Raw genomic sequence first — 65151 nt, 5'->3', positions numbered from 1 at the left:
TCTTGACAATGTCAATGCAGCAGGGGCAACTCATCATCATAGTATCTAGAATTAATTCTATCAAGTTTCAGAGGATGCTTGAGAAAAATGCGAGAGACCATCTATAATAAAAGTGATGGCTAAAGCAGAACTGGACCCTAAAACAAGATAATAACTCAAAGCATAGCTGTGGACCGGCTCAGAATTAAGAAGTGGAAAGTCTTGGGCTGATCTCACTGAAAGTTTGTGGGTTGACCTAAAACAGGTTGTACATGTAGGAAACCTTTCATCTCTGCACTGAAAGTGAGAAGTGGGGCAAGCTTTCCTCAGAGTGATGTCAGAGCCTGGTAGATGGCAACAGGAAGCATCTCACTGAGGGATTTTCATCTTTTGTATAATCAGGATTATTTTTTGTGTTTCTTACCTCCAAAATGATCAGTTTTCTTTCAATTTATAAATAAAAACAGATTAGAACTTTCTTGGCGAACATTTCTTACAAAAAAAAAAAACTGAACTACTACTCAGTATCTTAATTTCTTCTCCTGACTGTTTACAGTACAGTTTATATATAATTCATACACCTGGTAGATTTAGGTTTAAACATTTTTTCTTAATATTACCAACATGTTTCTTCTGACTAGGCATAAAACATTTTGAAGTGGCCCATCCAGAGGTCTGACCTGAAAAGATTAGGGTCATGGCAAGGTCATCCACAAGATAAATAGAAAAAACCCAATGGAAACACACGATTGATGAACAATTATAAGAAGGGTTTGATTGCTGTAATGCAGATAAAGATCTTCCCATTGACTATTGAGAAAGGTGTGAATTATTTTTGACTTGGTTGGTTTAAATGCATAAATTTCAAACCAAAATAAAGTAGCCCAGATATCGCAGAGCAATAATCAGAAACTGACCTCAAGACTTAATGTTTTACATGATGCAATGTAACACAGTGTAATCAGATAACCCTTTTTACTTTTAAGATGTTCTAAATATTAATAGAAATCCAACAGAGAGAACAAGTACTTACCTCAGCCTTCAGACGACAGAATGGCTTTATCCTATAAAGTTAACAGGAGGAACCAGCAAGAACTGATGACTGAGTGAGCTCATTGGGACATTTCAAGCAAAACAAAGATGTTGTTGTGCTTCAGGCAGCAGAGGCATGTGTTTTATGCAAATAATCTTTATAGAGCTAATACAGCTCCATGAATGTTTAACAGTTTAGTGTGGCGCTCTGTAAGTTATGACATCAACATGAACATGATCCCACTCAGTAATACCATGACAAAAATACCAGTATGGAATATTAACGTTTTGTCTGTCATTGTTTATATTCACTGCAGGTGCGTCTTAGTTTTTGGTACAGAAACACAAATTCACCTGGGGTCTGTGAATTTCAGACTAGCCGAGACGGGCCTTCTTGTAATACTTTCACAGGAACATTGAGTGAGAACAACAGGACCTTGAAGCTAATCGAAAGGGTCATCTCTATCTGTGCCATGCACTCCCACTTTACTGTTGTATTGTTCTTGAGTGATTTGTTCATCGACATCTGATATACCTACTTAAACGGTTAGTTCATATTTTTTAAAGTGAAGTTCTGTGAAGTTATTGCTAGTTTTAGAAAGATGTCATATCACAATAGGTTTGTTGAAAAGTGAGCAAAGGTCACCAACTTTCTGCATGGTCAGTAGACCTCAAAACTTCATGTAGTCTTCACATTAAGAACAGTGTTTAGAGAGCTTTTTGAAATTGGTTTTCATGTCTGAGCATCGTAATCTATATTATCTCAGAAGATGGAAATGGTATTTGACTTATTCCAGCTTTTTAGAATATCTCCAATAATCTCCTTTGTTTCGTTGCCATTAAGGATGCTATCACTGTTCCCTTACCAAGCCCCACTTGTCTGTGCACAGTTTGTTCATTATCTCTGATACACCTGACAACTGCATAATCATCTGCAACCTACTCTAATATTGTAACTGTCTTAACCCCTTCAACACCCTCTGAAACAGTTCAGCACAAACAGTTTTTAATGAAGGTGTAACACATATGTTTAAGGTAGAAAAAAGATACAATACAATACAACTTTATTCATAAAGCACTTTAAATACAACACCGTTGACCAAAGTGTTGTACACAATGATAAAACGTATATAATAAATGAATGCTTAGCAGATCTAGCATAAATACAACAATTCTAGAATCACCTAATAAAACATAAAAACAATATAAAACAAACTAATAAAAATATGTAAATTAATAAAATAAGAAGAATAAAAAAATAAGAATAAGAGCCAAAATGTCAAACTTAGTTAAAAGCCAAGGAGAAAAAAATGTGTTTTAAGAGAGGACTTAAAAACAGCTAGTGAGTCTGCCAGTCTAATTAGCAATGGCAGCCTATTCCAAAATTTGGGGACAGCAACTGAAAAGGCTCGGTCACCTGTTAACTTCTTTTTTGACTTAGGGATAACCAACAGTAACTGATCAACCGACCTGAGAGAGCGTGAGAGAACATACATTTGAATCAGGTCGGACAGATACTGAGGGGAAGACCATATAAACACTTAAAAACACATAAAATAACTTTAAAATCAATACGCAAACGAACCGGAAGCCAGTGGAGAGATGCCAAAACAAGACTGATATGTTCATGTTTCTTTTTACCAGTTAAGAGGCGAGCAGCAGCATTTGAACCAGCTGAAGTTGTTTAATTAAAGACTGGCTCAGCCCAACATAAAGACCATTGCAATAATCTGTCATGGAGTGACATTTTGGACTTCGTGGGTTCTTGTGATGGTTTATTTTGTAATTTAGATTCTCCTTATGGCTCTTTGTTTATTTCTTATGTTATTGTTTCTATGTTCCACTCTAGTTTCTCTGTTTACTTTAGTTCATAGTTATTCTAGTTCTTTATTTCCTCCTCTGATTTATTCTCTTGCTTAGTTTGTGTTTTCTGTCCTTTCACTCTTCCTCAGCCTTTGTATTTGTTTCACCTGTTCCTGCTCCTTCCCTGCCTCCTTGTCGCACCTGTTCTCAGTTCCCTTGATTACCTGCCTTTGTCTTTCCCCAGTATATTAGTTGGTTTGGTGTCTCTGTTCGTTGCTGGTTCCTTCTGTTATTCTGTTACTACCCCGTTCCCTACCACGTCTATGCTTTGTTTATGATTCGCTTATGCTACGTTTTTGCGATAGTACCTGCAGTGTTTTTGTTACGTTTTTGACCCCTTTGAGAATAAACTATAATGCGGCTACCGAGCTCTTGTCTGCACTTTGGTCCGACGCAAGATCCTTCTTCGACATAATCTAACCGAGTCGTAATAAAAGTATGAATTAATATCTCAAAATTATGCCGTGAAACACATAGTTTGACTTGGGCCAGTTGCCTCAGATGATAAAAAAGATGTCAAAATTAGAGTGTGTAAAAAACTAACAAGCCATTGAGTTCTGCTCTGATTCTGTCATTGTCTGTGGAGCAGTTGGACATGCTTCACGTCAAAGCTTTTAGCTCATAATATTTTGAGTGTCCAAAGTACATCCTGGGGGCCATTTGTGGCTCCTGGACTGATTTTGACTGGCCATCCGATTCAAGAATAATAAAAGAATTGCCTGTTTGCACAGGTGGTTGATGCAGACGGAGATATTTTATTTTTAATTAATATGTAATATTATTGCCAACCCAATTAAAACCTTTATGCAAGGGAACATGTTAGGTACAACACAAAATAGTCTTTTAATAACCCCACTTTTTGCATTTTAATTTCATAGTAAAAAGGACCACATTTATCCAGTGACTTTTACTCAAAAGAAGACCTATGCTTTAAATAAAGGAACTGTGTTTACTGTACTTTTTATCCTTTTTGGCTTCGAACAAGCTAACTGCATTCAGTGGAGTGAAAAAGGTCAACGTATCCAAATAATCTGTAAATTAACTTTTTCTGATCTAATAAAGTTGAATTATTACATTTTCTTCTCCTGTGATTCTTTTGCTCACTACCAGTCTTGCTTCCAGAATACAGTGCCTTGTGAAAGTATTCGGCCCCCTTGAACTTTTCAACCTCTTGCCACATTTCAGGCTTCAAACATAAAGATATAAAATTAAATTTTTTTGTGAAGAATCAACAACAAGTGGGACACAATTGTGAAGTGGAATGAAATTTATAGGATGTTTCAAACGTTTTTAACAAATACAAAACTGAACAGTGGGACGTGCAATATTATTCGGCCCCTTTACTTTCAGTACAGCAAACTCACTCCAGAAGTTCAGTGAGGATCTCTGAATGATCCAATGTTGTCTCAAATGACTGATGATGATAAATAGAATCCACCTGTGTGTAATCAAGTCTCCGTATAAATGCACCTGCTCTGTGATAGTCTCAGGGTTCTGTTCAAAGCGCAGAGAGCATCATGAAGATCAAGGAACACACCAGGCAGGTCTGAGATACTGTTGTGGAGAAGTTTAAAGCCGGATTTGGATACAAAAAGATTTCCTAAGCTTTAAACATCCCAAGGAGCACTGTGCAAGCAATCATATTGAAATGGAAGGAGTATCAGACCACTGCAAATCTACCAAGACCCTCCGTCCCTCTAAACTTTCATCTTGAACAAGGAGAAGACTGATCAGAGATGCAGCCAAGAGGCCCATGATCACTCTGGATGAACTGCAGAGATCTACAGCTGAAGTGGGAGAGTCTGTGCATAGGACAACAATCAGTCCTACACTGCACAAATCTGGCCTTTATGGAAGAGTGGCAATAAAAAAACTATTTCTCAAGGATATCCATAAAAAGTCTCGTTTAACATTTGCCACAAGCTCATCACCCTGAACACACCCTGAACACACCATCCCCACTGTCAAACATGGTGGTGGCAGCATCATGGTTTGGGCCTGCTTTTCGTCAGCAGGGACAGGGAAGATGGTCAAAATTGATGGGAAGATGGATGGGGCCAAATACAGGACCATTCTGGAAGAAAACCTGTTGGAGTCTGCAAGAGACCTGAGACTGGGACGAAGATTTATCTTCCAACAAGACAATGATCCAAAACATAAAACCAAATCTACAATGGAATGGTTCACAAATAAACGTATCCAGGTGTTGGAATGGCCAAGTCAAAGTCCAGACCCGAATCTAATCGAGAATCTGTGGAAAGAGCTGAAGACTGCTGTTCACGAACGCTCTCCATCCAACCTCACTGAGCTCGAGCTGTTTTGCAAGGAAGAATGGGCAAGAATTTCAGTCTCTCGATGTGCAAAACTGATAGAGACATACCTCAAGCGACTTGCAGCTGTAATTGCAGCAAAGGGTGGCGCTACAAAGTATTAACGCCAGGAGGCCGAATAATATTGCACGCCCCACTTTTCAGTTTTTTGTTTTTTTTTAAAGTTTGACACATCCAATAAATTTCATTCCACTTCATGATTGTGTCCCACTTGTTGTTGATTCTTCACAAAAAATTAGAATTTTATATCTTTATGTTTGAAGCCTGAAATGTGGCAAGAGGTTGACCAGTTTAAAGGGGCCGAATACTTGCGCAAGGCACTGTAAAAGATCTATCAGGAGAGGCAAGGGGTTTTCTCCAACCATACCTTTCTTTAAATAAGGCAAACATGTAAAACCCATTTTTTGCTTTGGATCCCCGAACCCGGTGGTGGAAACCGGCAGTAAGGGATGCTGTCAAGCTGAAGAAGGAGTCCTATTGGCTGTGATTGGCTTGTGGGACTCCTTAGGCGGCTGACGGATAGTGTGAGGCCAAGCGTCCTGCAGCCTGGGCTGTGACAGAGGCAAAAACTCTGGCCTGGAGGGAGTTCGGTGAGGGCATGGAGAAGGACTACCGGTTGGCCTCGAAGCGATTCTGGCAAACCATCCGGCGCCTCAGGAGGGGGATGCAGTGCTTCTCCAACACTGTTTACAGTGGGGGTGGGGAGCTGCTTACCTCAACTGGGGACATTATCTGACGGTGGAAGGAGTACTTCGACTATGTCCCTCGTGGTGCCTTGTGGGGGGTGCTCCAGGAGTATGGAGTCAGGGGCCCCTTTATTAGGGGCCATTCGGTCTCTATACAAGCGGAGCAGGAGTTTGGTTCGCAGTGCCGGCACTATGTCGGATCTGTTCCCGGTGCATGTTGGACTCTGGCAGGGCTGCCCTTGGTCACCGTTGTTCCCACCGTGTTCATAACTTTTATGAACAGGATTTCTAGGCGTAGCCAAGGGCCGGAGGGGGTCTGGTTTGGGGACCAGTGGATTTCGTCTCTTCTTTTTGCAGATGACGTGGTCCTGCTGGCCCCCTCTAGCCAAGACCAACAGCATGCACTGGGGCGGTGCGCAGCCGAGTGTGAAGCAGCTGGGATGATGATCAGCTCCTCCGAGGCCATGGTTCTCGACCGGAAAAGGGTGGCTTGTCCTCTTCAAGTTTGAGGGGAGTTCCTGCCTCAAGTGGAGGAGTTCAAGTATCTTGAGGTCTTGTTCACGAGTGAGGGGAGAATGGAGCGGGATATCGACAGAGAGATCGGTGCAGCTGCCGCAGTAATGGGGACGCTGTGCCGGTCCATTGTGGTGAAGAGAGAGCTGAGCCGAAAAGCGAAGCTCTCGATTTACCGGTCCTCCTCTACAGCGAGTGGAGCCAGTTGAGGTGGCAGAGGCATCTACACCGGATGCCTCCTAGACGCCTTCCTTGGGAGGTGGTCCAGGCATGTCCCACCGGGAGGAGGCCCAGGACACCCCCCAGGACACGCTGGAGGGACTATGTCTCTTGGCTGGCCTGGGAACGCTTTGGGCTCCCCCTGAAGGAGCTGGAGGAGGTGTCTGGGTGTCTTCTGCCCCCGCAACCCAGTCCCGGATAAAGCGGAAGACAACAAGTACGAGTACGGGTAGTTTTGGATCTGCAATGATTTACAAATTTCTTTACTACAAAAAAATCTGACTATTTTGTTTTTTCAAGCACTAGTGGCTTTTATTGTTCAGTTTTTTTTTTTAAAGTTAGTTGACTGGAAAGTAAGTGGAGAGAGGGGGGCAGACATGCACTAAATTCAATTAAATTTCTTGTGATACTAGTTGTTTTTTTGTTTTTTTTGACTGCGAGTAATTTTTAATTGACGACTTTGGCCAGATTGTCAAAAACTTTGGACACCCCTGTTGTCTAAGGCATTTATTTCTTTATTAGAGTTTTAAGAAATTAAATTAAAGCTGAACTTTTCAGTTTTATTCAGTAGCAACATGCCAGGTTGTTTAAGGTATTCAGAGGAGCCCCTAAGCAGACCCAGAAATAATAAAATAATAATCAATAAATACAAAAACACTAATAATTTCTAATAATTGTTTTTTTTTTTTTTATAAATGAGAATAATCAGTGGAATGATTATTCTTCTTGCTTTTCAAGAAGAAAAGGAATCACCACAGATGGAAAAAATATCGATTAGAAGAAGTCACAAAGAAGCATTGAGGAGTTCAGTTTTCAGAGGTGTGACTTTGTGAGTCAGTGCCTTGCGTGGTAGCTGAGCCTTTGGTCTTTTTCAGAGTCAACGCAAAATAAACGAAGATAAAAAAACCTGCAAAATACAGAAGAGAGAGGAAATAAGCTCAGGTTTTACACAGTGTGCAGGAGGTAAGGCTCATACACAACATGCAGATTTCACTGTTAAACCACCAACCAGCTCTACACCGAACCAACTGTGTCAGGTTATGGAAAAAAGAGGCAGAAATGAATCATTGTGCAGTGGAACTACAGTACAAGTAATGAGTGTCTGTTGGATTTTTTTCGTGGTGTTATATGATGCCCACTGTGAACTGTGACGCAAAACAGAAAAAGGTTACCATGACTTATGTGTACACCCCTAATAAATACTTTAGATCTCTTTGCTGGAACATCCCAATAGAACAGAGGAGATCACATCTTAACAAGCTGACCTTGCAGAGAGTTCACAATGCAGAAGATGTAGAGGACAGGAGTGTTCAGGTGGCCCAGTGAGAAGAAGATCAGGCCCCAGGTGAGGCCAAGCAGAACCATGAGCAACAGCAGGATGAAGATATTCTTCTTGGCTGCGTTACGCTCACTCTGTCTATGCTGGTTCACCAAACATAAAGAGAAAATCACCAACAGGAGGTTAAAGTCATTGCAAAAAATTAGAGAGACCCTATCATACACAGCAACTTCTTAATTAGTATTGAGGAGATCTTCACTCTGGGATTTGGATAATCTGCTTCAACACAAGAACCATTTACACTCCACCAATCCAAATCCAGCTAAATTATTTGTCATTTTTTTCATATCTGACAAACCTTTTAAATTACAAAGGGAACATGAAAAACTAGTTATTTTTTGTTTATCTTTAATTTCCCATAAAATTATATGTCACTTGTAAAACAGATTGTATATGCCTAAATAGTTTAGTAAATTCCCAAAAAGGCCACACCAAACAAAAATAACTTCTTTTTACTCTAAAACATAGAAAGCGATGTTTAATAGACCATACTTGATATCTCTTTAAGATGTTTTCATTTAGTTTACCCTTTCTGATTGCAAAACACAAAACATAGAAACAGAGGAACTGAAGTTTATGGAAAAATAATAAGAAATAAATTTGTCAACATGTGATGATTTGGCTGGCCACAAGCAAAGGTGAAACTCTGGGCCTCGCCAGCAACCCCATGGGGCTTGGCCGGCTCAGCCTGAAGAAGCTACAGGAAGCTCCTTCTATGTGAACCCACCACTTTTAGAGAGGAATGTCGGGATCAAGTGATATGCAAGTTGGGTTGCAGGTGAGCCTTGCATACTAATCCCTGGCGGCATAATCTGCCTTATCATGACTGAAAGAAGGAGATCCTGAATTCAAGCGGGTGAAATGAGCTTCCTCTGGAGCGTGGTTGGCCAGAGCCTTAGAGATGGGGTGAGGAGCTAAGTCATCTGGGGGAGCTCACAGTTGAGTCACTGCTTTTCCACTTGGAAGGGAGTCAGTTGAGGCGGTTCAGGCTTCTGATCATGATGCCCCCTGGCGCCTCCCTTTGGAGGTTTTTTTGGGCATGTCCCACTAGGAAAATATCTGGGGCAGACCCAGAACTTGCTGGAGGGACTATACATCCTGGTCTGGGAAGGCCTTGGGATCCCCCAAAATGAGCTGGAGGGTGACGCCAAGGAGAGAGATGTCTGGAGTTCTTTTTCATTACAAATACAATATTGCAGTGTTTTTCAACCCTGGTCCTCAAGGCACACTGCCCTGTATGTTTTAAATGTTTCCTTGCTTCAGCACACCTGATTTCAATTGATGGCTGATTAACAGGCTTTTGGAGAACTGCTACCATCTGAATGGTGTGTTAAGGCAGGGAAACATCTAAAACATGCAGGGCATGAGATTGGCTTCACCTGTCCTTGGTGTGCATAGGCATTAGAAATCAATAACTTGCATATGCAATGTAGTTATTTTACAATTACCTCTTTGCCATAGAAGGTCCCCATGAACCATTTAATTATCACTCCAAACATGATTAGATTAAAGAGGAACACCAAGCTGAACAGTCCCACTGTGGTCACCATCTTCACTTTGTCATTGGTTATATAGCATCTATACAAACAGGAAGCAAAGAAAACATTTTTTAATTATTTTAGAAAACAAAAAGAAAAGTGAAGACTATAATTACACCTAGACAGTAAAATAAAGCAAAAAACAACTCAAGTACTGAGTTTTAGCAAAGCAGAGTTGAGTTAGGGTAGTTTCATGCCCATTTTACCTCTTTTTATTTAATGGTTGAGTTGAAATATGCAAATATACACAGAATTAAAGGCAGGTGCAAAACAGTTGAGTTAATGTTTAGTTCGGAATATACTTCCTAAGTTCTGACATTTATTTTTTATTCCTCTTACACTTTAGTCACATTAGATGAGTCCAGTGGGGTACGACCATAGAATCCTTTGTCAATGATCACCACCACTGTCACAATGACCGCTGGAAGACCTGAAACAAAACAACTGCTTCCTTAACTTCAGAACGCAGACACTTAGCCTCCAGACTCAGATGTTGCCACTCACCCCATCCCACCACACTGAGTTTGAGCAGGTATCTCCTCACATAGATGTTAAAGACTTTGACAAGTAGAAGATAGAGATGGAAGCCCTCCAAGGCCATCCAGGTAAAAGAGGCCAACAGGGAGTAGTGAAGAAGAAGAGCTACATAAAGACAAAGCTCAGAGGACATGGCTGCCACTGCCTGGCTGGGGAGGAAGTGTATATTGAGAAGGATCAGTGCGACTGCAAGGCTGATGTGGATCTTCTTGGAATCATCTCCTCGGACTTCTCTGTCAGACACAGAAGTTGTTGTCTGTTGTAAGTGAGAACAGCTGAACAGATTTCATCATCAAATTGGGTCACAAGAAAATTAGGTTACATAAAGTAGAGGATGAAAGAAAGAATGAATTGTTATGCTGGGTGGGGGTGAGGAGAGCGGTGGTTGCTGAGTTCTCGCAAGAATGGTATGTGAGTACATATAACATGGTGGCGCACTAACAAACATATGACTCTCCAGCTTACGTAAAAACCAAGACAAGAATTGAGTACAATTTAAAATATTAACCACTGTCTTCTTTACTTATAAGCGACAACATGGACGAGAAAACTGTTTGGCTATTAATTCCTGATAATCAGATGGTGCCAAGCTTGGCAATTTTGATTATATGCCCAAGTGCCTTGGGCACTAATTAATAGTTATTTATAGCCAAACAAAATTATTGTTGCACAACAGTAGGAATTGCTTTCATTTATCATGAAAGAACACAGTACCTGTTTGTGATGAAGAGCAACACGGCAATGACTAGGGCAAAAAGAGAGATGCCACAGCCAATGTAGGTAATGTAGAACAGGATCTCAGCGTCTTTGGGTGAGAGGTCTGCAGACACCTGTAGAGAAAATATACTCTGACATCCTGTTGTTAATCTTTACTTCAGTCATTTTATGTGACATGTAGTCAAATTTAAAATGTTTAAACTGAAATAGACTTTACAAAGTGGGTACAGAAATCACTGGCATCGATGTATAGGATCTTGTTTAATACTTTTTGGGGTTTTTAGAGTTTTATGTTTTGTGTAGTGACAAATATAATATTTATTAGCTTTGCTACCTTTATCTGTTATAGGTTTTTAAACTTTTAAAGAGGTATAATTTTAAAGTATGAGGCATTCATGACAACATTACATTACTGATTATGTCTTATTTAGCTGAACACAAATAATAAAAAAGAAACAAAAATACTCCATGAATTTGTAAATATAAATACTACATAAAAAAACATTTAAACTGTTCTGTTATTAGTTCTGTCTTTGTTTCATCCCATCTTTACATTTTGGTTTTTATTAGAAACGGAAATGTGCATTAGAAACTCATCTGCATTTATCCAAATAAAATCTTCTATGTTTACTTAATTAAATTTAGATGTAATTATAAAAACAACCACATGAGACAAATGCCTATGCAAGGATTCCTAGATACTAGATGTTAATCATTTTCCTGATGTGTTTTTTTTTTTTTTTTTACCAGTGGTGTGGCCTAAAAACTCAGCCATCAGATGGCTCCCCCTTTTGGCATGTTAGTGTATGTGCAACTCTTTTTAAAAAAGCAAATTAACTCTACTGAATAGTGCTCTTTTTCAGATATAATGGTTAGATGAAACTGAATTAATAAACATATTTATTTACCATGCTAAACTAATTAATGAGCTACTTGTCTGCTTAACTTTAAGCTATTGTTCAACTGGGAGCCCGTAGTCTTTTACAGGATTCTAAAATACTCCTTTAAAAAAGCTTCATAAACATTGATTTCAGGAATAGTTCAGAATAATTTGTTTTCTGCATTTTAAATTTTTTAACATTTGCTTTAAAATGCTCTAAATTTTATGGGCTAAAATTGTTTTTTTAGTTCCAATCTGTGCCGGCCCAAGATCCAGTCACGGCATTGTGCGATTTGCGCAAATGTTGCCACAAATTCAGTACAACTTATAAGAATCTATTAAGAATACTTCACGAATGTTGGGAATCAGGTATGCCGAATGCATCTAAGAATTAGTGACGATTACATCTTAAGTCCTAAATCAGTGAGTGACTTAAGGGCCACATTCTCCATACTTAAAATGTGATTTCTGGTAGGGTGGTTTGTCAATAAGAATTTGGGATAGTTTATTGGAAATAAAATGTGATAAAGAAACAACATAAAACAAATAATTTTACTATGTTTTATATTTATTATTTATTGACATTTTTTTATTTTGGTGTTTTGTTTTTTTTTATTTTAAATTTGTTTCCCTTAATTCTTATTTTGTAATAGATTCATAACATGGTAGAGTGAATGATTTTAATCCTTTATTTTTTGTAATTTTAATAACAATGGCTTACAGATAATAAAAAACTTGAATTAAATATATCAGATAATGTGAATATTACTTGAGATCAATAAAAAAAGGATATTTTAAACAGATGCATTTCGGTTTGCTGCAATATCTTAGATTGCTTAGGTTTACTTGTGTTTTTCTTGCCTTTAAATTACGTCCACTGTTATTTACTGCATGAGAACTTGTTTATCTGAAGATATTTGTCTTTAATAGACACATGCAAAAAGTTTGGGGGAAGGCTGTGTTTATTGTGTTAATTAGTTTGCATGACGGCGCAGTGGTTTATTTTTTTGTCTTGTAGCAAAGCTCCCCACTTCTGTGTGGAGTTTGCATGTTCTCCCCGTGCATGCGTGGGTTCTCACTGGATACTCTAGCTTCCTCCCACAGTCCAAAAACGGGGGTGTTTAGTTAATGGGTCTCTCTGAGTTACCCTTAGATTTCTGAATGCATGGTTATTTGTCCTGCTTGTCTCTGCGTCCGGTGATAGACGGGCGACCTGGGATGTAACCCCAGAGATACGCACCAGGCCCACCTCAACAATACACAGATAAGCAGGTATAGACAGTGGATGGACAAATGGAGTTTTGACTATCATATTGTTTTTGTGATGACAACATTGTCATCTGCATAAAATAAAAAAGGTGTTTCCTACCATGAGCACACCGAAGTATGTGAGATGGTCACAAGAACAGGTGACGTGCGTCTTATTGTATTCCACTTCTTCACAGCCCTCTGTACTGGTAAGGAACTCTGGTAAATAAGAGAGAGAGAGAGACATGTTAAACTAATAATATTGTCACATTTGGTCTAGATTAGCTCATTGAATGGCTGCAGGAAACTATTGACTCAACAAGTAAATATCTCTATGTTGCTACTTATGACAGGTGTCATATTACTCACCCTCTGCTGTAGTATTTAAAAACACACACTTAGGTTTCAGATTTTTCTGTAACACAATAGTATTCCTGTTTTAGACTGTGTTATTATCAGATATTATTTCTTCCATCATTTATTGACAACATAAAGCTAAATAACTTTTAGGTTTGTAATTAGGGCAAGGGAATAAAATCATAGTTACATTTATGCTTGATGCTATATTTATGGTGATGTTGATTCGTTCCTGAAGTCCTGCAACACTCCTGCCAACACTGAGTCCGATGAGCCAGTAATCGGACAAGTCTTTCAGGGAAGTCTACAAAATAAAATAAACTTATGGTTTAAATCATATCCAAGTCTGTTATTTGCAAACAGTCTGAAGTGTCAAGGCTTTTAAGTGGAAAGAAGTATCCCAAGTTGTTGCTGCTAAATGCAATTCAAGAACTAATAAATCATGGGATAAGAGACAGGTTTTTACAGCCCTCTAGTTAGAAATGTAGTAGCATAATCTTACTTAAACAAAATGTCACACTAAGAAACTATTTTTTTCTGCTTTCTTTATTTTGTTTATTTTTGCACAAAATCACCTGGTGCCACACATATTTGCATTGCTATTTTTGCAACCTTCTTGCTCTGTGCAATGTTCTTGCTCTATTAGAACAGCACTGACTTTTTTAATAACATTTTATAAAGATGGAGCATACAGACTGAGCTTCCTTTGATCATCCAGAGTCCTGGGTTTTCTTAGAGGCCTTTTCTCATCAGCTCATCCCACAGGTTTTTATTATAAAGAATTCAGGTCTAGGGACTCCAATGGCTATGAAGCAAGTTCATGTTGTATGTGGTCCAGTGTTGATTTGGCCATATGTTTTGGTTAATTTGATTATTTTAATGTTAATTTATAACCTTTATCAAACAACAGTATTAAATCTTTCAGTTTTAAAAACTTTGATATCAAACACAAAATCACATAATGTTTTTATTTATAAGTAAAATAAAAAGCACAACTGCTTAGCTATAAAATATTAAGTGACTATAATACAAACATGATAATGTAAGTCCTGAAGTGTTAATATCCATTAAAGCAATGTTTAGCAGTTATTTTTTTAAATTGAACTTTATCACTAAAGGCATCTTTAAATATATCCTTGTTAACGGCAAACAATCATTAAAGCTAAAGTAGATATTGTTGCAATATTTCCTGTTACTTTAAACTGTAATATAACAGTTTAAGCCTTCAGAACTGCAGCAAAACTACACAAGAACAGCAATGTTTTTTTTTTTTTAATCGTGTCCTGTTGTCTGAGTGACAAGAAAAAGCCCAACACAGGGCCGTCCCCAACCAGGAGACAGATATCGAACACACCCCGAACCGGTAATCTTTCATATTAAAATTATTACATTTCAACATGTACAATCCTAGTGGCAGTAAAGCAACGTTAGGTCTAGACTATGGTTCAATAGAGAACTTTGCCATTATCATATCCAAAACACCCCCCACAACCCCACCACCCAACCAGCCCAACCATCCGCCTGCGCCAGCTGCCCCAGCCTGTCAGACCATGAGAGGGAAACGTGCACCAGCTGGGTAACTGGGCCAGGCAGGCCAACCGCTCCAGGCCAAGCAGAACCCGCCAGCTGCCCCAGTGCAGGCACAAGACATGCTCCACCACCCAACACGAACGGCATTTTTTAAAGAAAAAAACCAATCATGAGCAGTCATGGACAGTTTAATCTCTTACCTCGTTTGTTAGCTGAATCATACAGAACACAAATGTATTATTCACTAGAGCAAGCAGCGCTGCTGGGACCTGAACTCTCACCACTCTGTTTGACACATCCGCGTCTGTCATCGCCTACATCGGTGGCAGAAATACAGCAAGAGAAAGATTAAATAATGTGTGCCTATGTCGGTCAAGGATATTAACATATATATATATATATATATATATATATATATATATATATATATATATATATGTTAATGATGGACAGACTGACAGATTTACCTGTGTGTCGTTGGCATATATTTCAATCCTCCTGAAGACTTTAGGGGGCTTCTTTAGGAGAGCTACCAAATTTGGAACAGAAATGAGGGTTGTCTCATTCACCTCTGTTGTCTCCAGAATGCTTTCAAGCTTTTTAATTCCCCTGGTTGAAAAGGAAGTGAAAACAATAAAGACACAGTGTTGAGATACACTATTTTATCTACTAACACAGAATGTTTCTTTCATGCTAAAAAAGTTTAATGTTTACTTGGAAGTTTTCCAGTTCTTTATGTCTTGGCTGTAAAGTGTCATGCAGCATTCAGCTTTTGAAACTGTAAAGTTGATGGTTACATTCTATTTATTTAGATACATACATTACAATCCACAAACACAATGCTAGTATGTAGAAGGTGGGTACAAAGGAAACCAGTAATAAAACATGAACCAGTCAAACCCGTAAGTTGGACCACTTTAATGTTGCAAATGAAGCAACTTACCTGATTTATCATTAGCAGTATTGCATCGTTGCTTACAGTCATGTTTATTGCACACACTATTTATTGTACAAAATCCTACCAGCAGTATCAGCCGGGGTAGGAGCCCGAATGTCCTCCTGTCAAAACAGCGATTGTTTTTTAATTGAAAGCTATATGTGCTTCACAGGCAGTCGCTGAGCAGGTTCTCTCATAAAAACACAGGAAAAGCAGATTAATACGGAAGAATCCCGATCGATAAAGATTTACACCCAAGCATGACAAATCAGACGAGGATTACGGTTTAACAAAGTTGAATCCAAAAGTCCCAGCTACCAATGCCGATTTAAATTTTTGGACTTAACATACATATTAGTTTAATTTCTGCAAAATAATTAAATAAATAAATTTACTAGATTTTATTTTTTTGTTTTTGAGAAATTACTTTCTTAAAATTACTTTACTGTCAGAATTTCTATAGGTTTCCTATTTCTTGCTTTCAATGCAGGCTCAATTTTGTTTCCAGTATTTTAAAGACATTCTTGACATTTTAGTACAGAGCACTCTCCTAGGTCAGTTTTATTACTTATGTTTCACAAGTCATGATGAAATTGGCTTCAGGTCTATCAGGGTGGTAAAGGGCTGTTACAGTGCTTTTGTTGGCATTTGAATGAATTATATTTAGGTTCTGTATTTAACATTTATACTTATTTATACTTTATAAGCTGTCTTTATAAGCTGTCTTATGGCAGCATCATGCTCTGGGAGTGCTTTCCTTCAGCAGGGACAGGGAAGGTGGTCAGAGTTGATGGGAAGATGGATGGAGCCAAATACAAGGCAGACCTGGAAGAAAACCTGTTGGAGTCTGCAAAACACTTGAGACTGGGCCTTCCAGCAGGACAACGACTCTAAGCATAAAGTCATGGCTACAATGGAATGGTTTAAAACAAAACATATTCATGTGTTAGAATGGCCCAGTCAAAGTCCAGACCTAAACCCAATCGAGAATCTGTGGCAAGATCTGAAAACTGCTGTTTACGAACGCTCTCCATCTAATCTGACTGTGCTTGAGTTGTTTTGCAAAGAAGAATGGGCAAAAATTTCAGTCACTAGATGTGCAAAGCTGATAGAGATATACCCTAAAAGACTTGCAGATGTAATTGCAGCAAAAGGTGGTTCTACAAAGTATTGACTCAGGGGGGCTGAATACTTTTGCACACCACATCTTTTAGTTTGTTATTTGTAAAAAAAAATTTAAATCATGTATAATTTTCGTTTCACTTCACAATTGTATACCTCTTTCGTTGGACTTTCACATAAAATTCCAATAAAATATATTTATGTTTGTGGTTGCAATGTTACAATATGTCTAAATAGTGTCTAAACATCATCCAGTGTCCTGTTTGATTTATCTATCTTCAATGAATAAGCGTTATTAGTCTAGATAATATAACCAGTTAGATAAAACATAAAAAAGGATCATAACCTACCTCTGCATATTGCTGAGCTCTTGCTGCTGTTTATGTGAAAAGACAACAGAACACAACCAATGTGATGGTAGGAAGAAAGACTAGAATAGATTCCAGGTGATATTTTACAGTTCTGTGGGAAGTTGTTAGATCAAACATGTAAATATCACGAGTGAACAGTTGGAAACTGAAAAATAATGCTCTTTATCTTATCTGGTCTGTTATCTTTGACTCTACACTTCCCCATTAACTTCAGGATATTTAAAACTCCAAAGATTGTTCATACTTTGTGTTCAGATCCAGGAACTGTTGAAATTGCTGTTGATACTAGTTTGCATTTTGTAATAGCAGTTTTTTTGTCAGAATGAACTGACAAAGAGGACTCAGCTGTCCTATCAGAACAGTGAAACAGTAACAAGACGACATGACATTTGACTTAAACAAGTCTGATATTTAGTTGATATCAAAAGTGGCCAGTTTGAAATGAGGGAAAGTGTTTATTGTTTGGAGCTGCAATTATAGGCGTTGTGTTGTGGAACCCTCCTGTAGCATGTGAAAGAGTGAATGCATGAATGAATCGTAGTAGAAGAGTGATTCATACATCAATCATGAAAGTTTACTGACTCATCATGCAGGTGAACCTTCTTTCTAGTACACTCTATATAAGACAGGGATTGCAATAACCTTCAGGGTCTGTCATCTTCTCAGACCTGAATACCTCCCTAATCAGAACAACCAAAACGCCATACTTGACTTGGTCTCTTGACCATCAGTTCTCACCATCTTGTTTTCACAGCTGTGCCATTGGGGGAATCTCTGCAGAACATGAACTGGCCTGAGAATTGCTCTGTAGAAAGGGAGCAGCTGCATTATATGGCTCAGGTTGTTGGAAGATTTCCTACTTTGGATCACTGTAAAGCAGAATTAAACATGGAAAAACGTCTCTAACAGAAAGTTAGTAATGCTGAGCATATTGAAGTATGGAAGAAAAAGTATTAGAAAGTATGCTAAACAATACCAATTATTTATAAGCAAGTTGATCAGGCTTGAAACAATGGTACAGCCAGAACCTCATTGATGGTGCTGTGTGTTTCTAAGTCTGAGAGCTTTGTTCAGAGATGTTGCACATGGTGACACCATGATCACTCCACCAGAAGGTATCAAAGGGTGTGGCCAACAGACAGCCATTAAGAAAAATAGTCAAACCCCATTGTTTAAGTTTAAGAGAAGAGACAACACCAAATAAAATGTGAATAAATTTGCATGTGACAAATGTGCATACGCAGTATATAATATTTAAAGGTATAACCAGATATGAATTAATCACGGAGTATTTCAAAGGCTTGCTAAGTTTTTAAACTAGCAGAATAAGATGATCCACTTTGAAATACATATATATATATATAATAATATATATATATATATATATATATATATATAAAGCTTTACAACAGCAAACAGATGGCATATATGTGTCTTTTGTTGGCTGTAAAGTTTTGTAAAGCCCCTAGACATGGCGGGTCCTTCAACAAACAGTTGTGAAAAAAATGTTTCACTCTCAGGAGCCTAATGGATGTCAGAGAGGTACTGTGATTTGATGCCACTTGTGCTGTGCATTCATTTATTACCCTGACCTGATGAATGGCCTCGTTCAATGGCCTCCAACTGAATGCTGATAAGACCAAAGACACTATTATTGTTTGTGGAAGGAAGCACTTAAAGGCACAAAGCCTCTTATATAAACATTGTGCCTTTGAGAGTGTGCATTACTAGGAAATACCTTGGGACTATTAAAGAACTTTAAAGCTACCTGTGAGGCCATGTGCAAAAAGGCTCATCAGGGCCCATCTGTCTAAGGAAACTGACATTTTTATACCCTCTTTCATTGTGCATTTATTGAATCTGTTTTATTGCTTTTAATTATGTTTGTTTTATTGGAGAGTAACTGTTTTACACTTTAATAAGGCTAATTGATTTTGATTTGTGTGTGTGTGGGGTGGGGGGGATGGGGGGGGGGGTGGTAGCAGGAGAAGCACAGAGGACAGACGTCACTGTCTGGAAAAGTGATGCTTTTAAGTCTGGGCTTTATAAGTTTTTGTCTCAGCAATAGCAATAATGAGTATAAGGACTTTAAAGTGCAAAACCGCAGACCTTTGACTGGGCTGAAGGTGACCCTCTCTCATTTGACCCGATGCATACAGTCTGATTACAGGCAGCTGCTCTCTGCCTGCTCCCTACTCCTCCAGACACTGGTTCGCTTAAGGACCGTCAATAAATTTCCGAACCCACAGTGTTTCATGGTGGTATTTCTTTTTATGTTTTAGGAGATGTATGTGCAGCTGAACAGCTTATTTAGAATGTTATTAAATACAGCGCCCTGTCTGAGTGTAATTCAGAAAGCTGATGTGTCCTTTTTCTTTTCTTTCAGCCTTCATGCATGATTTATGATTTGTAAATAGTAAAAATATATTTTGGTTTGACCCGCTTCAGCCTTTGTGGTCCTTAATGTTATAGTAGTCGCTCTTAAGTTTTATTAACTTTTCTCTACACTACCTCGTCTCATGGCCAATCAGTAAACAGCAGTCTGTCCACGTCACATGTAGTCCGACTGAAACTCCTACTGAGTAGGTCCCAAAACCACCAACCCAGAGTCTAAGATGCTGACATCTTCAGCTCGCCTCACCATCGGAAACTGTGCTGGGCGCCTCACAGTTCCTCTGCCAGGGTCAGCAGGTTTCCAAGCCAGTCACGGCTCCATTCTCTACCTGTTTCTGCACCTCCTGTTTTTTCTTCCTCCCCCCAAAGACGACATCATCATAAAGACGCCTCTCGTCCCGTTCCAGTGCGGTCAGGCTGACGCTTCCATTTCTCTTCTGTATGGTCAGGCCGATGCCTCCTCTCCATCTAAGAATTCCAGGTTCTCAGCCAGCTTTTTGTCACAGGCCATTCTTCAGCATCCCTGAGCCCATACCTGTCCAGCACCTTCTGCTACTCGTTTAGCACCCTCCTGCATTCTGCAAAAGAAGATAATGCCCACAACTCCTGTGCAGTTTTCTGCAGCTGAGTCCGCTTCTAGTCTCATGACTGCAGCTCCGTGCCTTCAAAGAGCACTTAAGTTCACTTCTGGTCTAAACCTGCTGCCTGACAGTTGTCTGTGGCAGCAGTAACCGCAGCTGTTGCCATGTCCTTGTCTGCAGCAACAACAGTTTCCTCGTTCTTGTTAGCTGCAGCAGCAGCTCTTTCATCTTCAACAGCAGCAGTCCTCACATCAATAACTGTAGCTGTAGCTGTTGCTCTCTGGTCTGGTGTATTTTCTTCAGAGACTCTTGTTGTGCAGCCGTCATCATCATCATCAATATCTCTGGCTATGTCATCTTTGTCATCACCAACTACACCCCTTGCTCCTTTATCCTCAGCTTCACTGCCATGTGCACCTCCTGTTCAACCTTCCTCAACTCAACTCCATCCTCAATTTCCTGGTTTCGAGTTCTCCAAGGGGTCCGAGGATGAGCTGTTCCACGTTCCTGTGCCCAAGTTCTCCGAGGATGTTGTCCAAGTGGACACGCCTCATGTTGGACATGCCCTGTGTTCCAGTTCCCAAGTTCTGGGATGAGGATGTCCAGGTGGACCCGCCTCATGTTCTAGTTCCAGAGTCCTCTGACGAGGGAGTCCAGGTGGGCCCGGGGTCCTGAGCATTTTGAGTACTGCTAAATTTCATGGTTCTGGTTATGTTAAAGCGTTTTTTACTTTTTAAGTGTGTTTAGGTGTATTTTGAACCCAGCAAAACAAATCTATCTATGGGTACAAATACATTCCCCTTGAACCTTAATGCACAGGGGGATTGTGATCAGATCAGATTATATCTGCAGCATATCAAGACAATTTGGACAACCTTATGCTCCTAACTTTGTGGAAATAGTTTGGGGGCAACTCCTTCCTGATCCAACATGACCATTGTATGCCAGTACACAAGCAATAAAGAGATGGATTAGCAAGTTGGGTGTGGATGATCTTGGTAGACGTGTACAGAGTGTTGACCGCAACCTGATAGAGGACCTTTGAGTTGAATTAGAGCAGAGACTGTTAGTCAGCCCATTCTCTGATCTCAAAATGCACACCTTTTTCATTCTCATTACATAAGAAGAAAAAAGAAAAAAAACGTATTCAGGAACTAGAGGAAACCATTAAAGTGTTAGAAGCAGGAACAGGAAATGCTGTCCAGCCCCACTTACCCCTGTTTTAAATACACTGTACAACAACACACATCAACAACACATTTGGGCGGTAGGCTTGGGGTTTTTCCATACCTCAGTTTCCTGTTTGCCATCTGGGGTTAGAGGGCAGGAGGAGGAACAGGTGTTCTGGTTGGGGTCTGGGCGGGGGTTGGGAGTCGGGTCTCGGGGGTCAGGGCTGGTGTTTAGTTTCTCTCAGGATAGTTCGGATTTCTGTTCCTGGTTTCGGACCCCAGTCTGCCCACTGTGGGCGGTGCTGGGTTCTGGTGTGGTGAGGTCAACTGAGCAGTGTGCAGTGACGATATGGTTTAGGTCGGCAGGGCGAGTTGCCTCAAAACTCTATTTGTGTGAGAGCAGGTAAAGATTCAACATGAACATTTTCTAAATCGTTTTAATTTTTTTTTGTGTCGAATTTGAATCTAGTCAGGTAGTTTGAACTGATTACTGACCCAAATACATGTTGCCAACAGCCAAAGGAAAATAGAGGATGTGATAAAAAAAAAGAATGTAAAGAATGAGAGAAGAAACTCAGATATATATACAGTGCCTTGCGAAAGTATTCAGCCCCCTTGAACTTTTCAACCTCTTGCCACATTTCAGGCTTCCAACATAAAGATATAAAATTTTTATTTTTTGTGAAGAATCAACAACAAGTGGGACACAATCGTGAAGTGGAATGAAATTTATTGGATATGTCAAACTTAAAAAAAAAACAAAAAACTGAAAAGTGGGGCGTGCAATATTATTCGGCCTCCTGGCGTTAATACTTAGTAGCGCCACCCTTTGCTGCAATTACAGCTGCAAGTCGCTTGGGGTTTGTCTCTATCAGTTTTGCACATCGAGAGACTGAAATTCTTGCCCATTCTTCCTTGCAAAACAGCTGGAGCTCAGTGAGGTTGGATGGAGAGCGTTCGTGAACAGCAGTCTTCAGCTCTTTCCAGAGATTCTCGATTGGATTCAGGTCTGGACTTTGACTTGGCCATTCCAACACCTGGATACGTTTATTTGTGAACCATTCCATTGTAGATTTGGCTTTATGTTTCGGATCATTGTCTTGTTGGAAGATAAATCTCCGTCCCAGTCTCAGGTCTCTTGCAGACTCCAACAGGTTTTCTTCCAGAATGGTCCTGTATTTGGCCCCATCCATCTTCCCATCAATTTTGACCATCTTCCCTGTCCCTGCTGACGAAAAGCAGGCCCAAACCATGATGCTGCCACCACCATGTTTGACAGTGGGGATGGTGTGTTCAGGGTGATGAGCTGTGTTGCTTTTATGCCAAACATATTGTTTTACATTGTGGCCAAACAATTCGATTTTGGTTTCATCTGACCAGAGCACCTTCTTCCACATGTTTGGTGTGTCTCCCAGGTGGCTTGTGGCAAACTTTAAACGAGACTTTTTATGGATATCTTTGAGAAATGGCTTTCTTCTTGCCACTCTTCCATAAAGGCCAGATTTGTGCAGTGTAGGACTGATTGTTGTCCTATGGACAGACTCTCCCACCTCAGCTGTAGATCTCTGCAGTTCATCCAGAGTGATCATGGGCCTCTTGGCTGCATCTCTGATCAGTCTTCTCCTTGTTCAAGATGAAAGTTTAGATGGACGGCCGGGTCTTGGTAGATTTGCAGTGGTCTGATACTCCTTCCATTTCAATATGATTGCTTGCACAGTGCTCCTTGGGATGTTTAAAGCTTGAGAAATCTTTTTGTATCCAAATCCGGCTTTAAACTTCTTCACAACAGTATCTCAGACCTGCCTGGTGTGTTCCTTGGTCTTCATGATGCTCTCTGCACTTTGAACAGAACCCTGAAACTATCACAGAGCAGGTGCATTTATACGGAGACTTGATTACACACAGGTGGATTCTATTTATCATCATCAGTCATTTGGGACAACATTGGATCATTCAGAGATCCTCACTGAACTTCTGGAGTGAGTTTGCTGCAATGAAAGTAAAGGGGCCGAATAATATTGCACGCCTCACTTTTCAGTTTTTTATTTGTTAAAAAAGTTTGACACATCCAATACATTTCATTCCACTTCCCGATTGTGTCCCAGTTGTTGATTCTTCACAAAAAATTATAATTTTACATCTTTATGTTTGAAGCCTGAAATGTGGCAAGAGGTTGAAAAGTTCAAAGGGGCCGAGTACTTTCGCAAGGCACTGTAATCTAAAATGAAGGGTCATATTAAAATATAACAAGCATTTCAAACTTTTAACATACATGTAAAATGCTTTGAAATTATATTTTCAAAATTAAAACAAAATATTAAAAGGTTATTTTGTCAGTGGTTCAGTTAGGGTTTAGGGAAAAAGAAATCTAAATTCATGGATAAATACTTTCAAGATTTATATCATAAGGTTTATTTCATAAATTCCAAATTAGTGTTGTTAAGGTAGAAGTAATATTTTTTTAGTTAGTCAACATTAACAGTTATTCTGAATACCACAGAAAGCTTCAGATTAAAAAACAAAAACTGAAGTAAAAAACATAGTTATCAATATCCAATTCAAATTCTGATTAAAGTGATTCATTTGTGGGATAAACTTAAAGTGTTTTAAACTGCATGTCTTTCATTTTAGTTTAGAGTGGAAACTAAATATTGCTTGACTGATTCTGAGAATGTCATGTATTGCTGCCACCAACTGGTGTGTTTGTTTGCCATTCAGAGAGTCATTCTGATTGACCAATGTGTAGTCTGTGATCCCTCTGCAGTTCCAGTTGTCCATTGTAGGAATCTCACCAGTCTGTCAGTGTGAACTCAAAATGTTCAAGACTCTGACAGTTACGTAGTGTGTTTTCAGCTTAATATTCTAATCTTTAATCAAGTCCAATGATGAACTTTAAATGTCCTGGGAAGAATAAGGAGGAAGATGTGTGCAATTAACGTTCACTCTGAGCACACAATCATTTGAGGGAGAGCAGGGTACAGGATACTGTTTATTAATTAAAATGTATGCTGTTGTAGTTTAGAAGAATCATTCCCCATTTGGGCATTTCCATGCCTAGTATTTGGAAGCTTCTTGCACATGTTTTGAAAATCTATTTATTATTTAATCTCTTTTCTTATTTTTCAGATTTTATAAATTTTAGATTTATTTGCGTATCTATACTTTTTAGCTATATGTGCCCATGGTTTCTATCTTTTGTCTGTACAACCCTTTGATTAAAAGTGTTTTCTATACAACTTCCATAGTGCGTCGCGGGACAAATAAATGTATTATTATCAATATGAAAATTCTGATGTCTTTTCTTTAGAGATAAAAAATCCAATTATACTAAATATAGGTCAACTAAAAGTACTTTCTTGAGTGGCTGAAAGCAAGTCAAGTCGTGGAAAGAGTTATTCAATGATTTATTAATAATTGTTCAGACATACATCACAGCAGAGAGCTGAAAATGTTATACACAAATTTGAATTTAAAATCTACACAATATCTGGCACAATAATCATTGAAATTACATGGTTATGCCCAATGCCCCCATATCCACTTTTATAGCCTAAAACCTGACTGTATAAAAAGTTTAAAGGATGTAAATCTTGTAAAAAATCAACCCCCAAGGATTGATAATTGCAGTGGTGAGAAAAAGTGTTTACCCCCTCCATGATTTCTTGTTTTTTTTTTTTTTTTGTCTTTGTCACATGTAAATGTTTCAAGTCATCAAACAAATCAAAATATGTCTATATTTTTGAATATAACACAAGTAAAATGAAAATATAGTGTTTAAATGAAGGTGGTTCTTTGAAGGGGAAAAATCCAAACCTACATGGTCCTGTGCGAAAAATGTTTGCCCCCTCCACCTAACTGGTTGTTCCAACGTCAGGAGCAACGGTGGCAATCAGAATCAGAATCAGCTTAATTGGCCAAGATTGCATGTAAGAAAAAAGGAAGTAGACTTTGATCTCACACACTTACAGAGTACAGATATAAAGTATAAATACCTGCAATCTATAAACTTTAGAAGAAATAAAAAGGATGAAAGGAAGGGCAGGTGCATGTACAGCCATTTTTATATATAAATATTTATAAAGCAAAAGAAAAAAAAGGCATGTTGTATTAGCGTAAATTTGTTTCGCAGCAGAGTAGCTGACTACTCAGGCTGTAAGGGTCTCAAAAATTCAGATTTTGTGCTGAAATCAGTTTTTTTTTTGTGTGGTCATTCAAACTACTAATTAAGTAACCTCCATCAGATTTCAGTCTTAATAGATTACGACATGCGCAGACGGAGAATATTGGCGTCACCCAGCAGCACAATGTTTACGGAAGTAAAAATGAATGCCTGTGTCTGTGTATCATTTTTTAAGTTGTTGGGCAACGGGAGACAACAATATTTTGACCACATTATAACATGACAAAGAAGGTAAGAAAAAAGAGAGCACAACTATTAACAATTGCCTTTTGTGGAACAGTAGCTGCTGCTTCTGTAGAGAAGTGGATGCGAAGTCAGAGCCAGGACGATGACATAAAAGTCACATGGAATGCGACATGACCATTCAGACTGCAGACACATCTGATACATAACCGATTTAGTACTATATATGGAAGTAGCATAATTCTGAAAATATGGAATTGGGACATTCAGACTCCCATGGAAAAGTCAAATATGGGTCTCATATGAGCAAAAAAATCTGATTTGGGTTGCATATGCATGCTATGTGAGCGCGGCCAGAGAGAGAGCTTAGGGAAAGAAACTGTCGCTATGGCGGCTCATTGTTTGCAAATAGCACTCTATAGTTCAGACCTGAAGGTATGTTTTCATATACAGAAGAATTTATGGATCCATTTCCCACAGGGTCTTCCAGGTCATAAGGCCACAGACTATCACTCTACCACCACCATGTTACTGATGATATGATGTTCCTTTCCTGAATGCTGTGTTACTTTTACATCAGATTTAATGGAACACAGAGCTTCCAAAATTTTTTCCTCTTTTATAATAAACACTTTCATAGAACACTGCATTTTATGTTTGCCTGTGTTTTAATTGCATAATATTAACATTAGTTTGATGATCTAAAACATTTACTTTTGACAATCACCTTTTTCTCGCCACTGTATATCTGTCTGATAAGATGACTTGCTCTGACAACCTCTGAATGGGGAAAAGCCGAAAGAAGGGGAAGCATATTCTTCTGACTGAGGTGCTGTTTGATATTAGGTTTTGATGCTAGCATTCTGCGTTGCAGTGCTAGGTGCAGCAGCTGAGTCTTTGGACTTCTTCAGATACAACACAAAGTAAATGAAGATGAAGAAACCTGCAAAACAAAAAGAGTAAAATGAGTTAAACATGTTCAAGTATAGTATATAGGAATGGATGACAGACATGTAGCAAAACAAAATAAAAATAAAATGCTGCATTTGACAACACTTATTGTGATACTTTCAAATACATTGTTGAACATTATTTAAACACTACTTATTTTAAAATGTGCAAGTAGGCTGTTACTTATTGGACCATCACAACAGAACAAAGCCATTGTTTTACTTTGCATTGAGTTGTTCTACCTTGCAGACAGTTCAGAATGCAGAAGGCGTAAAGGCCAGGAGCGGGCAACGGGCCCAATGCAAAGAAGATCAGCCCCCAGGGGAGGCCCAGAAGAACTATGAGCACCAGCAGGGTTATAATTTCTCTCTGGACAGCCTTCCAATCTCTGTGTCTATGCTGATTCACAAAACATGGAGGAAACAAATGCAGCAGGTTATAGTCGATCCAAATGTGAGTAACCATCCATCCATCCATCCATCCATCCATCCATCCATCCATCCATCCCCACTAATTCCTGTTCAATAGTAGAGGCGAGGCAGAAGCTTATAAGATCAAGACACAAGAGAGCAGATTGTCCTAAACATAGCTGGGAAAATATAGAACATAACAACTTTAGTTTGACCTCTTAGTATGAAGTATAAAATTCCTTTACACCATCCTTAAAAGTACATACACTATACTGCAAAAAGTGTCTGCTTTTACATGTACATTTTGGATTTTGATGACATCATATTCTTAATCTATAACGTATTTGTTGATGAACCCACTGTTGCCAGCAATAGCAACTTCAACTATTCACCTCTGTTGTAAATGTGTCAGAATGTGCAGTCTCACTGGAGTTAGATTATTGAGAATTACAATCATAGGACCATCATTTGTGCCGGTATTTAAGAAATGACATTTTAGAAAGATTTACAGTATCAAGTACTGTTGTTATGCAGCCATTACCTGTTTGCCAAAGTGGGAACCCACAAACCATTTGACTGTCACTCCAAACATGCTCACATTAAAGAGGAACACCATGCTGAAAAGTCCCACTGTGGTCACCATCTTCACTGTATTATCAGTTATATAGCATCTACACAGAAAAAAGCAGGAATTCATCACATAATAGAAGAAACCAAAAGTTAAATCTTCAGTTATGAGCATTAAGAAGATGGAAAAAAATGCAACAATATTTTGTCACAATGTATAAACATTCAAATATGCAGAAAGAGACATGAAAAAATTTTCATATTCAAACAAATGTAGGGGTTGGACTAGGTTTTACTGCACAGGTTCAGACGTGTCCTTTTACTCCTTACATTGTAGTCTCATTGGGTCTAGATGGGATCAGAGGGGCACGACCGTAAATGTTTCTGTCAATGATCACTACCAGTGAAACAATGACTGCTGGAAGACCTGAAACACAACTTCTTCCTTAACTTAAGTCTGCAGACATTTGACTTCAAGACTCAGATGTGACCACTCACCCCATCCCACCACACTGAGTTTCAGCAGGTATCTCCTTATATAAATGTTAAAGACTTTGACCAGCAGAAGACAGAGGTGGAAACCCTCCAAGACCATCCAGGTGAAAGAGGCCAACAGGGAGTAGTGAAGAAGAAAAGCTACATAAAGACAAAGCTCAGTGGAGGACGTTGCTGCCACTGCCTGGCTGGAGAGGAAGTGTATGTTGAGTAGGATCAGAGCGACTGTGAGGTTGATGTGGATCTTCTTGGAATCATCTCCTCTGAGATTTCTATCAGATACAGAAGATAATTTCAGTTGTAAGTAAGAAATTGGGAACCAGTTTTACTGTCACTGTGTCACAAAAAAATGAAGTCATATAAAGTGAAGGATGAAAGGAAGAACTGATGAATAAATTAGAATTGAAGGTAGCAATTTATTTGTTATTTAATGTAAATGGAAGATAAAGCAACAAATACCAGGTTCTATGAAAGGATGGGAAATGTGGGAAAGAAAGAGTCTGATGAAAGACAGAAATGTGAGAGCTAGTAAGAATGGCATCCATCCTGGAAGAACACAGTACCTGTTTGCGATGAAGAGCAAAACTGTGATGACCAGAGCAAAAAGTGAGATCCCACAGCCAATAAAGGTAATGTAGGATATAATCTCCTGGTCTTTAGGCGAGAGGTCTGCAGACACCTGTAGAGAAAAACGATTCTAATATTCTGTGTATGAACTATATTGGTTTTGTTTTTTGTTCCTTAGGCATGTCAACAATTTTTAAATTTCAGAACTCAAATCAGTTTTACTAGGGTGTGAAAAATCACAGACATCAACTTGACTTTCATGGTTAGTTTTGTGATCACACACACACACACACACACACACACACACACACACACACACACACACACACACGCACACACACGCACACACACACACACACACACACACGCACACACACACACACACACTTGTTTTGCTATATGTAGTGAGGACCATTGACTTCCATTGATTTTCAGTCATTTTCAACCCTTTCTATGCCCTAACCCTGACAATAACCCTAAACCTAACCATTACCAGTGCATGCCTAACCCTAACCTTAACCTAAAGTCAATTCACACCTTAGTCCTAAACCTAACTGTTAGCAAAATAGGTTGTGAGGACCAGCAAAATGTCCTCACTTTGGTACAAATGGTCCTCAATTTGATAGTGAAATCGGGAAAATGGTTCTCACTGTGATGCCAAGACAGGAACACACACAAACACACACACACACACACAAACACACTACTCAATAAAATGACTCTCGCATTCTGGTGTTGCTCCGTCCTCCTTTATTTTGACATACAATATGGACATGTTTCAGAATTGAAAACCAAAATTATGTCTAAGAAGAAGTTGCCCCAGTTTTGGACATTCTTTTAAAGATTCTTAGAGCTATTTTGAGTATTTATGTACTATGTGTTGTTAATGCAATTGATTTATATAAGTTTGATGCTTCCTGGCAACATATACTGAATCCCACTGCTCTAGTACCTTCCAATTTTACAGCTTTTAAAAATGTATGAAGTACATTTGAAGACATTGGTACAAGTGAAAACATTAAATGGCAGCTTGTTCTTAGTAACAATGCCACATGGTTTCAGTTCAAATAAATAAATAACAGGTTTATTAAGCTGCATTAAGAAACTACAGATGTGCAATTTTAACATTTGTGTATTTCCCTTTAGAGTTGCTGTGGTAACTTGTATAAGACTAGAAAACAGCAACTCACATTTAAATGTCGACATAGATACCTGTTTTGTTTTGTTTTTATTCACTATATGAAACAAACTGTTTTTAATTTGTAATTACACATACTATTCAACAATTTACATTTTTTCATTGCCTCCGCTTGCTGTTTATCCTTGTGTATTTTAATAACATAATTATCTACCACACTATCAAAAAACAAACCATGTCGCTTCATGACAACAGGTTAAGTTTCAAGAATCTGAGAAACCTTGACTTACTCACTGTCAACCAGGTTAATTCAGCTTCTTAATCTTTCTGCCTCTTATTCAAACAGGAAGTATCTTTTTACAGTGACAGGATGGCGCCACCTTTAGGCATGTTGGTGTATGTGCTGTTTTTCTGAGTGAGCAAATTTGCTTTCATAAGCAAGTGTTGTGTTGATAAATGATGTATTTGTTAGCTATATTTGTGAAATGCTTCAGAACGATGCCAACATGTAAGATGCTCTGGTCATGTATGCTTGAATGGCTATAAAACAGCTTGAGGAGATTAGTCCAGACTGCACTGTAGGTGTTAGAAAGCAAGAACATAAGGCTAACTCCTGTGTTTAGTATTGGTTTTTCATGTTTAACCCAGAAGGCTTCTTTCATTCCTCTCTCAGACCACCTGTGTTCAAAGCCCAACATGTGCATATTGGTATGTTCAAAAGAGTTTCTCTTGTCCTGAAGATGTTAATAAACTGGTGAAATTAAAAAAGAAGGTACTCCCTCGTGTGTTTAGGTTTCCTGTAGACTTCAATGATAAGTCTTCCATCTTTCTCATTGTGTACCAGACACTCCAAAATGCAGCTTATTATCTTTGGCATCCTACATAATGAACTTGTTGTTGTTGTCCTTTGAGTCGATGTGTTCAGTGAAAACTTCCATTTCGTTGGCTGGGATTTTGAACTAGGTGGCCTCACAGGGTATAATCCATGGTAGAAAACTCATGTTTTTATTTTCCAGTTTTTGTAGGCAGTTTGTGACCCTCTGCTCGAAAACTAAGTCTGTTGGTTGGAACTGCTTAATTGGGTTTTGTCAGCTTTCAAAGCGCTGGCGGTTTCTGGTGGATCTGAATAATTCCTTGTTAAAGTGTCTCAATGGTATAATGAACCTATCATGACCTCTAACGAAGTAACTTGTTCTGTGGCTTGAGAAAAATCCATTGTGTTCCAAGGCCCTTGATTGCATAGTTGAGTCAAATGCTGTTGAGTGTGATTCTTTGTTGTCTGCATCTAATTTGGAATAGAAGTTTCTGGAATCTCTAACATTTCTTGACATCTTCTCAAACTTCCACACCATTCCTAGGTTTTTCTAAGTGCAACATATTGCCTTCCTCTATGACAGAAAACACCCTAGGAATGGAACATGAATAAGGTAAGGTCATTATTGGCCACTGGGTTTAAGACTCTTCATTAACACTGAAGTATTTTATACAACTAGTCCAGAATTAGAAATATTTTATCTGTATGTCAAACATACATGTTTATAGCAAGTTTTATGCATGGTTAACTTTTTATTTCTTTGCCCTACATTTCTCAGCGGGTCCTTTAGTCCATACAACAACATTCCAGATTCAAGATGGCACCAAGAAGATTCAAGATGGCACCGCCATTGACCACATTGGCACTACGCTCGCTCATACTTTGTGTTTTTCTTTCTGTCTTTGCACTGTACTTTGCGGCTTTACTACAGTTACTTTCACCAGAGAGCAACTCCTAGCATCAGGCAATCCCCTCTGAGTAGTTTTCATAGTTTTAATTGTTTCAGATAGTTTTTTCAAGATCCTAGATGGACAGCTCTCTGTGGGATTTATCGCAAGCACTCAGGTGCGCTTGTCAAGCTCCGCCAGTGGGGATTGCTTGCTCCATTCCCATCCATCTACCTAGCGAATTTCCACTCCCTGGTGAATTTAACAGATGAGCTGTTCCATCTCAGCACAAGAAACTCAGACTTCCTCAGATCTGCCACTGTCTGTTTCAGCAAAAGCTGGCTCAGTGAGTACATCCCAGACAGTGGGCTTTCATCTGTTTTAAGCGGACCACAGTGGTAAGCTCTCGGCGAAAAAGAGAGAGGGTTGAATGTGCTTTTATATTAACAAAGGTTGATGTACTGATGTACCTGTGTCACAGAAGAGGTGTAATCCTTACCTGGAGTCATTTGTTATTAACTGAAAACATTTTATTTACCAAGGGAGTTCTACTTGTTTGTTTTGGCCATTGTTCATATTTCACCATAAGCCTGCAAATCAGAAGCTGAAAAACAGCTTGCTGGGCTGATAACAGATGTGGAGAGAAAAAAAAACACCCAGACATAGTCATTTATGGGGATTTTAAAAGTGCAAACTTCTCAAATAAATACCAAAATACAATCAGCATGTACAGTGTCCCAGCACAGACACAAACACACTGGACAACTACTTCACAGTCTTAAAGAAGCATAACGTGCAGTTGATTGTGTAGCTTTGGGACTCACTGAACACTGTCTGCTTCATGCCATTCTAACATACGGGCAAAAACTGAAAACCTTTAAGCTTGTGGTTGGGACTGTCAGGAATTGGATTGATAAGTCATATGCTACGGGCCCGCACAGATTTGAGTGTATTTGAAGCATGCACCACTGACTTAAGTGAATTTGCTGAAATGGTGACATCATACATGAGTTTTTGTGAGAACTTGAATATGCAGACCAAGACCTTTTGCACATAAAACAATAAACCATGGTTTACTTCACATCTGAAGAAGCTGCTTCAATCTAAAGAAGAGGCTTACAGCAGTGGGAGTTGGGCCCTGCATAACTAGGCCACAAACATACTGACCAAGGTGATCAGAGCAGCTAAGAGAAGCTACAGCTTCTCAGCTAATGACCTCCAGCCTTCTCCACTCCGACCACCTGCTTGCTCTAAAGAGGAATATATAAATAGGCTCTTCCAATGTCAGAAGACTGGAAAAGCACCATAATCTGATGGTATTTCTGCCTTCTGCCTGAGCTGACCAACTAACCCCCATCTTCAACAAGTCTCTGAAGCTGTGTGAGATTATCTGCTTTAAGTGTTGCACCATCATCTTGGTCCACTGATGTCTGGCCTGTGGTAATGAAATCCTTTGAGTGACTAGTGTTGAAGCATCTGAAGGACATAGCAGGCTCCCGGCTGGACCACTCACAATTTCCTTACCCAGTGAACAGGTCAACGGATGATGCAGTCAACTTGGGACTACACTTCATCCTGCACCAAGTCAACCACCCAGGGACGTTAATACCCAACTGTGAAACTCTTGAAGTGCGCAGAGGACAAAGTTGTCATTGGTTTGATTCAGTTTTGCAGGACACTGGCCTTCAGACTGGAATTTGACACACGTACAGCCTGATACTGTTCCTTTTATCATTTTTTTATTTCCTTTTAATTTTTATATATTTCTACTGAAGGTCTGTACGCTGTAAGCATGTGAAACTGAAGTCATCTTCATTGTTTGTGCATGAAATCTTGGCCAATAAAGGTGATTCTGATATGATTTAATATGCATAAATAAAGCTCATAGTGGCGTCCTATCATTAGCCTCTTTCCAAGCAATTTAAGCAACTGCTCTTAACAAGATTACAAAAATATTCCAATATCGTTCATTTTGTCCGTATACAATATAGTCTTTTGGTTCTTTTGTTATTAGACACGTTTTCTTTTTGTCCCTAAGGACATACCTGACATGTTTTGATGGAGACTTCTGTCTTCATCAGAGGTATCACTAGATAGTATCTAATGTTTCAAATTCAGCTGTTGTTCCCTGAGGCGGTGTCAATATAATAACACATTGACACTGCCCTCTGCTGCTGGTTCATTGCTGGAGGATGTCATTCCAGGTGAAGGAAAGATGAAAGGCACCCTCGTCCCAGAACAACAGCTGATTTTGACACGTGTTCTTAGGGACAGAAAAATTGTATCTAATAACATAAGAAAGTAAAGATTAAGGTTACACAAATGTTTCAGAGGTTTTTACTCTCTTAAGTATGACTCATGCCAGAATTTGCATATACCGGTAGTTCACTTTTTCTTCAAGCAGACACAGTGCCCCTGATGAATTGTTGGGGGAGGCAGTGGACACCAATATGCACATCACTTTCAACAACCACCTAAACTTTGTGTCCAAGATACATCTACCGGGTTTTCAGAGCATTTTTCCTCTAGTATTAGATAAAGGAGGGAAATTATGTCGGGCGAATTTGCATGTAAGCACAAAATAAACAAGGAATGCAAACTGACACAAATCTCCCATTAGTTTTCTGACTCCATCAGATATTACAGAAACACCTGGAAACCAACAAATCCAAAGTAGCAGATACCATTAATAATTTTTGAAACTCTGCTCATGTTATTGAGATTTGGACAAGCTTTTAGAATCTGTATAGTAGAATTGCAATAGTTGCACTTAGTCAATGATGAGCAAATTGAAAACTTCACACTGTCTCCATAGAGACAGAAGCGGGAGCTAAAACCATTAATGCATAGGATATCTGATGAATAACCATTATATCTTCACTTGTAATCTTTGTTTTTTCACATTTATTAAAATATAATTTAATTAAAACTGAGGGAATTATAATGGATGTGTGAAGACATTTGGGGCTAAGGTGAGACAAATGAAATACATCCAGAGATTTCTACTATTTCATTTTCATCGTGCTGAAGAAATCCATTTAAAACAGAAAGGTCATTCCTACCAGAAGCACACCAAAGTATGTGAGATGTTTAGAGAAGCAGGTGATGTGAGTCTGGTTATATTCTGTTCGGTCACATTCCTTAGGACTGGTATCTGCTAAATCAAAAACACAAAAAATCAGTTATGTTAATGAAACTATTACATTCAGGCTACAGCAGCTCATCATAAAACCTCACCAAACTAAATGGTAATCATTTGTGTTGCTGCTCATGACAGATGTTTTATACTCACCATTTGTTCTGGTATTTAGGTAGACACAAATGGGTTTCAGGGTTGTCTATGATACAACAACAATCCTGTTTTAGATTGTCACTTATTTTTATGAAACTTAAGATTAAGTCTATATCTTTTATGTGTTACACAGTAACTCTATATGTTTACAGTAGTTACAAGAGAATTAAAGAAACAAATTGGTTACATTTATGCTTGTAGTACTACTGATTGTGATCTTGATTGGTTCTTTAAGTCCTGAAACTTCCATTCCACGGATAGTCAGGCCCATGAGCCTGTGATCATACAGACCCTCTAAACCTTCCCAAACAACCTGCAATACAAAATAGACTCAGTCAATGGCTTTGAAAGTTTGTCCAAGACAGGATATTAGCTGATATATTCAATCAATTCAATCAATTCAATCAATTCAGAGCAACCAAAACATTTTTTGCAGTGCTCATTGTCAACCATTATTAGCATTATATTTATATATTTAAGTATGGTAGCATTTGTGTAGTAGCAATTAAGTGCTACCACACAGCATTGTCAGCTTTATTAAAATATGCAGTAGTCATGATTATATCACATCACAATGTGATATTCCAGGTATGACGAAATTAGATTTGATTTTCCCTGCTATGAATGCCGTCTTTCATTGGAACTACTCGGTGTGAACTAAGGTCGGCAGAGAACAATGCTGCATATTGAGACCAACCAGTTCTGCAAAATTTTATTAGAGAAGAGAAGCTGTTTAACAGAAGCAAACACATTGTTGACCTGCCCAAGTGACCAGGCTTTGCTTTGTTAAACAGTGGTTCAAACAGGGCACACAGAGCTTTGTAGCATAATTTCATTTACCATAGAGCTAACAGGTAGACACTTTCCAAATATTAGTTGCAACTGCTTACTCTAACATAAATCCTGTTCACCATTAATTCAACATCATTTTAAAAACAAATCTGCAATACTAAAACTTCCTGGTGGAAAATCAAAACTGAGCTAAGGAGACCTAAAGGGATATCTGTGCAAACAAATTCTTGAATGGCAACACTGCAAACAGTGTAAAGAGGATTGGAAACTACATTGAATGTTCTATATACAGGTACATCTCAAGAAATTAGACTAGAAGTATAAAAGTGAAATATTTTTTGTCAGTAATTTCAGAAACAAAACCTATATGTTATATAGATTCATTTCGCATAGTGAAATATTTCAAGCTTTTATTTCTTGTAATTTTGATGGCTTACAGATAATAAAAGCCCATCTCAGATATTGCATAAGATGAATAAAAAGCATATTTTGAATGTAGATGTCAGGCTTTTGAAATGTATGTTCATTTCTTTGCATTCAATACTTGGTCTGGGCTCCTTGAGCATGAATTACTGCATCAATGTGACGTGGCATGGAGGTGATTAGCCTGTAAATCTGCTGAGGTTTAATGGAAGCCCAGATTGCTTTTACAGCAGTCTTCAGGTCATCTGCACTGTTGGGTCTGGTGTCTTACATCTTCCTCTTGATAATACCCAATCGATTCTGTATTGCCCCTTTTCCACTAATTCCCACACAGCACAGGTTGGTACAGCTCTATTCACTTTTTAGGCTTTTCCAATAGTGGTAAAGTGGAATGTCGATCCTGTGCTTCTCCACTCTTCTTCCAGACTCTGGAACATTGATTTCCAAATGAAATGCATACTTTACTTTCATCTGAAAACAAGACTTTGGACCACGGAGCAACAGCCCAGTTCATTTTCTCCTTAGACCAGGTAAGACGCTTTCTTGCCCATGGGTAGGGTTTTCCTGAGTTTAGTGTGCTGACTGCAGTCTCATTCCTCTTCTTGTGAAGGGTTAGGTTAGGGCCAAATTTGTAAATGAATTTTGCTTGACAATTCTCTCAAGGCTGCAGTTATCCTAGTTGCTGGTGCACCTTTTCCTAAAGCACTTTTTCCTTCCACTAAACTTTCTCTGAATATGCTTAGATAAAGCACTCTGTTAATCACCAGCCTTTTTAGCAATAGTCTTTTGTGTCAGTGACTGCACATTTGTCCTATCAGTAGTCTTCCCCGTGTCTGTGCAACCTGCAGATCTAGACTGAGAGACTGTTTAGAGGGTCAGCATACCTTTGCAGGTGTTTTAAGTTAATTTTCGGATTAGGGTGTGACACCGTGAGTTGAGTACAAGTTTGTGTGGAGTGTTGTTCCTGCTTCTTCCACAGGGGTATGACAGCCAGGCACTGCAGCACAGCCTTCAGTCGATTTCCAGAGCATTACAACACAGCTGCAGATGAGCAATCAAGGAAGATCTCTTAAGCGGCTGAGACCTTGGAGGTGGTGTTAGATTGATAACTCACTTCGAGTGGTAATCCAACCCACAGACTCAGCTCTGTCCTTCCTCTGTGTTAAAACGAACCAAGTTATAACCTGGCCTTGTAATCCCTTCTTAAGGTGCTGTTGTGAGATCCTGTCCTGAAGGCCCGTCATGGTTCTACCTTCTACCTGATCTGGTAATTACTTGCATGATTTACCTCAGCTGTCTGATCTCCCTGAGCTTCCTGGATCTACTAGTAAGAACCGCTGCTATACTCTCTGCCTTGCCTGTCCACCCTTCGTGAACAAACATCTTCTGGAAGATTCTGCTCGCACAGCACGCCAGCCTGTCATTCTCAGAATCCATGGTTTGCGCTCCATACCCCGGACCTAACATCATCTTCTTCAAGTAAGAGAATCCGTTTCCTCTGAACATTCTCATCTACCCTGCTCCATTTCTCACCACCGTTTCTGTCCTCAGAGTGCTGCCCCAGTCGAGACCATGCTCCTGCCGAATCCTGGATCAAAATGATTTTACAATAAACTTGTTAAATTTTACCCTGCCTCTGTGATTTGTGCTGCACTAGAGTTCTCAGGTTCTGGTCATCATGACAAGTTTTCAATATTTTCATCATCTGTATGCCATAATCATCAAATTACAAGAAATAAAGGCTTAAACTGTCACTATGTAATCTATGCAACATATTGTCACCTTCCCAAAAAAAATGTCTTTTTTTTCTTCTTCTTAATCATCTCATAATGCTAGCAACCTGACTAATGGCGATCGCTTTGGGGAAAAAACAATCTGCTCAGCCACTGAAGCGGTTTCCATTATTCAGGGCTCATCCCCTACTGCTAAATGACAAGGATTAACACAATATAGGATAGGTATTAGATATTTAGTATCTTAATACTGTGTTTCGGTCAGCATTTTTGTCCACAAAGTATTCATGAAGCTAGCATTCAGCAAAGAGTGGAAAGCTCCAGAACCTGTGGCTGTAACAAATAATCGTTTTTTTGTCAACTCTTTTCTTTTTAAAGATTACTTAAATTATCAATCAGTCATTTTCTACCGCTTCTTCCATAGTGGGTCACAGGGTAGCTGGTGCCTATCTCCAGCAGTCTATGGGCAGGAGGCGGGATACACCCTGGACATGTCACCAGTCCATTGCAGGGCAACACAGGCACAAACAACCAAGCACAGATTCAATCACACCTAAGGGCAGTTTTAGAGAAACCAATAAACCAAACAACAATGTTTTTGGACTGTGGGAGGAAGAGAGAACCCACGCATGCACAAGGAGAGCATGCAAACTCTATGCAGAAAGATCCCCGGCCAGGAGTCAAACCCAGGACCTTCTTGCTGCAAGGCAACAGTGCTACCAACAGTGCCACTGTGCAGTCCTTCATCAATTGTTTTTCTTTTAATTTTCTATATTATATGATCTGATTGAGAAAGATATGTAGCTTAATAAAAAGGACCATAAGAAATGGCTATGTCAACACTCGTGTTATTACCTTTTTGTGTGAAATTGTTAATAAATATGTATATTTTGTGATGTTTTTGTGTTTCCCGAACGATTTGAAGACATTACTTATATGAGTGGATATGAGTTTCACTTTCTGAAATGAGTATTAACTTCGTTCGTCGTCTTCCGCTTATCCAGGACCGGGTCGCGGGGGCAGCAGACTCAGCAGAGACGCCCAGACGTCCCTCTCTCCAGACACCTGCTCCAGCTCCTCCAGGGGGAGCCCAAGGCGTTCCCAGGCCAGCCGAGAGACATAGTCCCTCCAGCGTGTCCTGGGCCGTCCCCTGGGCCTCCTCCCGGTGGGACGTGCCTGGAACACCTCCCGAGGAAGGCGTCCAGGAGGCATCCGGTATAGATGCCCGAGCCACCTCAACTGGCTCCTCTCAATGTGGAGGAGCAGCGGCTCTACTCCGAGCTCCTCCCGGATGGCCGAGCTCCTCACCCTATCTCTAAGGGAGTGCCCGGCCACCCTACGGAGGAAGCTCATTTCAGCCGCTTGTATCCGTGATCTCGTTCTTTCGGTCATGACCCAAAGTTCATGGCCATAGGTGAGGGAAACAGAGGCTGGGGACTCGGGGTTGGATTCTTTCATCACCCAGGCTGAAGTCACCGAGGTGGTTAAAAAGCTCCGCGGTGGCAAGGCTTCGGGGGTGGATGAGATCCGCCCTGAGTACCTCAAGTGTCTGGATGTTGTAGGGCTGTCATGGTTGACACGCCTCTTCAACATTGCGTGGCGGTCGGGGACAGTGCCTCTGGACTGGCAGACTGGGGTGGTGGTCCCCCTTTATAAGAAGGGGGACCGGAGGGTGTGTTCCAACTACAGGGGGATCACACTCCTCAGCCTCCCTGGTAAGGCCTACGCCAGGGTATTGGAGAGGAGAGTCCGGCCGATAGTCGAACCTCGGCTTCAGGAGGAACAGTGTGGTTTTCGTCCCAGCCGTGGAACACTGGACCAGCTCTATACCCTCTACAGGGTGCTCGAGGGTTCATGGGAGTTTGCCCAACCGGTTCACATGTGTTTTGTGGACCTGGAGAAGGCATTCGACTGTGTCCCTCGTGATGCCCTGTGGGGGGTGCTCCAGGAGTATGGAATCAGGGGCCCTTTATTAGGGGCCATCCAGTCCCTGTACGAGCGGAGCAGGAGTTTGGTCCGCATTGCCGGCACTAAGTCGGACCTGTTCCCAGTGCATGTTGGACTCCGGCAGGGCTGAGTATTAACTTTTTTCCTGAAATTATTTCCTAAATTGTTTTAGAGTTTACCTGTATATGCAAGCGTTTTATTCCACATGAGGTTAGATCGTAATCAACAGCCTCTTTGGCTGCTGTATTTTATACTCACAAGCTAAGGTAAGTCATTATTCTCAAACAACCAGCAGCTAATCAACCAGTAAACACTTCCTAATTTAATTTTCTAACTTCTGGTTCTTTATAAAACATTACATAGCATTACTTGATGGAGAAATAACTTTGTGCCAAAACTTTCACAGTCTACATTTATTTCTTTAAGTGTGGCAGGGGTAGATGTTTATTTATTTACCAACTACAGTACAACTACAGCACATCAGTTGTGGTTACCCACAACTGTAAAAAAAGCAAAATTTCACAACTTCATTAAGTTGTTACCCTTTCTGACTGTGGTGTTCCAGACACAAAATAAATGAACCTGTAGTTATAAGGGTCCTGAGGCCATCTTGGTTATTGTTAACCTGATTGGTGGATAATGTTGTGTTTGCTGTGTTAAGTAGTGGAATAACCATGCATCTCCACTTGTGGCGCTTGCCGTGTAAAAAGAATGGGAGTAAAAAAAGATTGCTGTGTGTTCTTTCCAGTTATCTGCTTGAATAGTTTTCTTTTTATTCAAACTTGTGTATCATAGACTGACCTCGTCTGGAAGCTGAATCATCAAGAATGCAACTGTATTATTCGGTCCAAGATTCACCTCACTTGGCAGTTGAACTCTCACTTTCCTGCTGGACAAATCCTTATCTGCAGCTCCCTGCATCTAAGCAGAACACGGAAATAGTTATAATGACTTCAGTTTGGGTGTGTGTTAAATGCACAGTCATGTTCAAGTTTTAATCAACTAACTATTGACTTGAGAATATGTTGAAGAATTCTGAGATAGTCCTTCAATATTGTATTGATTTTTGTAATGCAAGAGAAATACTGGCAGAAAAAAATAAAAAAATAAAACCTTGCCTGATGCTACAACCACCGTGTTTGACAGATGATATAATGTTCTTAGATTTGAAAAGCCTTGTCATTACTCCTCCAAATATCCAGTTATTACGGCAAACAACTTTGATCCTTGTTTCTTGATCCTGTATATACAGGTCCTTCTCAATATATTAGCATATTGTGATAAAGTTCATTATTTTCCATAATGTCATGATGAAAATTTAACATTCATATATTTTAGATTCATTGCACACTAACTGAAATATTTCAGGTCTTTTATTGTCTTAATACGGATGATTTTGGCATACAACTCATGAAAACCCCAAATTCCTATCTCACAAAATTAGCATATCATTAAAAGGGTCTCTAAACGAGCTATGAACCTAATCATCTGAATCAACGAGTTAATTCTAAACACCTGCAAAAGATTCCTGAGGCCTTTAAAACTCCCAGCCTGGTTCATCACTCAAAACCCCAATCATGGGTAAGACTGCCGACCTGACTGCTGTCCAGAAGGCCACTATTGACACCCTCAAGCAAGAGGGTAAGACACAGAAAGACATTTCTGAACGAATAGGCTGTTCCCAGAGTGCTGTATCAAGGCACCTCAGTGGGAAGTCTGTGGGAAGGAAAAAGTGTGGCAGAAAACGCTGCACAACGAGAAGAGGTGACCGGACCCTGAGGAAGATTGTGGAGAAGGGCCGATTCCAGACCTTGGGGGATCTGCGGAAGCAGTGGACTCATTACACAATTTAAACAGTGTAATGAGCTTTAAGTTACAATTTAGACAACATAAAAACACTTTCCTGTGACTGTTTCACAATAAAAGCTTTCTCGTGTTTCATCTGTAAAGTCCTTTTAAAGTAAAGCAGGATGAGACATGTCAACAGAGTCTGGAGTAGAAACATCCAGAGCCACCGTGCACAGGCGTGTGCAGGAAATGGGCTACAGGTGCCGCATTCCCCAGGTCAAGCCATTTTTGAACCAGAAACAGTGGCAGACGCGCCTGACTTGGGCTACAGAAAAGCAGCACTGGACTGTAGTGGTCCAAAGTACTTTTTTCGGATGAAAGCAAATTCTGCATGTCATTCGGAAATCAATGTGCCAGAGTTTGGAGGAAGACTGGGGAAAAGGAAATGCCAAAATGCCAGAAGTCCAGTGTCAAGTACCCACAGTCAGTGATGGTCTGGGGTGCCGTGTCCGCTGCTGGTGTTGGTCCACTGTGTTTTATGAAGGGCAGGGTCAATGCAGCTAGCTATCAGGAGATTTTGGAGCACTTCATGCTTCCATCTGCTGAAAAGCTTTATGGAGATGAAGATTTCATTTTTCAGCACGACCTGGCACCTGCTCACAGTGCCAAAACCACTGGTAAATGGTTTACTGACCATGGTATCACTGTGCTCAATTGGCCTGCCAACTCTCCTGACCTGAACCCCATAGAGAATCTGTGGGATATTGTGAAGAGAACGTTGAGAGACTCATGACCCGACACTCTGGATGAGCTAAAGGCCGCTATCGAAGCATCCTGGGCCTCCATAAGACCTCAGCAGTACCACAGGCTGATTGCCTCCATGCCACGCCGCATTGAAGCAGTCATTTCTGCAAAAGGATTCCCGACCAAGTATTGAGTGCATAACTGTACATGATTATTTGAAGGTTGACGTTTTTTGTATTAAAAACACTTTTCTTTTATTGGTCGGATGAAATATGCTAATTTTGTGAGATAGGAATTTTGGGTTTTCATGAGCTGTATGCCACAATCATCCGTATTAAGACAATAAAAGACCTGAAATATTTCAGTTAGTGTGCAATGAATCTAAAATATATAAATGTTAAATTTTCATCATGACATTATGGAAAATAATGAACTTTATCACAATATGCTAATATTTTGAGAAGGACCTGTACAGTGGGGAGAACAAGTATTTAATACACTGTCGATTTTGCAGGTTTTCCCACTTGTAAAGCATGTAGAAGTCTATAGTTTTTATCATAGGTACTCCTCGGTCAGTATGAAGGAGGATTAGCCAAAAGACTCCGTCTGTCTGAGGTGTCAGTTCCTTCTGTCTATGGAAGTGATGGACAGAGCATAGCTTATAGCTACAATGTTAGTTTTAGTGCTGTTGTTCTCATACATTTGTAAACGTAGCATATTGTTGGTGCAATTATTTTCTATATACTTCTTGTTTTTTAAACATTTCTTGATATTCATCGAGGGCAAGTAAAGTAATGGAATCTTGTATGGCTCTGAGCCTGGAGGGGGGTGGGGTGTGAAGTGCTTCATTTGCATTTAACGAGGCCGCAACAAAACGAGGCGGTCAAAAAGGAAGCTTAAAAAATAAATAAAATGAATGCCTGTTCTGTTCTGTTTTCTCACACTGGTTTTCTATCATGGCTGGCAGACGATAGAATGAACGTTGGTCTTTACCACAATGCACGGCACCACCCACAATTAAGCAAGTTTTCCCCTTGGTAAATGGATGGTCTGGAGTTTTGCCTCATTGATCCCGCTAAAACAAAGTAAATAGGCTGCAGCTGCCACCCAAGATGGTGATGGCGAAGTGCGGTCATGTGACCGCGACGTCATGTGAAAATCCTCCATGATTGGATCCAAAGTTGACAACTATCTGGTGTTTGTGTACCCACCAATCAAACCAAGAACAAACAAAACTTAAGTATTAGCTGCTATTTGAGTAATCCAGTGTTCATGCAAAAGGGGAGTTGAGACAATCTTTCTTCTACCTCTCTTTCCGAACTTCTACAGAAAGGCAATCTGAGATGCCCCAGAAGAGACTGTCTCAAATTGTTTATTCCATATTGTTTTGCCTTGTGTGTTGTTTTAAAGGTTGAACTATTTTGAGTGCTAGCAGGCTATCTGCTCAGCTAATGTTAACAGATGTCTAAGCTTTGAGACTAGTTTAGTTGTTCTAAGTTGAGCTTTAAAGATACAACTTTTAATTGGTGGTTTTCATCCCAAGACATTAATTCATCATTTCAAAGATAAATATGTTTTAACATCAGTTCAATATATAACCCCTAATAACAGATTCACAGAATTTGTCCTACCTCAGGTTCACTGACATACATTTCAAGACCATTGCAGCCAAAACTGGGGGGCTTATGCAGGACAGCCACAGAACTGTTGGCACAGATTGATGTTGTTCGGTTTACTTCTGATTTCATTAAAACTTCCTCCATGGTTCTCAGGCATTCCCTTACATGTTCTTTGCAGCATTTGGTCTGTAGACGTCCTGTAGAGTTAATTATTATGTATTATATATTATAAGAGAGAGAGTTTAGATAGAGATAAAAAGAGAGAGAGAGAGAGAAGGTATAGATAGATAGAGAGAGAGAGGGTATAGATATTTATACTGCATGTATATTATGTAATGCATCTTACCAGAGGATGTTCTTTTACAAGCCCTTCGTTGACTTTTATAGCTTCCCACATTTGCAGTGTAATGAAACATAAAACAGAATACTCCCCACCAAGGGACTGAGCACTTCATCCTGTGAAATGCAGATAATTGATATAGAAGCTGTATGGATTTCATAAACACTTAGATCCCAGGACTTCCTATTAGACCATCACTGAGAACAAACACAGTTGCACCATAAAACATCCAGATTGTGTCAACACTTTATTACACCTAAATCCAAATGTCTCAGTTTGAAATGTATTTTTGTCTATTAGTAACTAGCAATCTCCTTTTACATCTGCTGGGACAATCCCCCCAGACAGGCTGACCTTTGCATTATTTTTTTTATGTGATAAATGTTATATATGAAGGACATCTAAAAAGTCTTCAAAAGGAAAGTCTTCATAGGGGAAAAAAAACACAAAAACATTTAGATTAGATTATACATGCATGTTTGCATTAAGATAACGGCAACACAAAAAGTCACAACAAAAAGAAAAAAACTGTTATTATTGTCTTGCTATTGTTCTTTGCAATTATTCTCTTTCCTGCTGCAAAAATAATCTTTTACATTCTTGTAAACATCCATCACATAACACAAGACAGAACCAATGATTGTGTGACTTAGAGCCAAATGGACACTGGTGCCACATTTGATCTTTTTTCCAAAAGATCTGTGTATATTTTGGTGCATTCATTGGCATAGTCTAACATGACTGCTGAACATTTATTCTTGTACCTTCACTTTAAGAGTGAAGAGTGTGTTAGAGTTGTCGCACTTCCCTCCAGAGTACCCTGCAAAAATACTCATAGCCCTGTAGAGTACATTACTAATAGTCATTAAAAACAATCTGGTAATTGAATAACAAGTAGACAAGCCAGCGACAGAGAGAATACATTGGTGATTAGACAGACCCAGGTTGAAGAAGGAGGTATCCAAATACAGAAAGAGATCTGGCCAGGTTTTGGCACATACAACGCAGTTACACTTAGTCAAAATGCCCCAAAGGATAATAACCCTTTGATAATAACCCATAGTGGTGGCCCTGTACTGGCCCAGAACTGTTTCAGTACTGGCACCAAATGCCAGCCTAGTATCAGTATCTCACAAAAGGGAATATTTTATTGTATCTTAGGACAACACTAAAGTTAAGACACTTCGATACAATGCAAAGTACAGCTTGTATAACAGTGTAAATTTACTGTCCCCTCAAAACAATTCAACACAGCCATTTATGTCTGAACCGCTGGAAACAAAAGTTAGTTTGAATTTACACTAGGCCAGATCTCTTTTGCTATGTGTGTAATAGCTTTCATTTTGGATGGTAAAACATTATCGTAATGACAACACTACAGTAACTCCTCCATTAACGCCATATCTTGAAGAATTAAACAGGCTACATTTAAAAGTTCATAGCTCAAACAAGTTGACTAAACACACCAGTCTTCAGCCAGGTTGAATAGAGGAACACATGTTCCTCTCAGACAAGGAGATGTATAATATTCATTTGACAGTGACCTGAATAAAGCCAGATTATAAAGACTGTTTAAGCACCTTTTACCCTGCAAAAGGTTGTCAGAAATTGTCCTTCTGAATTTACAGTGCATACATGGAGCTATTTGAGTAACAAGAAGCCTTATAGGGTGAATATCTGGTAATGATACCTACATAATATAGAAGGGGAAGCAACTAGTTCCAGAGGAAGCTTCTGTTAAAGTGGAAACAAATAGGGGGTTTCCTGGTAATGCAATAGGGATTTAAATAGTCAGTCACATGATGAAAAGGACTGGAGTTGAAGTTAGCTGCTATAATCTGAATCTAAAAGAAAGTGACAGTTGTAGAACAGGTAAATTGTCCATAAAACCCATATAGTAAGCTCTGTTAGTATACTGTAACCAGGTATGAAGATGTAAAAGTCCACTAAAACATTGGTCTCGACTTCAGACCCTTAGGAAGGGTCTTGAAATAAAAACTGAATTTCCAGTATGTTTCAAAACATCATGAAGAACATTTAAATAAATTTGGTCCTTTCTGACTGTTTGTGAGTTGGGTCATTCTTCACCATATACACCTCAATTCTCCTAATAGAGGACGCAGGAGAGGACAGTAAATCACATGACACTGTGGCACCAGAGAAACAATGTGTAACAGGTTTGAAAAATCAGTTTTTTTGAATGAAATCCCTTATAATTACACAGTATGGGGGGAAATTGGCAGGGCCAGTTCAGATAAGATGGGAAGAAGGATTGTTAGTCACCACTGTGTTAGCTGCCGTCCAAAAACCAGACTGGGGTTCCTGAGTTGAACATGGTTCACTAGATTCAGCTCAATGTATAGGTGGTATTGCCTGGAGAAGCCCTTCTTCAGCAATGATAGTCCATTGCAGTAAAGGAGCGATCCATTGGTTGATATATGTTGAACTTTGATGTAAAAGGCCAGGCAGTTTGCGAAAGAGCCTGTTGCTCTGTGCTGGACTTTTTTGAGGAGCCAGAGGTGTGGGTAGTACAGGATTGGAGCTGGCTGAAGCAATACCAGGGCAAGAAAAATATTCAAATCTAGGTACACAGAAGAACTGTGGATTAGACTGAGCTTGGTTTGGTGTGGAGGTGTGGTCTTAAAGTTCAGGTCAAGCTTTCGTACACAACCCTGGTGGTTGGAAGAAATCCAAATACCTACATCTATCTATCTAGCTACATTCAAATTAATATTCTCTGACTGCAAATTTAGTATATGGTCAACTTGACCAGACTGATACCTATTAACGTCTCTTTGACAGCATGAAAAGAGTTTGTTTGATGATAGTCACTAAATTATATATTACAGAAGAAGAGGAAAGTCCAAACAACTGGGTGTGCAGATATGAGAAAGATAGTTGGAGATTTGTATAAGTTGGAAAAGTCTTTTGAGGCAATTTCTAAACATCTATAGATTCCAAGATCAACAATTTAATGTTACTAAAGGTTACTCTGATGTGCAACCACAGGAAGAAATTAAAACATCTAAAAACATCACCAGAAATCAAGCTGGCAGTGGTGTTGACCAAGAAATAATATATTCAAGCATAACTAAAATGAGCAACTGTCCAGATGTACAAGTACACTCTGTCTGGAGAAATCTGAGCTGTGGCCTTGCCAGACGTATTGGTGCATTGAACAAACTGGCTGGGTTAGTAGTGAAGAACCTCTTTCCAGATTCTTCACCTTCACATTAAATCAACAGCAAGACAGACAAAACATACGCGTTCCAACAGGAAGATGATGCCAACCCACATCGTAACTGGCAACAGAATTCATTAATTAAGCTAATATTACTAACATGTATTATTTTAGGATATTTATTGTGAAAGAGCTTCTCTACAGTTTAGGTATTAGTTCAGTTATGTAACAAGCGGAATATAACCAGCTAAATTGAAGAGTTTGGACCTACCTCTGTATGTGGTAGAATCCTTGATGTTTTTCAGGAGAACAACACAGAGAAAATCTGTTGTAACAACACAAAGACAAACTAGTGCAGAGAGCAGGTGGGACCTAGGAGCTCTGTAGGAAGTTAGTCAAAACATGATTATCATTCTCAGATTAGCAGAAAATAGGAAACAGACAGACAGACCATCCACATCCTCTGCTCATTTGTCATGAAATCCATTACCACAGGTTCATGTTGAATCAATAAAAAAAAAAAACATTCATTATTAAAGACATTTGATACACAATTAGGATTAGTTTAAGAGTTTCAGTATTTTACAAGCAAAAAACAAATAGTGCATGCAGGTTTTTAGAGACAGCCCCAACAATGCAGAGAGTCTTGGTGGGCAGCCAGACTTTGGGTGGAGTTGAAGGCTCAGTCGGACCTTTTGGGGCTAAAACCTTTTGACTTCTGAGGCAGGGACAAAGGAACGGATAAAAGGTATGACAGTGGCAATTGTTTGAATAATTCCTGAAGCTGCTGAGGCTGTGAAGCACTCACTCTATGGAAATGAAACACAGAATGGATCTAGGCTGCTGCAGGAGCTGTTATTCTCATAGGAAACTGAAGACTGCTGCTAATTGCAAATGTTCTAGTTCTTTAAGAGAAATAGGTACTAGTAATATACAACTTTTCTGTGATACTAATCCCATTTCTACCTCCATGTCACTTCTAGCTTCCCCCATAGATTGGCAACCCTGATTCACTGACACTCCTGTCAGGTGGTTACCACACCTAAACCTGAGCACACACTACTAGATTTTTCGCCATATTTTACCCATGATTCCCACTTGGTAAAGTTTGCACCTTTTTGCATTAGTTGAGGAGAGTCAGCGTGTTCAGTTGGCACACAAATCTTTGAGTGTGTGAAGGATTAAGAAAATAATCGGCAACTCTGTGAGAGGAACAGACCTGACTTGATCTCATTTGCAGTTACAGAATTTTGAATCAAACACAGAAGCAGACATGCAAGGGGAAAACTTGCAAATTGCATGCAGGCAGGTCATAGACTGAGACTGGAACCAGGGATCCTCTTGATGCAAGCAAAAGGCGCTAACAACCAAAAAAACGAGTATATAAAACAGTGCAGAGTGCATTCTTCATAAAGTTTCATTGGCAATTGGCAAACAAAAGATTGAGATTTCCCCCCACCAACTGATACGGTTATTTACCCTTTAAATCAGTGATGTTGAAGCTTTTTGCAATGAGTGCCAAACCTGACTCACAAAAAATACTCATAGGCCACAAAAAAACAAATTTCTTACAATAAAAATGCTAAAGTTTATTTATTAGAATAAACTAAACCTCCAATATTTTAATGAAACAAAGAAGTCCGATTTTTGTGGAAAAGGGATCTTTAAATCACTGGAGATTCTGAAAAAAAGGTCTTACATGTTTGGCTTCTTAAAAGAAAGGCATGTAATTGTTGTTTACAAGCTTATATATAGTCTGATTGTGAAGGTAACTGTGCTTCTATAATTGCTATTACTACTTCAGACCTGAGTTGCTACTGTGAGATGGAGAGAAGAGAGGAGGCGAAGAAGTGCAGGAGTGAAATGTGAGCAGTTGCTGAAATGAAGTTTTGAAAACAAGCCATCATCTCTAGTGTTTATACAAACTCAGCAGTAATTTCCTACTATTAAGCCAATTTGGTTTGATGTTTCTTCATTTTGTTGGTCATGCTTGGCAACAAGAACGGAATATGGATCACCCCTTTCTTCAAAAATCCTTGCATACCATACAGAAAAGCTGGTTGCCAACTTGTGCCAGGGCAGGTTTGCTCTACAAAAAAAGATCTCTCGATGGAATCCTAATTGTGTGACTGACTGATCGCATTGTGTTTGCTGTAATAGTAACCTGTGTTTGTTTGATCTTCAACTATTTGGGTTACTTATATGTTGGTGTGTGGATAGGTAGATGTGTGTGTTTGCACTTGCTGCTGAGTTCGATCGATTCTTCGTATTTTACCAGGAAAGTGAGCACATTTTCCTGGTCCTCTCTTCTTTAAATGCTGTTCTTGGGTTAGGGGTTAGGTTAAGGTCTAAGTTGTGAATTGAGTTTAGGTTACGGTTAGGTATGCAATGGTAATGGTTCGGGGAAGGGTCAGGGTTAGACGACAGAAATGAATGAAAATGAATGGAAGTTAATAAATAGTCCTCACTTAGATAGTAAAACATGGATGTGTTTGTGGTTGGGTGGGTAAGCATATAAGCACAAATAAGTGTGTTTGCATCAAATGCAGCCAAACTGTAAGCACTTTCCTGAAACTGATAATGAAAACTAGAAAAAGTTATGTAAATGTTATAGGAATTGTTCATAAATACATTTGTATAATGTAAAATGCATTTGCACATAAAAATGATGTATTTTTTAAAACTAAAAACATAGAATGTATAAAATACACTGTTTATTAAAGATGTGAAAAAAAGAATAAACCTTCCTCAAAATGGTTACCTTATTTTCTTGTGATGAGGCACAGCTGTTTTTTTGCAATTCCAATGGCATCAGCACAAAGTGGTCTAATCATAGATGTGGTTAAAAAGAAGGTCCAGAACATTACAGTAACATTACAAACTTAACAATTCATCTCTAAAGGTTGGTTTTATTTGGAAGACCTAGTTCCATGCTTGGAGCACACAGAAGGAAACATGTTTCATTTTATCTCCATATATCACAGCTAGGTATTCCCTCATATCCAGTCAGCTTTGCTTTTTATTTCCCATATTATTTAAGAGACTACTTTATGTTGTTCAGTTAGTTTAACCTGCTAACTTCCTCTTCACAGCCTCTGAAAGCTTCTGCACTATTGGGAGCATTTTGCAATAGCTACTAAAAATTCAGCCATTACACAAACCATTAACTGAAGTCAAGTTTATTTATATATTGTCTGGTGTAAAGTTTGGTGCTGAGAGGATTTTGGTGTGTGCTGTTCTTCAGGAGTTGGGTTTTGCCCCGTAGTTTCAGTGAAGGAAATCTTAATGTTTTTAGCACACACAGAGATTTCGGACAAGCCTTCTTTGTCCAACACCAGTGCATGTGGTCATCTATGTGCCTCTGAAAGGATGGTCAACAATTCTGATAAACACACTCCTAAACCTTGTGGAAAGCCTTCATAGAAAACCTGCAGCTGTTATAGCTCTAAAGGGTGGGTTGGCATCATGTTATACTTTATGTGCATGAAGACAGATGAACAAATATTTTTCACAATCTAGTGTACACCAAAGATTTACCTGGTGGTTTGTCTGAGGAAGGCTGAAGCCAGGATATATGTTGCTTACAGGCCTAATGGTCCAGCACCTTGTCCCCAGCTTGTAACAAAAATTCTAATTAAAAAACAAAAATCTGTTGGGACCCACAGCCATGGATACAACATGAAAGATGCGGTACAAACTTTTCTGGAACTTTCAAAATAAATTGCATTTAACCTACTTCCATCACATTTGGAAAAGGAAGGGGGGGTAGCAGCGGACTTCCCATGATGCCACTGGCTGTATAAAAGCACCCCCTTTCCAAGGAATCTTTGTGTTCCACACGGCCTCCAGAGGGACCAGACAGGGCGGACACAGCGCGCTGATGTCTCTTTGCTGGCAAACAGACATAACTCTTCAACTGGATCTGAGAGTGTCATAAGATCACGCGATCATATGCACAACTTAAGTACGAATGAATCACTGTTTGTGTACCTGGTATTCATTCATAAAAAGGGGAAATTAAGGTATAAGCATTGCTTGACTTTATCTCTGAGGCCTACAGAAGCAAACTGTGTTCCAGAGAATTCCCTGCAGAGACGCGGTCTCTACGAAGCCGAGCAGCTTGGTTGGCCCGACAGTGAGCCCCCCCCAAAAAAAAGCTAACTTGAAGGATCTTGGTAAGATGCTTGGTGTGTGATAAGAGGCTGGAGATATGGGAAGGAGCACAACCAGGGCTGCAACTGTGTTTGAGATTTTCTTGACCAGTATGGTAACTTCGACAGAGGAGGTACAAGACAAAAGCCCTGGAAACAACAGGGTTGGGGTTGATAATATTAGCTATGATGGGGCATTTGGGAGTTTGGAACAACTAAGCTGGGACTGCAACAGTGGCAGAGGTTGTCATCGAGCTGGACTGAGGTTGTGGCTGTTGAGAATCATACTTTCTGAGCTAATTAAAAAGTGTATTTTTTTTAAGGACAAGTAGTTTTTGTAGTGTCGGAGATTGGTCAAAGGTGTTGATGCACAAAATCTTTAACCAATCTCTCAACGTGAAGTTAAGACAAACAGCCTCAAGCGCCTGTCAACATTCCTCTTTGGCCGAATCACAAATCTCAGATATTTACGGTGAATCCACAACACAGAAGCTGTCATTACAAAGCCTTAGGATGTTAACTGCACAAGGTTAACAGTCTTCAGTTGAAGTATCAGCACATTGAGGGGTAGCCCAGAAGGGGATCTCTTTTTCCTGTCTGACCAGTCACCAGCTTGAGACTCACAGAACTCAGGCACAGGTTTAAAGGATAATTGTTAAGGGCAACGCACCTCAGGAGCGCTGTGGCCTGGCAGGTTGATATACGAGTGTCAACTGGCCCTTTAGATGTGTTCAGTAATACTAACTAATACAGACAGAATGTTTATGTTAATATTCTTAAGAAACAGTTAATAAACACACATTAATGTGTCAGTGAAACAATTACAATGATTATACCCAACTGTAAGGTAACTATACCTGTTTTATAAAGTTGTCACCCATTAGCCATTTAGCTATCAGTCCAAACATGATCACATTCCAGAGGAACACCACACTGAACAGTCCAAGTGTGGTCCCCATCTTCACGTTTCTATTGGTTATATAGCATCTACACACAAAGGAATAAAAAACAGGCAGCATATTATTATTATATGGCAGGGAAATAAAATCTATAACATTAAGTGGACTGAAAAACATCAAAATTAGGTTTTAGAGAGTCATATAATATTTTATCTTTTATTCACATTTTTAGTAATATTGCAAAATACAGCCACTTGAGGTCTAGAATGGTCCTGCATTAGGAGGAACCCAGGGCCAACCGCACCAGCATATGGTCTCACAAGGGGTCTGAGGATCTCATCTCGGTACCTAATGGCAGTCAGGCTGCCTCTGGCGAGCACACGGAAAGTAATGCCACCCTGCACCATTACTGACCCACTGCCACACCGGTCATGCTGAAGGATGTTGCAGGCAGCAGATTGTTCTCCACGGTGTCTCCAGACTCTGTCACGTCTGTCACATGTGCTCAGTGTGAACCTGCTTTCATCTGTGAAGAGCACAGGGCACCAGTGGCAAATTTGCCAATCCTGGTGTTCTCTGGCAAATGCCAAGTGTCCTGCACGGTGTTGGGCTGTGAGCACAACCCCCATTTGTGGACGTCGGTTTCTAACCGTTTGTGCAGACACATGCACATTTGTGGCCTGCTGGAGGTCATTTTGCAGGTCTCTGGCAGTGCTCCTCCTGTTCCTCCTTGCACAAAGGCGGAGGTAGCGGTCCTGCTGCTGGGTTGTTGCCCTCCTACGGCCTCCTCCACGTCTCCTCGTGTACTGGCCTGTCTCCTGGTAGTGCCTCCAGGCTCTGGACACTACGCTGACAGACACAGCAAACCTTTTTGCCACAGCTTGCATTGATGTTCCATCCTGGATGAGCTGCACTACCTGAGCCACTTGTGTGGGTTGTAGAGTCCGTCTCATGCTACCACGAGTGTGAAAGCACCACCAACATTCAAAAGTGACCAAAACATCAACCAGAAAGCATTGGTACTGAGAAGTGGTCTGTGGTCCCCACCTGCAGATCCACTTCTTTATTGAGTGTGTTTTGCTAATCACCAAAGATTTCCCCCTGTTGTCTATTCTATTTACACAACAACATGTGAAATTAATTGTCAATCAGTGTTGTTTCCTAAGTGGACAGTTTGATTTCACAGAAGTTTGATTTACTTGGAGTTATATTGTGTTGTTTAAGTGTTCCCTTTATTTTTTTGAGCAGTGTATGTAGCTTACTGTTTTATGAAAAAGTAAAATTAAAATCATAGTCACATTCATGAATGTGGCAGTTTTTATGGTTAAGCTGACTCGTTCCTGAAGTCCTGAAATGTTCTTGCCATGAACACTCGGGCCGATTATCCTGCTATCAGATAGTTTTTCTGAGCTATTTAAAGATGTCTACAAAACAAAATATATTCAGCTGAATTTAAAGTGTATTAACTAACGCTTAGTAATTTGAAATGCCAATTTTATGTAAAAATGTCCAATTGCCTTCTCAATTTCAGCAGTGATGCACACAAACAATAGTACTAATATAATTTATTATACTGGTACTTTATATTATTAATATAATGAAAAAAAATCATAAGTTGTAATTATGCAACATAACATCAAGATGTATTGTTGTTAGGTAGTGAAAAGTTGTAGTTTATCTTCCCTGTTACAAATGCCTTATTTTACAGGAAATATTTGATTTGAAGTGATTGACTTACTTTTGACAAGTTGATTAATTCACATTCTTCCTTTATTAGCCTTTACTTTATAAGCCAACATACAATGATGGAGCATATCTGGTTTTTGGCTTTAAAACCGTTACTAAGTTATATAAGTCCTACTTGCATAAATTTGAGTAAGACAGAATAATGATCCCATTATACAAAATTAAACATTTATAGCTGAGATTCCAACATCTAGGTTAAGCCTTTTTTTAAAACAACTGTCAATTTTTCTGAAAAACAATAATTCTCAGTTTAAACTCTGTTTAAACTTCTGTTTACAGTCTGTAAGACTGTCACAAAACTGAACAAAAAGGTTAAATCAGAGTACAGTTGTTAAAAGATGAGTTGACAACTTGTGCAGAGTGATGGAAATAGCATGGAAGATGAGTTCTCTGACCCTTTCAGATACCCGAATTATGCAGTACACAATTGTGTTATTTGGTCCAGCATTCAGCTCCCTTGGCAGGTGAACTGTCTGGCATATCTGGACCTAAAATTCCCTATGAGGTGCCAGAAGGAGAAAAAAATTTAAAAATGTGTGTTACAACTGTACATATAGCAACTCCCATATCTTACATTGAAACTTCTGACACAGTATGAATTTGCAAACAAGCACAGACCTGAGTATACCCTAATTCTCATTGTACATTGCTGTGAAAAAGAATTTAAACTTTTACATTTTCCCTCTAGTTGCCACAATTAAATGTTTCAGATCATCAAACAAATCTTAATATCAGACAAAGATAACCTGAGTAACTACAAAAAGCAGTTTTCAAAGATCATTTTATTTATTAAGTAAAAAAAAACAACAATCTATGCTAATCTTGCCCTAGGTCACAAAACAGTATAACAGTTGAGGCACCCCTGGTGGCAACATTTGGCATCAAGAGAGTGGGCCTAATCCTCACCAGTGACGATTTAGAATTGTGTTTATTCAGCAACGTTGGAGGGTTATTGAGCATAAATGGCACGTTCAAGGTTTTACCATTGACTCTTACTCGAATTTAAGTCAAGACCTTAACTAGGCCACTCCAAAATCTCAAAATGTTCTTTGAGCAATTCATGGTTCTACTTGCTGGTGTGCTTCAGATCCTTGTCCTGCTCAAGTGTGTTGGAGCTTAAGGTCACTGATGGCTATACATTCTCTTTTAGGATTTCTGCTAGATGCAGAAAATCATGGTTCTATCAATTACACAAAGTCATCCTGAAGAAGTAAAGCTGCCCTAGGCCATCATACTAATAAATGTTCTTTTTTCTGAAAGTTTGCATTAGTTTTACTCCAGATGTAATAACATTTGCACCTTCCAAAGAGTTCCACATCATATTCTATCAAAAGTCTTGGGAAACATAAAGATGTTTTGGGTAAATATATGAGACGGGCCTATGTGTTCTTTTTGGTCAGAGGCTGTTTTACCTTGGAAGGCTCCCATGGATGACATTTTAGTCTAGTCTCTTTCTTATTGTTGAATCATGAACACTGACATTAACTAAGGCAAGTGAAGTGCTTTAAGTGCTGTTCTTCTGGATTATTTTGTGAACTCCTGGATGACTCATAGATATGCTCTTGGAGTAATCTTGTTAGGTTGGCCACTCCCGGTAAGGTTCACCACTCCATTTTTTTCTCCATCTGTGGATAATGGCTCTAACTCCAGTTTTCTGGAGTCCCAAAGCCTTGGAAAAGGCTGGTAGAGACTGGTAGATGACAGTTACTTTGTATCTCATCTGTTCTTCAATTTGTTTGGATTGGGGCATGATTGGGTCTGATTTTGAGACTTTTAGCCTGCTCTATGCTGTCAGACAGGTGATGATTTTTCACAACACGTTTAGCACACCCTATTTTCCTGGCTTCAGCTACTTACATGAATGAGGCAGGGTACTGCTAGAATCTCTGATGTGGAGAAATTGCCCTGTTTTTGGGGACAGTTTACCTTCACTGTACTGTTCTGTTGCTTTGGCAGCTGGTCCACTTTCTCTTTATGTGGCCTTGATCTTAGCTTCTAGCTTTCACTTTAATGGGGGCATTGCTGGTTATTGGTTGTGGTTTGTGTCCTATAGCGAGGCACCTTAATGATTATTTCTGCTTTGACATATACCAGCTAATTAGTCTGTGTTATGGTCCTGATAGGCATTGAATAAACTACTGTATTTACATGTTTTAGCAAAATTTCAAAACCTACTTTATTCATAGCCTTGGCAAGGGACAGAATATGAATTTTCTGCTTGTTAACAATTTGTATTTCTCAGGTCAGTTGGCCTCATATTCAGCAAATCAGGGCTTCTCAGTGGTGGCCCCGCTCACATGGTGGGAAAGGTAATGTATGGTGTAAGGATAATTGTGTGTCCTTCCTGTCCTTGCTTCTCTTTATGGTAGAATCCTTGTTGTACATAATTTCTAGATATGAAAGTTGTGATGCAAATTCCTCTTGAATATTTAGAAAAGGTGGTTAGAATATGTTTTGGTCAATCTGCATGTGGCTCATTACCAGACCCTTGCAGAACCTCAGGACATGGTGAGACATTAGTTTACTCACTTGATTCAGGGATACCTCTAAATGTTGCTGGACAGTAGGGCTTGAGGATTGGAGTTGGAACCCTCTCGTAAAAGGTTGATGATCGACTTTGTTGTTGTGTCGTCAGACCTTCGGGCGCATGTTTTGGACACTTGGGTGAAGACAGGGGCTGAGCTGTCCACTGATCACCACCTGGTGGTGAGTTGGATCCGCTGGAAGAGAAGAAAGCCGGACAGACTTGGCAGGCCCAAGCGCATAGTGAGGGTCTGCTGGAAACGTCTGGTTGAGCCCTCAGTCATGGATGTATTCAACTCCCACCTCCGGGAGAGCTTTGACCCGATTCCGGGGGATGTTGGAGACATAGAATCTGAGTGGACTATATTCTCCGCATCTTTTGTCGATGCTGCTGCCTGTAGCTGCGGCTGCAAGGTCTGCAGTGCCGGTCACAGCGGCAATCCCCGAACCCGGTGGTGGACACTGGCAAGCTGAGTCCTATCGGCTGTGGTTAGCTTGCGGGACTGCTGAGGTGGCTGATGGGTACCGTGAGGCCAAGCGTGCCATGGCCAGGGTTGAGGCAGAGGCAAAAACTCTGGCCTGAGAGGAGTTTGGTGAGGCCAAGGAGAAGGACTACCGGCTGGCCTCAAAGCGATTCTGGCAAATCGTCCGGCACCTCAGGAGGGGGAAGCAGTGCTTCGCCAACACTGTTTACAGTTGGGGTGGAAGGCTGCTGACCTCGACTGGGGACATTATTGGGCGGTGGAAGGAGTACTTCGGGGATCTCCTCAATCCTGCCGTCACGCATTCCCTGGTGGAAGCAGAGGCTGGGGACTCGGGGTTGGACTCTTTCATCACCCAGGCTGAAGTCACTGAGGTGGTTTAAAAGATCCGCAGTGGCAGGGCTTCGGGGGTGGATGAGATCTGCCCTGAGTACCTCAAGTCTCTGTTGTGGGGCTGTCATTGTTGAGACGCCTCTTCAACACTGCGTTGCGGTCGGGGACAGTGCCACTGGAATGGCAGACTGGGGTGGTGGTCCCCCTTAATAAGAAGGGGGACCGGAGGGTGTGTTCCAACTACTGGGGGATCACACTCGTCAGCCACCCTGGTAAGGCCTACCCCAAGGTATTGGAGAGGAGAGTCTGGCCAATAGTTGAACTTCGGCTTCAGGAGGAGCAGTGTGGTTTTCGTCCCGGTCGTGAAACACTGGACCAGCTCTGTACCCTCTACAGGGTACTCGAGGGTTCATGAAAGTTTACCCAACCTGTCTACATGTGTTTTATGGACCTGGAGCAGGCATTTGACTGTGTCCCTCATGGTGCCCTGTCGAGTGTGCTCCAGGAGTTTGGAATCGGGGGCCCTTTATAAGGGGCCCTCCAGTCCCTGTACAAGCGCAACAGGAGTTTGGTCCGCATTGCCGGCACTAAGTCAGACATGTTCCCGGTGCATGTTGGACTCCGGCAGGGCTGCACTTTGTCACCAGTCCTGTTCATAACTTTTATGGACAGGATTTCTTGGCATAGACAAGAGCCGGAGGGGATCTGGTTTGGGGACCAGTGGATTTCGTCTCTTCTTTTGCAGATGACATGGTCCTGCTGGCCCTCTCTACACCTACAGAATGCACTGGGCGGTTCGCAGCCGAGTGTGAAGCGGCTGGGATGAAGATCAGCTCCTCCAAGTCCGAAGCCATGGTTCTCGACCGGAAAAGGGTGGCTTGTCCTCTTCAGGTTGGAGGGGAGTTCTTGCCTCAAGTGGAGGAGTTCAAGTCCCCACCGGTGAGGGAAGAATGGAGCGGGAGATCGACAGACGGATCGGTCTGGCTGCCACAGTAATGGGGTCGCTGTGCCGGTCCATTGTGGTGAAGAGAGCTGAGCCGAAAAGCGAAGCTCTCAATTTACCGGTCAGTCTACGTTTCTACCTATGGCCATGAACTTTGGGTCATGAACGAAAGAACAAGATCCCGGATACCAGCGGTTGAAATTAGCTTCCTCCGTAGGGTGGCTGGGCACTCCCTTAGAGATAGACTGAGGAGCTAGGCCATCCGGGAGGGGCTCGGAGTAGAGCCGCTGCTCCTCCACATTGAGAGAAGCCAGTTGAGGTGCCTTGGGCATCTATACCGGATGGCTCCTGGAAGCCTTCCTCGGGAGGTGTTCCAGGCCACCGGGAGGAGGGCCAGGGGACGGCCCAGGACACACTGGAGGGACTATGTCTCTCGGCTGGCCTGGGAATGCCTTGGGCTCTCCCTGGAGGAGCTGGAGGAGGTGTCTGGGGAGAGGGAGGCCTGGGTGTCTCTGCTGAGTCTGCTGCCCCCACGACCCGGTTCCGGATAAAGCGGAAGATGATGAGTACGAGTACGAGCATTTACATGTGTTAGAATGGTCCATTAAAGTGTGGACCAAAATCCATCTGAGAATGACTAAAAAACTGATGATCATCCAATCTGACTGGGCTTAAGCTAAAGGGTAAATCTAGAGAATTCCAAAGAATTAACCGAGGGGGGGCTGAACACAAATGTATGCCATATTTTAAGATTTTTACTAGTGAAAATAAAATAGTATACCTTGCATAATTTTCCTTCCACTTCACAATTATGCACTTCTTTGTGTTTGTTCATGACATGGAATTCCATATATTGACATTTGTGGTAAAAAAGTTTAAGAGGTTTGAATACTTGCAAGGCTCTGCAAAATGAATAAATGGAGAAATCCCTGTAATGTATGGACATTTTCTTTGTGTTTTTTTCCCTCTGTATAGTCTTAAATGTCTGAGTCAGCCACAGAGGCAGAGAGATAAAACTAAAAACCCAATACTCTTATAGTCTAGATTTTAAGTGCCAGTAGACCTTAACGTCCAGGGCCGAGGACCACGGAGGTTTTTGGAACAGCTCCGGATCTCTGGAAAAAAAAGAAAAAGTCTACCTAATAAAAACTTGCATGATGCCACTAGAATTCCTCATGAGTACTTAAAAACAGGCAGATTTGTTTGCACTTGTTTTGTTTTTCATACAATAAGCCCCCTGCACAAAACATATAACTTAAAAAAAGACAATAGCTTGGCACACTATGCACACATATGGCTGGTAATTGAGCTCAAAGTGTCTAAACTCTGCACTCAAGGAGTTATTAGGTTTTTTTCTTCAGTGTGACTGAGACCGGAGGAGAAACAGCAGAGCTGAACTGGTTCCTGAACACAGTACAAATAGGATAAATTTGCACATTTTAAAACTTCATGAATCATTTTTTTCATCTCTTTCTAAGAATTCAGACAATATTTTTAAGTAAAGGTGTTAAACTGAACTTTTCCTTTGATCTTTAGCTGTGTTGTGACTGATTTAGATATGAATTGGTAAACTGGACCAGTTTTTCTTTATTCATAAAATGAACAGAATAAATTCATTCATATGAGTAAATCAAAAATGTAGAACCAAAGAGACATCCCCATAAATCTAGAAATGAGGAGAAAAGTTCAACAAAAACCTGAAAGAGGATATGAGAAACACCAAGAATCTTCAGTTTAACTTCGATTTATTAATATACCTTTGTGTCCCTGAATCATTTATAGATCAGAGTTAATACAATGAACAAACAAATAAAACAAAATGGAAAAATACAGTGGAAGAGAAAATTATCTACTAAGTGCATTAGTGAATTGAGAAATATAATAAAATGTTAAAAATATCAAATATTGCATGTTAAAATATTAATACAAACAAAACAAGAGTTTTCATAAGAAGGTCACAATGAAGTGATTGCTTGACAAACTAAATTGTAATAAGGGACAGTGTAAAAACCTTTGTTATAGATAAAATATCAGACTATTTTTGAACAACACAACATAACTCCAAGTAAATCAAACGTCTGTGAAATCAAACTGTCCACTTAGGAAGCAACACTGATTGACAATAAATTTCACAGCTGTTGTTCAAATTGAATAGACAACAGGGGGAAATCTTTGGCGATTAGCAAGACACACTCAATAAAGGAGTGGTTCTGCAGGTGGGGACCACAGACCACTGTAAGGAATATATGATTATTGATTAATTAATATTCATCAAGAATCATAATTTAAAATAATAATTTGAAAAATATTAATTTCTTAACCAAAAATCATCACTTACGAATAGAAATCAGAGATATCCTCTGGTGTTGTGATTATGGGCTCAAAGCTCTTTAATAATTACAAATTATTAACCAAAACCACAAACTGTCACTGTTTATTCAACCGCTTCACCGAAGGTGGGGGAACTTTGACCTTTATTTGACAGATAAATCTCTCTTGCACAAACTAAAAACAAACGCTTCACTTAATTATGTATATGAAGATTTATTGAAGCCAAATAATCCTGATATACAATTATTCTGGTCCAAAAACCTTCACCCAACTAACATGCACCGTTCTACACAAAGGGAATAACAATGACTACCTAACAATAATAATAAAAGAAATATATATATATGCATTTAGTGTCTATGAAGATCAAACCAGCAGTTTATGGACAAAATGTGTAATTTGGGTTAAATGGAAAGAAATCCTCCTGTTGTGTTGATGTCTCGATCGCAGCGATCAGCTGATAAAATGGTGGTGCCACGCCCCTTTAACCACAACCAGCTGATCGCTCCAAATCTTAACAAAAGGGTCATAAACGTGTCCGTGATCGAATTAAGAAAAAAACCGTAACTTCTCATCCGTCCAGGAGGGGATAAGATGAAGAACCTTTAGTCGACTGCGTACACAAGGAGGAAACTCATCTCCTTGGACATAGAACCTCTGTAGGTTTTCACCTGCGCCGGTTGTGGCAGGGTCTTCAATCGGCAAATAAATCCTGTGATCTTCTCGTATCAGACAGATTTCCAGCTTTCAAGCTCTTCCGGGAATGGCCTTGTGGAGCAAATGTTCGCCTGCGAGCTCTTGTCTCTCCAGAAATGCGCCTCCTATACGCTGTCCTGCGACAGGTGGAAATGGCCCCGAGACTATGCATCTCAGCCGGTTTATACTTCCAGTGACGTCAGAGCTGCGACGTCTGTTGAGCTGCGTGCGTCAAAATGTACGACCAAATGGATGGCCCCAACTTCTCAGTACCTATGCTTTCTGGCTGATGTTTTGGTCACTTTTGAATGTTGGTGGTGTTTTCACACTCGTGGTAGCATGAGACGGACTCTACAACCCACACAAGTGGGTCTGGAAGTGCAGCTCATCCAGGATGGCACATCAATGCGAGCTGTGACAGGAAGGTTTACTGTGTCTGTCAGCGTAGTGTCCAGAGCCTGGAGGCGCTACCAGGAGACAGGCCAATACACCAGGAGACGTGGAGGAGGCCGTAGGAGGGCATCAACCCAGCAGCAGGACCGCTACCTACGCCTTTGTGCAAGGAGAAACAGGGGGAGCACTGCTAGAGCCCTGCAAAATGACCTCCAGCAGGCCACAAATGTGCATGTGTCTGCACAAACAGTTAGAAACCAACTCCATAAGGATGGTATGAGGGCCCCAGACCTGAATCCGATTGAGCACATCTGGGACATCATGTCTCACTCCATCCACCAACGTCACGTTGCACCAAAGACTGTCCAGGAGTTGGCGGATGCTTTAGTCCAGGTCTGGGAGGAGATCCCTCAGGAGACCATCCATCGTCTCATTAGGAGCATGCCCAGGCATTGTAGGGAGGTCATACAGGCACGTGGAGGCCACACACAATACTGAGCCTCATTGTGACTTGTTTTAAGGACATTACATCAAAGTTGGATCAGCCTTTAGTGTGTTTTTCCACTTTAATTTTGTGTGTGACTCCAAATCCAGGCCTCCATTGGTTAATTAATCTGATTTCCATTGATGATTTTTGTGTGATTTTGTTGTCAGCACATTCAACTTTGTACAGAACAAAGTATTCAATGAGAATATTTCATTCATTCAGATCTGTTATTTAAGTGTTCCCTTTTTTTTTTGAGCAGTGTACTTTAGCCTTTACCTCAGCTGCTAACAATAAAAAACATACAAACCAAGTAAATGACTGTACACACAGAATTCACATTCATTTAAAAAAACTGTCTATGAACTACATAATGATCTATATAATTTTAATTTGAGAATTTGCTCTACTGTTCTGCAGATGTTTCAACTGTTTCTGGCTAAGGCTCCAATGTTTCAGGATTCTAACAACACCCCTGGTCAAAATGATATATTTCCTATATACAATATGGATAAAATCATAGAAATATTTTAAATCGTATGGTTAGAGCTTGAAACCTTTGTAGAACACAAAATCCTTTACTTCAAAATAAATTATTTTTATTTTTAATGAATTAACTTTAGCTCTTAACCAGATCTTTTCTCTGCATCTTGTTGAATAAACCACAGGTTCTGCTTTGGGCATTAGCATCAATGCAATCAGGAAAAATAAGTTGTTTGAACTTGGTCCGCAAGTTTTGCTGGACGCCTATCCAGCAGACTGCCTCTGCTGGGTAGGTGTGGTAAGGCGTATTTGTCACTTCCTGTTTTTGCTGTTGAACTCGTTGGATTGTTTGGTGTGTGAAGGCTCTTTCATTTGATCTGATTTCTCTCTACTGTGATACCTCTTACTTGTTCTAATAGAGGTCCTTCTCAAAATATTAGCATATTGTGATAAAGTTCATTATTTTCCATAATGTCATGATGAAAATTTAACATTCATATATTTTAGATTCATTGCACAATAACTGAAATATTTCAGGTCTTTTATTGTCTTAATACGGATGATTTTGGCATACAGCTCATGAAAACCCAAAATTCCTATCTCACAAAATTAGCATATCATTAAAAGGGTCTCTAAACGAGCTATGAACCTAATCATCTTAATCAATGAGTTAACTCTAAACACCTGCAAAAGATTCCTGAGGCCTTTAAAACTCCCAGCCTGGTTCATCACTCAAAACCCCAATCATGGGTAAGACTGCCGACCTGACTGCTGTCCAGAAGGCCACTATTGACACCCTCAAGCAAGAGGGTAAGACACAGAAAGACATTTCTGAACGAATAGGCTGTTCCCAGAGTGCTGTATCAAGGCACCTCAGTGGGAAGTCTGTTGGAAGGAAAAAGTGTGGCAGAAAACGCTGCACAACGAGAAGAGGTGACCGGACCCTGAGGAAGATTGTGGAGAAGGGCCGATTCCAGACCTTGGGGGACCTGCGGAAGCAGTGGACTGAGTCTGGAGTAGAAACATCCAGAGCCACCGTGCACAGGCGTGTGCAGGAAATGGGCTACAGGTGCCGCATTCCCCAGGTCAAGCCACTTTTGAACCAGAAACAGCGGCAGAAGCGCCTGACCTGGGCTACAGAGAAGCAGCACTGGACTGTTGTGGTCCAAAGTACTTTTTTCGGATGAAAGCAAATTCTGCATGTCATTCGGAAATCAAGGTGCCAGAGTCTGGAGGAAGACTGGGGAGAAGGAAATGCCAAAATGCTCAATTGGCCTGCCAACTCTCCTAACCTGAACCCCATAGAGAATCTGTGGGATATTGTGAAGAGAACGTTGAGAGACTCAAGACCCAACACTCTGGATGAGCTAAAGGCCGCTATCGAAGCATCCTGGGCCTCCATAAGACCTCAGCAGTACCACAGGCTGATTGCCTCCATGCCACGCCGCATTGAAGCAGTCATTTCTGCCAAAGGATTCCCGACCAAGTATTGAGTGCATAACTGTACATGATTATTTGAAGGTTGACGTTTTTTGTATTAAAAACACTTTTCTTTTATTGGTCAGATGAAATATGCTAATTTTGTGAGATAGGAATTCTGGGTTTTCATGAGCTGTATGCCAAAATTATCCGTATTAAGACAATAAAATACCTGAAATATTTCAGTCAGTGTGCAATGAATCTAAAATATATGAATGTTAAATTTTCATCATGACATTATGGAAAATAATTAACTTTATCACAATATGCTAATATTTTGAGAAGGACCTGTACAAGTTCTGCACAGTGGTCAGAGGGATTTTAAGCCATTCTTCTTGCAGGATAGTGGCCAGGTCACTACGTGATACTGGTGGAGGAAAACGTTTCCTGACTTGCTCCTCCAAAACACCCCAAAGTGGCTCAATAATATTTAGATCTGGTGACTGTGCAGGCCAAGGGAGATGTTCAACTTCACTTTCATGTTCATCAAACCAATCTTTCACCAGTCTTGCTGTGTGTATTGGTGCATTGTCATCCTGATACACGGCACCGCCTTCAGGATACAATGTTTGAACCATTGGATGCACATGGTCCTCAAGAATGGTTCGGTAGTCCTTGGCAGTGACGCGCCCATCTAGCACAAGTATTGGGCCAAGGGAATGCCATGATATGGCAGCTCAAACCATCACTGATCCACCCCCATGCTTCACTCTGGGCATGCAACAGTCTGGGTGGTACGCTTCTTTGGGGCTTCTCCACAACGTAACTCTCCCGGATGTGGGGAAAACAGTAAAGGTGGACTCATCAGAGAACAA

At 40.1% G+C, this 65151-nt stretch overlaps 2 protein-coding genes and 1 long non-coding RNA gene across 3 annotated transcripts; all 3 read right to left on the bottom strand.

Moving 5' to 3' along the window:
• Positions 1 to 7388: 7388 nt before the first annotated feature.
• Positions 7389 to 10250, bottom strand: LOC124866569 (adhesion G-protein coupled receptor G2). Its single transcript, XM_047362413.1, has 5 exons — positions 10004 to 10250; positions 9839 to 9929; positions 9410 to 9539; positions 7888 to 8044; positions 7389 to 7529 (listed from the first exon to the last, which is right to left on the bottom strand). Exons 1-5 carry the CDS (start codon positions 10167 to 10169, stop codon positions 7429 to 7431), a joined length of 645 nt encoding a protein of 214 aa, XP_047218369.1. The 5' UTR covers positions 10170 to 10250; the 3' UTR covers positions 7389 to 7428.
• Positions 10251 to 24843: 14593 nt separating this feature from the next.
• On the bottom strand, positions 24844 to 35097 carry LOC124867124 (adhesion G-protein coupled receptor G1-like). The gene is made up of 8 exons (XM_047363394.1): positions 35031 to 35097; positions 34597 to 34691; positions 28692 to 28807; positions 28132 to 28400; positions 27964 to 28060; positions 27608 to 27737; positions 26899 to 27055; positions 24844 to 26648 (listed from the first exon to the last, which is right to left on the bottom strand). Exons 1-8 carry the CDS (start codon positions 35095 to 35097, stop codon positions 26548 to 26550), a joined length of 1032 nt encoding a protein of 343 aa, XP_047219350.1. The 3' UTR covers positions 24844 to 26547.
• Positions 35098 to 40528: 5431 nt separating this feature from the next.
• LOC124866863 lies at positions 40529 to 44283 on the bottom strand. Its single transcript, XR_007037936.1, has 3 exons — positions 44219 to 44283; positions 43885 to 44069; positions 40529 to 40642 (listed from the first exon to the last, which is right to left on the bottom strand). It is a non-coding gene; the product is annotated as an uncharacterized LOC124866863 (long non-coding RNA).
• Between the last annotated feature and the right edge of the window lie 20868 nt (positions 44284 to 65151).

The sequence above is a fragment of the Girardinichthys multiradiatus genome, chromosome 4 (assembly GCF_021462225.1).
Source record: "Girardinichthys multiradiatus isolate DD_20200921_A chromosome 4, DD_fGirMul_XY1, whole genome shotgun sequence".
NCBI classification, from domain to species: domain Eukaryota; kingdom Metazoa; phylum Chordata; class Actinopteri; order Cyprinodontiformes; family Goodeidae; genus Girardinichthys; species Girardinichthys multiradiatus.
This window is presented reverse-complemented; position numbering and strand designations above follow the sequence as displayed.

What these genes read in the sequence shown, in the direction of transcription:
- LOC124866569 (XM_047362413.1), bottom strand. Translation starts at nt 10,169, where the DNA reads ATGTCCTCTGAGCTTTGTCTTTATGTAGCTCTTCTTCTTCACTACTCC. An exon ending in ACTCAGTGTGGTGGGATGGG is followed by an intron (nt 9,930 to 10,003) that starts GTGAGTGGCAAC and finishes GTTTTGTTTCAG; the next exon opens with GTCTTCCAGCGGTCATTGTG. An exon ending in GGACCTTCTATGGCAAAGAG is followed by an intron (nt 8,045 to 9,409) that starts GTAATTGTAAAA and finishes TTGGTGAACCAG; the next exon opens with CATAGACAGAGTGAGCGTAA.
- LOC124867124 (XM_047363394.1), bottom strand. Translation starts at nt 35,097, where the DNA reads ATGGGCCTGACTATCCGTGGAATGGAAGTTTCAGGACTTAAAGAACCA. An exon ending in TTGCTCTTCATCGCAAACAG is followed by an intron (nt 28,401 to 28,691) that starts GTACTGTGTTCT and finishes TGTATCTGATAG; the next exon opens with AAATCTCAGAGGAGATGATT. An exon ending in ACTCAGTGTGGTGGGATGGG is followed by an intron (nt 28,061 to 28,131) that starts GTGAGTGGTCAC and finishes GTTGTGTTTCAG; the next exon opens with GTCTTCCAGCAGTCATTGTT.